The sequence below is a fragment of the Oncorhynchus kisutch genome, linkage group LG14 (assembly GCF_002021735.2).
Source record: "Oncorhynchus kisutch isolate 150728-3 linkage group LG14, Okis_V2, whole genome shotgun sequence".
NCBI lineage: Eukaryota > Metazoa > Chordata > Actinopteri > Salmoniformes > Salmonidae > Oncorhynchus > Oncorhynchus kisutch.
Window position 1 is genome coordinate 60,020,440 of NC_034187.2, and position 72,089 is coordinate 60,092,528.

The 72,089-nt window shown below is 42.2% G+C and overlaps 2 protein-coding genes across 2 annotated transcripts in view; both read left to right on the top strand.

Annotated features, from left to right (window-relative positions):
- Positions 1–12,126: 12,126 nt before the first annotated feature.
- LOC109903555 (metaxin-1) lies at positions 12,127–41,094 on the top strand. The gene is made up of 8 exons (XM_020500331.2): positions 12,127–12,436; positions 22,305–22,374; positions 23,854–23,939; positions 33,453–33,545; positions 39,410–39,592; positions 39,699–39,775; positions 39,886–40,043; positions 40,419–41,094. Exons 1-8 carry the CDS (start codon positions 12,356–12,358, stop codon positions 40,640–40,642), a joined length of 972 nt encoding a protein of 323 aa, XP_020355920.1. The 5' UTR covers positions 12,127–12,355; the 3' UTR covers positions 40,643–41,094.
- Positions 41,095–42,922: 1,828 nt separating this feature from the next.
- LOC109904436 (thrombospondin-3b) overlaps positions 42,923–72,089 on the top strand; it is a 32,851-nt gene continuing 3,684 nt past the window's right edge. Inside the window, exons 1-21 of the mRNA XM_031788681.1 lie at positions 42,923–43,254; positions 46,648–46,854; positions 47,875–48,128; positions 51,949–52,051; positions 59,464–59,490; positions 59,635–59,717; positions 62,001–62,052; positions 62,700–62,848; positions 63,113–63,253; positions 63,557–63,631; positions 63,799–63,951; positions 64,634–64,744; positions 64,837–64,944; positions 65,258–65,417; positions 65,807–65,925; positions 66,013–66,065; positions 66,295–66,488; positions 69,302–69,480; positions 69,571–69,619; positions 69,793–69,989; positions 70,199–70,371. Of these exons, the coding sequence (XP_031644541.1) occupies positions 43,170–43,254; positions 46,648–46,854; positions 47,875–48,128; positions 51,949–52,051; positions 59,464–59,490; positions 59,635–59,717; positions 62,001–62,052; positions 62,700–62,848; positions 63,113–63,253; positions 63,557–63,631; positions 63,799–63,951; positions 64,634–64,744; positions 64,837–64,944; positions 65,258–65,417; positions 65,807–65,925; positions 66,013–66,065; positions 66,295–66,488; positions 69,302–69,480; positions 69,571–69,619; positions 69,793–69,989; positions 70,199–70,371 (2,672 nt within the window). The 5' untranslated portion in view covers positions 42,923–43,169. The remainder of the gene's footprint in view (positions 43,255–46,647; positions 46,855–47,874; positions 48,129–51,948; positions 52,052–59,463; positions 59,491–59,634; positions 59,718–62,000; positions 62,053–62,699; positions 62,849–63,112; positions 63,254–63,556; positions 63,632–63,798; positions 63,952–64,633; positions 64,745–64,836; positions 64,945–65,257; positions 65,418–65,806; positions 65,926–66,012; positions 66,066–66,294; positions 66,489–69,301; positions 69,481–69,570; positions 69,620–69,792; positions 69,990–70,198; positions 70,372–72,089) is intronic.

Consider the following 72,089-nt stretch of genomic DNA (forward strand, 5'->3'; position numbering starts at 1 on the left):
AACAAGTGGTCAAATAGGTTCTCTCACCTCCAACTGTCACCCAGCTCTCTAGTTATTCTCCTTCATTTGACATACACTTATAGGAGCTTTCACCTGCCTGATTATGCCACTATGGGGATAGTTCAATTCTCCGTTGGTCTCATTCTTGATGCGTAATCCGTCTTTGTAGTACTCAGTCCTGATATCTAAATCCACAGCGCATAGTAGTAGATTCTCCCTCCGTCTCCCGGATCGCAGCAAAAACATATTTACACTGTAAATCGGTATGCATTAATCAACATCCCTGTAGACGTCATAGACAGACATCACACACAATTGAACAATTTCGTCTGAGCTTGTGTCTCATAATGCATTGAACTCTACAATTACAATTTTCATGGAGTACAACAGTCATACCATGCAATGTGATGTTGACAGCAGTACTGTACTCTCCTGCTCCAGATTCACGCCAGTATTACTCCACTGTCCCCTTCAAGTGTGTAGCTGATAGTACATGTGGACCCTGTTACTGACCCCTTGTTATAGTCAGACAGACATGGACAGGAATCTTCTGTCTGTACCTTTTCAGTCTCCATCCAGTAGTGTTCCCCTTCTCCTCAGAGCTCAATGTGAGAGATTTCCATGCAAAATGCTGGGTGTTGTTGGGACTTGTGGTAAAAGAAACTAAAGGAGGATGCATATCTAATACAAAGACATACTTGGTCAGAGTTTCAACTGAGATACAGTAGTGTGAGATAGACAAGCAGGCAGACAGACAGACAGAACCATAGACGCTTACTTCCTGACCAGAGAAACGGAAGTTTGCTATTTGCCTCTCCCAGCTACACACACATATCCTCCTTTGTAAGTAGAACCAGCAGGGATAAGAGTGTAGAATCTCCCTGCATTCCCATTACTTATGTCATATAGGGGCTCAAGAGGTTATTCTTCTCTGTAGGGAACAATCTTGTTCCAGAAGAATCTCCAGCCTGTAGATAACTCTTTAACCCCACAGCTCAGTCACTGAGTCTCCAGGGTTTGAACCTCTGTCAGTCATTTTGGCAGGACTGATTCTGTACTAGGGCGCTGTACTGGAGTAGCCGGACATCCTGTCCTTATACCACTTATACTCCCAGTCTCTTACATCTAATAATGACTATCTCTCCACTGAATATCTGGGTCCAGTCAGACTACAAGGTCACAACAGCATTGGGTCAGTCTGTACGAACACAACACACACAATTATCTCAGTTTTACAATTCTGAATATATTAATCGATACTCATGACCAAAAGCTTGAGGTTACATTAAGAACCGTAAATAGATCATGTGTAGACAATACAATTAAGTAAAATGCATCATCCATTCATGTTTTGGTAAAAAATATAGTTTATTTCAGATTCACCATTAATATTTATCTGGATTGGATCACTGTACAGGGTCTAGTAGGCAGGGTCCTCACTCCTAGCTCTGCACCAGTACTGCCCTCCATCTGAGACACTGACTCGGCTGTGTAGGAGTATCCAGCGATAGTAACTGGGTCAGAGCCTTGGCTGTGTCTGTACCAGTAGAGTGTCCACCCAGAAGACTCGACTGTACAGGTCAGTATCACTGTATCGCCTGTGAATACTGCCCTTTGGCCGGACTTCAGTGTGGCTGTCGGACGATTATCTTTTGGAATTAAGGAAAGGGTGTTATGCAACAGGAAAACATCTCTCGAATCTGCTGCCTGATATGTCCTCTTGATGAGTAACTGATCAAAATTCAGTGAGGCAGAATAGCCTACTGACACATAACATGTCTATGATTGACTCAACATTGACTCAATGTCCAACTGTATGACAAAAAGTCACACACAAGAGAGTAACTCACCATTTATTGTCAGAGTAAACACGTCACTTGGTTATGAAGATGTGGGTCCAGAGAATCTGTTCCCTTCACACCAGTACTGACCCTGGTCAGATACAGAAGCTATACTAATGGAACACTATTGTTACCGCTGTCTTTGAACCACTGATAGCTCCAGTCACTGTGAGATCACACAGTACAGGTCAGAGCTGTTGAGACATAACACAGATTAGACACATACATGATCTTAACTAGGTACATGCAATTTAAAATGAGTCTTTAAAAGAAGATAAATGTTTTGCTCAGAATTAAGACTGTGGCGGTAATGACATTTCAGCTGGTGATTGTCAAGCAAATAACTGCCTGTCTCATGGTAAATGACCATTTATTAACATCAACACATTTAGCATCTCCTGGCTCCCCTGCAGACCCTACAGGCCACTGATGCAGACCTTCGGAACATCTACAGTTTAATAAATCAGAATAGCATGTTAGAACCTGATATGGCTATGCCATATGGCTGTGGGCTAGACTAGTTCATTTAGCAGACAATATTTGCTTAGAATTCCGTGGCATTGGCCTCCCGAGTGGTACAGCGGTCTAAGGCACTGCATCGCAAAGGTGTACAAAGGTACAAACACATGAGACACACACAAAGGTACAGACACATGCATACGCACACATTGTGATACTGTTGTATGGTGGTATTGAACATTTTGTGTTGAGGAAATGTGGTGGTCTAGGGATGTTATAAAATGTACTGTTTTATCTTTAGCTCATTCAGAACAAACATAGTTCACTGTTTTATCTTTTGTCTTATATGTAATGTCGATGCTTTGGTGTGCTTGAAACCCAGGAAGAATAGCTGCTGTCTTGGAAGCAGCTAATAGGGATCCCTAATGAATAAAAATAAAAATACTACAGACCCGGGTTTGATCTCAGGCTGTGTCACACCTGGCCATGCCTGGGAGTCCCATAAGGCGGCGCACAATTGGCCCAGCGTCATCCGGGTTAGGGGAGGGTTTGGCCAGGGGGGCTTTACTTGGCTCATCGCAGTCTAGTGACTCCTTGTGACAGGCCGGACGCCTGCATGCTGACACCGGTCGTCAGTTGAATGGTGTTTCCTCCAACACATTAGTACAGCTGGCGTCCGGGTTAAGCGGGCGGGTGTTTAGGAGAGTGGTTTAGCGGGAGAAAAAGGGTGTAAAAAAAAAAGTATTCCGTGGTATTACTTTTTATATTTTTTTTACTGAACTATTTGTTATTGAACGCACACAAGAATGGTGTGTAGGTACTCCGTAGAAAAGACAATTCTTATATAAACATAAAAGAGCAGACAGATACAAAAATAAGAAATAATTCATAATAAGATATACAGAACAGGGACAGGTAAACAGAAATAGGGCAGATGTCACCCCTCATATCCATCCTTTCATCAACACCCCCTTCATCATCCCCCCTTTAATCTACCCTTGGGCGGCAAGCGCATGCCGGGTAGATTAAAATATCAGGGTGCATGGAAATGTACAAATTCACAGCGCCAAATGGTCCAAATAAGAGAGGAGAGGTTGCCAGATTTCATAACATTTTGATAATTTATTGCTCAGAATATATCTAAAAATTTCCAAGTGTAGCGTGTTTGCCAAATCGCTGAGCCATAAATTGGTAGATGGAACTTCCTTCCTTTTCCAAAACAACAACATACATTTTATTGCTGAAATGAGACTGAGAGTTTAGTTGTTTTTGGAGGTTGGTTAATCTGTTTAGGGTTTCTGACACTCCCACGATGATCAGAAGCAGGTCTGAGTCGATTGAAGTCTCCAGAACTTCGGGGATCCTAAAAATTCCATACCAATAACCATGCAAGTTAGAGCACTTCTGCCGAAGTCGATACCTCTCCTTGTTCGGACGGTGCTCGGCGGTCGACGTCGCCGGTCCATTTTTCATTTTCCATTTGTCTTGTCTTGTTTTTCCACACACCTGGTTCTCATTTCCTTCATTATGTGTTGTGTATTTAACCCTCTGTTTCCCCCATGTCTTTATGTGGTATTGTTTATTCTGTTTCATGTTATGCGCACGTTAGTCTGTTGTGCTGGGTTATGTTAACCGGAATTGTTATTTAGTGTTTATTTTACCGTGTGCTTTTGGTTCGCCTAAATAAAAGGCTCCGTTGGCTACCCAATATCTGCTCTCCTGCACCTGACTCCCTTACAGCCATTTACACATACCTGACACATAGGGCAAAGCAGTGGAGTAGTGTACACTCCTCAGCATGACATGTATCACACATAGGGGAGGTATCAGGAAATATCCTATTCAGCTTAGTTTTGGAATAGTGTAATCTGTGTAATACCTTGAATTGTGTGAGACGATGTCTGGAGTTAATGGAGCAGGTGTGGATCTACTACATATACTATCTTCCCAGTCTGCTACAGAAATGTCAGTGCTAGCTCTTCCTCCCATTTTGCCTTAATGGTATCTGTAGAAGGTGTGCTAACATATTTAAAAGGGTCTTATAGACAAGATATCAGTTTGCCTGTGGTGGGACAGATTTTTATGCATCCATCAAACATCGAAGGTTTAGCATTTCCAAATGTAGCAAGATGTTTTCTAACATAGTCTCTAATCTGTAGGTATCTGAAAAAGTTACTTCTGGGAAGATTATAGGTTTCCCTCAGCAAATCAAAGGAGGCAAAGGTCCCTTCCATATATAGATCCCCTATGGTATTGATGCCTAGTTCTCACCATTGCTCACCAAGGTGTTGTCAAAGTAAGAGGGGGCAAAGGAGGGATTCCTCACAATAGGGAGCAGGAATGATATTGGATTAAGGTCAAAAAAAAAGAGGTGCGTCATCCAGCCGAAACATAACAGCACAGAGTTTAGCAGCCCAATAATAAAATATAACATTTGGGAGAGACATTCTGGCTTCCATCTTGGATTTACAGAGGTGTTTTTTTACCTATCCTGTGTGTTTTTATGGATTGATAATTGAGTCCAGTTGTTTATGAAAGGATGTAGGTATGAATACCGGGATGCTCTGGTATAGCTAAAGCAGTTGTATGAGGAAGACCATTTTAATGGCATTAATTCTTCAGAGCAGGGAAATTCGGAGAGTTGTCCAAAATTGTATGTTTGCCTTGAGTTTTTGCATCAGAGAGGGGAAATTCTCTTTAAATGGAGGATTATTGTTTGGTAACTACAATTCCTAGAACGGTACATTAATTTAAATTGTAGAAGTTCTAACCAAGAGGGGTTTTGCAACCACATGGGCATTAATTCGTTCTTGTTCCAATTAATTCTATATCCCGAGAAGGTACCAAACAGGTTAATAAAATCAAGAATAGATTGGGCATCAGTTACAGAGAGAAGAATGCCATCTGCGTATAGAGAAATCTTGTACAGAGTATCTTTAGTATTATAGCCGTGTATTGGTGCGTGAGATCTGATCACTTGAGCGAGAGGTTCAATGGCTAGACCAAAAAGCAAAGACGACAGAGCACAACCCTGCCTTGTCCCTCTATAAAGGTTAAGGTCCCTCTATAGGGGCGACAATGATTGGTTAGTGAGTATTCTTGCACAGGGGTTCCCATATAGAAGCTGGATCCATTTTATGAACCCATCTCCAATATTACATTTCTGTAGGACCTTAAATAGATAGGACCACTCAATTTGTCAGAGGCCTTTCTGTGTCCAGCGATATAACAGCAAGGTCCACGTTCGGTAACCTCTGAAAATACATAATGTTGAAGAGGCGCCTGAGATTGAAGAATTAGTTTCTGTTAGGGATAAAGTTGGTCTGATCTGAATTAACCAATTTGCCCACTAAAGTGCTAAGCCTGTTAACCAGAGTTTTTGCTAAGCTCTTTTGGTCTGTATTGAGGAGAGATATTGGTCTGTATGACCCTACTTCTTACAGATCTTTACCCTTTTTCTGTAAAACTGTAATAAACGCCTCATCCAAAGTAGGTGGGAGAGCTCCATCCTCATTGGCCTGAACAAACAGTTTGTGCAGGTAGAGAGAGAATGTTACTGAATGTTTTTTAGAATTCACCAGGGAATCCATATTTTATTTCATTTTATTTATTTATTTAATTTAATTTTACCTTTATTTAAGTAGGCAAGTCAGTTAAGAAGAAATCCTTATTTACAATGACGGCCTACCAAAAGGCAAAAGGCCTCCTGCACTGACGGGGGATTAAAAATAAAAATAAATTAAATGAAAATATTGGAAAAAACACATGTGAGAGACAACACAACACTACATAAAGAGAGGCCTAAGACAACAACATAGCATGGCAGCAACACATGACAACACAGCAAGGTAGCAACACAACATGACAACAACATGGTAGCAACACAACATGGCTGCAGTACAGGGTACAATCATTATTGGGCACAGACAACAGCACAAAGGGCAAGAAGGTAGATACAACAATACAACACGCAAAGCAGCCACAACTGTCAGAAAGAGTGTCCGTGATTGAGTCTTTGAATTAAGAGATTGAGATAAAACTGTTTAGTTTGAGTGTTTGTTGCAGCTTGTTCCAGTCGCTAGCTGCAGCGAACTGAAAAGACGAGCAACCCAGGGATGTGTGTGCTTTGGGGACCTTTAACAGAATGTGACTGGCAGAACGAGTGCTATATGTGGAGGATGAGGGCTGCAGTAGATATCTCAGATAGGGGGAGTGAGGCCTAAGAGGGTTTTATAAATAAGCATCAGCCAGTGGGTCTTGTGACGGGTATACAGAGATGACCAGTTTACAGAAGAGTATAGAGTGCAGTGATGTGTTCTATAAGGTGCATTGGTGGCAAATCTGATGGCCGAAAGGTAAAGAACATCTAGCCTCTCGAGAGCACACTTACCTGCCGATCTATAAATTACGTCTCCGTAATCTATCATGGGTAGGATGGTCATCTGAATAAGGGTTAGTTTGGCAGCTGGGATGAAAGAGGAGCGATTAAAATAGAGGAAACAAAGTCTAGATTTAACTTTAGCCTGTAGCTTTGATATATGCTGTGAGACAGACAGTGTAGCATCTAGCCATACTACCAAGTACTTGTATGAGGTGACTACCTCAAGCTATAAACCCTCAGAGGTAGTAATCACACTTGTTGGGAGAGGGGAAATCTTAGCAAACCACATGACCTTTGTTTTGTGGGTGTTCAGAACAAGGTTAAGGGCAGAGAAAGCTTGTTGGACACTAAGAAAGCTTTGTTGTAGAGCGAGGCCCGTGGTCTTGCCACTCTTTAGAGATTTAATTGTTTCTCGAATTTCTCAGAGAGATATTTTCTCATTCAGGAAGTTAGAATCTTCCTGGTTCAAGGCAAGGAGATTACAGTCCTCCAATTTTTTTGGGCATAATTAAGGGGTTAGAATCTGCTTTAGATGTATATAGAGTCTCGTAAAACTGATGGAATCTGTCATTGATGTCCTTGGGGAAAGAGAGTAATTCTCCAGTTTCAGATGTAACTTTGTGAATCATTTGTTCACTCAGTTTTTTAAAGTTGTCTGGAAAGTAATTTCTGCGGTTTGTCACTAAACTCAAAATATTTTTGCTTGGAATAGAGAAAAGATTTTGCAATATATTCCAATTTTAAAGAGGTTATTTATTTTGTTTCTCCATAGATGGATGACTAGCATTCTAGTAGTCAATACGGGTATAAACATTTTGAACATGAGAATAAAAGGACTATTCCCTTCACGTAGGGTTGGAGATCCTCCAAATATCAAATAAGTTAGATTTTTTTATGTAGGTATTCAAAATTTGTTTGAATAGGGGGCAGAGGTATTCCGGGTAGAGGATCTATCCAAATATTGGTCTTGCACACAGTTAAGGTCCCCTCCAATAACCAGGTTAGTATGGGAGATAGCTGGAATTAGGACAAGGACTCTTTTGAAAAAGGTGGGGTTATCAATTTTTGGCCCATAGATATTCAGTAAAGTTACAGAAGTAGAATGGATCTCTCCTTGCGATCACATTGCAACCTTGCAATTATTTTCTGTACCAGAATTGCTTTGCCTCTCGTTTTGGCGGAGAAGCTAGAATGATACACTTGACCCACCCACCAACATTTAAGTCTGCTATAAGAATTGTTTTTCAGATGGGTTTCTTGCAAAAATATAATATCAGACGAGAGTGATTTCAAGTGGGCTAGGACCTTGCCTCTCTTGACTGGTTCATTTAAACCCTTGACATTCCAGGAAATAAACGTAAGCCCCGCCCTCCTCTCGTTTATTGTTCCTATGGTGACCTGCATAACATGCAACTCAATAAAAAGGTATGAAAGCCCACCAAACCATCAAGAGCAGCATATGTAGCACTTACACTGACCCCTCCCCCAGCAAGCACCCTTACTAGCCACCCTGTCCCCCAACTTTCCCCAACATTTACCCTCCCCCTCAACCAACCTTGAACAAGCATATACAAATAGGAAACAAATTATTACAAATTTAAATAAAGAACACACTGTCTGGCTGATGCCAAAAATTCATGACGTGACCTCAAACGAGAACAAAAATAAAATCCCAAATATACAGTATGTTCACCACTCACTATCCTAGAACTTCTACTAACATATGAATTGAGGAGGCTCCCGCAAATCAAGTGTTAATTTAGCATCTAATAAACAAAAACAAAAAAAGTTGCAATGTAAATGTATTACGCACTTAAGCTCCATCCTGGATTGACTCCATGAGATAAGCAAGATGTAACAGCTCAAGGTTATATTGCAGAGCAATGCAGATCTAAACATAAACCATCAGAAACTGATACAGACAGCAGTACATTTACATATTGTGGGTTGGGAAATCGGAACAAGGATCTTGCTAAATTAAACGTATCCCCAATCCAAAAAATAGAAAGAGAAAACGTATAAATAGAAATTACATATATATAAAATAAATACTAATAAAAAAATCTACACTAAATTAAAATATATATACACATACATAATAACAAAACGATGAGAAAAAATAAAGTACAAATACTAATTATATGTACACACACATTTATATATATACTGTACATACATACATACATACATACATACATACACAAACACCACAGGAGGCTGGTGGGAACCTAATTGGGGAGAACGTGCCCACGGAAATGATCGGAGCGGAACCAGAGGAACGACACAAAACATCAACACGATTTCCAGGTGTCTGATGCTCCCCCATCTACCCTGCCCCAACCATCACCCCCTGCAAAACAAAAAGGTATGATAATGATAATAAGTAAGAATTGATAAATGAATAAATAATGAAACAAAACTAAAAAATTGAGGAATATAAGGACACTCGTCCGAAAGTGTCAATAATCACACCTGGCAAGCTAATCAAACAGGCATTGCTCTAAAATTCAATGACAGGTCAGTCGTCGAGTCCATGAGCAGACCCTAACACGCAATGACAAGGCCCTCTAACCCGTACTAACCCGTACTAGTGTGTATTAAACTTATCTACGTCCAAAACCGAGTAGAAACAAATCTTCAGTTGTAGGATGCGGTAGATCCCAAATTAATACACCGCTGGCATCAAAAAACATTTTAAAAGCAATGAGGCTGATGCAACAGATCAGAACGCTTAGCTTAAAATGTTGGTAAAATATTAGGATATTTCCTCACATTATAAGCTATAATCGTGAATGTTCCAAAATGCAATCAGTTAGCTGAAAACACTGTTCTCAAAAGTGACCGTAAATGAGATTGCCATGTAATTATTTATTATAGAGATGCATTTTTATGGTGAAAATGATCTTCCCCAAACTTGAAACTCACACGCTGCCTATGTATGCCAGTTATGGCTCTCGCTGATCCTCAACACATGGGCCCCACAAGGATGCGTGCTCAGCCCCCTGCTGTACTCCCTGTTCACCAATGACTATGTGGCCAAGCACGTCTCCGACTTAATCATCAAGTTTGCAGACAACACAACAGTAGTAGGCCTGATTACCAACAATGACGAGACAGCCAACAGGGAGGAGGTGAGGGCCCTGGCGGAGTAGTGCCAGGAAAACAACCTCTCCCTCAACATCAACAAAACGTAGGAGCTGATCATGAACTTTAGGAAACCGCAAAGGGAGCACGGCCCTATCCACATCGACAGGACCGCAGTAGAGAAGGTAAAAAGCTTCAAGTTCCTTGGTGTACACATCACTGACAATCTGAAATGGTCCACCCACACAGACAGTGTGGTGAAGAAGGCGCAACAGCACCTTTTTGGGCGGGCGACCTGCATCCAACAGAAACTCTTGTTTGTGTTGCAAAACTTCTTCAGAGTAAACAGTTTCCGACTAATGAACACACCCCTGGTGGTTTAATAGGCTACATCTCACATATTGTTTGCCAATTAAAGCAAGAACAAGATGTATGTCAGGAGAAGTGCAGTATTATCATAAGGAGACGTATACTTGGAATATAGAGGAGGAATGGAGGGAAAAAGAGAGCGAGGATGAGGAGCATGAGGCTTGCACTGAGGGTCAGGATAAAGATGAGTCTGTGACATTAGAAGTGAAGTTTTTGGAAAAGTGGACCCTTGCCTTTTGGCTGATTCATTTGTGGTTTCAGGGTGGGTGAAAACAGAGTTGGGTGCTGTGGAATCGGTGAAGGTAACCAGAAGTGGTCTTGTGATAATTGTTTGTGTTTCTGCTGGTCAGAGGGAGAGGCGTTCCACATTAAACGAATGGGGGCAAGAAATGTGAATTGTTTTGCTCTCAAGAAAAGGGTGCCATTGAAAGGAGTGATTACCGGGGTAACAGTAAATGTAAAAGTTGATGCTCGTCATTTGGTGCGACAGACAGGGTGGATGTGAGTGGGGAAACAGAAGAGTCATTGTTTGTTCTTATGAGTTTTGATGTTGAGTCTTTGCCCGACAAAGTGATGCTAGGATATATCATTTATTCAGCTTTTGTGCCGAATAAATTATGTTGTTACAGTTGTCAAGCTTCTGGGCATGTGGCGGCAGTGTGTAGGAGGGAGGTTCCTAGGACCATGCCTCAGGACTACCTGGCATGATGACTCCTTGCTGTCCCCAGTCCACCTGGCCATGCTGCTGCTCCAGTTTCAACTGTTCTGATGCGGCTATGGAACCCTGACCTGTTCACCGGACGTGCTACCTGTCCCAGACCTGCTGTTTTCAACTCTCTAGAGACAGCAGGAGCGGTAGAGATACTCTTAATGATCGGCTATGAAAAGCCAACTGACATTTACTCCTGAGGTGCTGACTTGCTGCACCCTCGACAACTACTGTGATTATTATTATTTGACCATGCTGGTCATTTATGAACATTTGAACATCTTGGCCATGTTCTGTTATAATCTTCACCCGGCACAGCCAGAAGAGGACTGGCCACCCCTCATAGCCTGGTTCCTCTCTAGGTTTCTTCCTAGGTTTTGGCCTTTCTAGGGAGTTTGCTTCTACACCTGCATTGCTTGCTCTTTGGGCTTTTAGGCTGGGTTTCTGTACATCACTTTGAGATATCAGCTGATGTAAGAAGGGCAATATAAATACATTTGATTTGATTTGATTTTATCATAGGTGTGAGAAGTGTGCAGAAGGGCATGAGATAAATTAATGTGTAGCATAGGGGAAAGTAGTGGTATGTGTTAATTGTAGGGGTGCCCATGGGGCTGGGGATCAGAAATGTCCCGTGTGAGAGAGGCAGGTTGAGGTTTCCAGGGTTAGAGTAGTGCAGAAGTTGTCATATGTTGAGGCAGTGAAGAAAGTAGAGGTAGATGGGTAAAGTGGGCAGGATCATTAGAGGAGTGGTGTGAGTAGTAGATCTTTACCAGTAATTGGGTGTGTTAAGTGGTGGTGTCGCAGCCTTTCAGGTTGTTGGCCTGAGGTAGGACTAAATAGATTTAAATAGGGTAGGGTGGTGTTATTTGTTTTAAAAATAAATACAAATATGAGTGTGGTGTTAAATGGTAGGGTATGTGTTTATTTATTTATTCAAGCAAAGTGTACGGGGTTGTACTCCAGTCTAGTAGGTGGCGGTAATACAACATTTATTGGATGCCAACCGCCATTAAATCTCATCGAAGAATAATATTTTTTTTCATTGGTAAACAGCCTCAGTGAATTACCGGTATCTTCATGTATTCACCATCTTTGTCCTCCCTTCTTGTGCCTTCATCAAATAGCTCATTGTTATATCTGTTCCTTCATTCAACGTTGCTAAGGAAGTCCTGAGATTGTTGTCAGTGGTTACAGTGGCGCGAACGCCTTGTTCACACCGACAGTGTTTAGGGTTTGGTACCCCCCAGAAGTACATTCATTTCCAATGGAACGCTGCGTGTGTGCCTTGCAGCATTGCGTTGCAGAAGTAGTGCGTTCTGTGTGGATTTATCGAACGTATGCATCAAATTGTATGCACAGAAGGCTTGACCGAAATGGTAGTAGAATATGAATGTTTAACTTTTATTGGACACATCCAGATGATGCTGCGTAGGATTTTGCACAATGACACTGTCGATGTTATCGAGGCGTTCGCAGCTTAGCTTCCGAGTGAAGGGTTAACAAATTAAGATGGCTGCCCCCTTGGAGTTGTACTGCTGGAAAGGCGATTGGGGTTTACCCTCAGTTGATACAGACTGTCTAACCGTTTTGGTAAGAAATACAATAGGTGATTACAATACGTAAATTATTATTCACCGTTACTGTCGTCGCATAAATAATTTCCCTTCAACACAAGGCAACAGTGGGTGAGGACTGAGGTGACCTAGCTAGCTAGCTAACGGTTAGCTCCGCTTTGATGAATGACTTGAATGCACACTCATGTTAGCTAGCTAACTAACTACATCATGTGTTATTGACAACATGACATGCATTGATCCAACAATCCTAGGCTGGTCAATGATCGTCACGTTCCCATTATGTTAGCTCAGTTATAACATTTAGCTAAAATCCAGTAAAACATGCTCTTATTATTTAGCCAGGTAACGTTAACTAGTTGGATATGCAACTTGGTCAGGGAACAGCCAATTTCAGGTTTCTGGTTGCTTGCTTTTGACAAGTCAAGTGTGACATGACTTAAACGGCCTACTGTACTACTCTGTTGGAATATTGTGTTGAGAATTTCTATTGCTGAATTTGATGACAGTTTGAACTAGCTACATGTCTTGGTATTAGCTAAAGCCAAGGATCGAGTAATGGCCTAAATTGTCAAAGGTTATGTTAAACGCTTTCCATTCTGTTTTGCTCAACTGTCTTTGCTCAGACACCAATTTCATAATTTGCCCCCGGAAAAAATAGTTAGGCCTAAAATAAATGTCATTTATAGTGTCATTTTTTAAAATTCTTAAAGTGACTAATAAGTGGCCACTGCAATGTCCAGTTCACAATACGCATTCATTATTTACAATGGCAATAATTTTTAGTTTAGAGTTAGTTTAATTTACTACTTCTAACTAAACATACAATTCACCAGCAGCATACCACCCTGCATTAGGGGTGGCAGGGTAGCCTAGTGGTTAGAGCGTTGGACTAGTAACCAAAAGGTCGCAAGTTCAAATCTCAAGCTGACAAAGTACAAATCTGTCATTCTGCCCCTGAACAGGCAGTTAACCCACTGTTCCTAGGCCGTCATTGAAAATAAGAATTTGTTCTTAACTGACTTGCCTAGTTAAATAAAGGTGAAAAATCAATGGTGCCATCTTTCAGATGGGATGTTCAACGGGTGTCCTGACTCTGCGGTCCCATGGCACTTATCACAGGAGTAGGGGTGTTAAATTCCCAATTGGCTCTTTCATCCCCCTCCTTTCCCCTGTAACTATTCCCCACGTTGTTTCTGCAAATGAGAATGTGTTCTCATACACCCAAATATTTGTGGACAGATTAAACACTAGGCTAGGCTATTTCATGACTTTAATTCCCAGATGGTGTTTGAGATCTTTGACTGTAAGAAAAAGTGTCAATAATTTAACCGATTTTAGCCTGGTGTTTTCTTTGTATTCGGCATAGGGTAATTAATATGGAGGCTCATTCCTCCAGTGAACATCGGAGGTCTGGTAACATAGAGATCCTATTACATTATTATAATACCTCATTCTATGGCAGATTTCATTTAACTAACACACAATTGATGCTGATGTCATTGTGAATGGTGGCGACTGGAAAGGGACCGGCTCTCACTTTAGCCCCCTTTTGTTGGTGTTATAGGGACTTGCTTTGAACCCTGGCAAGCCTGTTATTACTTGTCTTTGTTTTAATTTACCCAGCATGGATTATCTCACTGTCCAGTGCAGCTGTCTAAACAGCATGCAGCCATCATCATCACCACCACCACCCAACTAGCGGGGTTCTAAGAAACTAGAGAAAAGCCAAGAATGGGGAAGAAAACATAAATAAGCACACACTCTTCCCCTTGTATAATTTACAAAAAATTGTGTTTCCTTTGGAAAGATGCCCTGTTACCCCCTCCCCACACCCGCTGCTGACAGGTCTATAAATCGAGCATTGACTAAAATACAGTAGAATATAATACAGTATATACATAAGAGATGAGTAAAGCCGTATGTAAGCGTTATTTAAACATTTATTAAAGTGAATTGTGTTCCATTATTAGTAGCCAGTCATTCCAAGTCTATGTATACAGGGCAGCAGCCTCTAAGGTGCAGGGTTACGTAACCGGGTGGAAGCCAGCTAGTGATGGCTATTTAACCGTCTGATGGCCTTGAGATAGAAGCTGTTTTTTAGGCTCTCGGTCCAAGCTTTGATGGACCTGTACTGACCTCTCTGTGGAAGAACTTGACTGGCCAGCATAGAACCCTGACCTCAACCCCAACAAATACCGTTGGGATGAATTGGATCAATGTCTGCGAGCCAGGCCTAATCGCCCAACATCAGTGCCCGACCTCATTAATGCTCTTGTGGCTGAATGGAAGCAAGTCCCCACAGCAATGTTCCACCATCTAGTGGAAAGCCTTCCCAGAAGTGTGTAGGCTGTTATAGTAGCAAATGTGGGAACCAACTCCATATTAATGATTTTTGAGAAGGTATACCTTTGGTCATGTAGTGTAAGTTCCAACAAAATATGTGTAGACATGATTGGGAGCCACAAGGAAATGTCCTGCTGCCTGACAAAGGTCTCTGCCAATTACTGTGGCTCCCTCCTTTGTCTGTATTTTTAGGGGATCTGAAACCCAATGCTTGTCGAGCTTTCTCAATTTACATGATTTGCACTGCACAATACTACCACGCTCTTACTTTAAAGCTCCAATGCCGTCTATACAGCATAAACCATAGACTACATCACCTCTCTCCCCATCTCAGGCAGGTGTTGGCATAATCGACAGTAGTTAAAACCATGTTAATGAACAATGTTCATTCCACAGCGTCTGTTTAATGACTTAGGCATACTAGGATAGTGATCTAGACCTTAGTGTTTCTTTTGTTTCCCTCGAGCAGGACACACTTCAGCTGGCAAACCCAAATAGCTTCAGCTGGCAAACCCAAGGAAATGGGATTTAAAAGCGTTTGGCAAATCCCACAGTGGGAAGGAAACACTCCCACAATTTTTCCTGTGGCAGGGAAAAATGTAATGATTTTCATTCTCATCTGCAACAAAGTGGGGTCTCCATTTACTAAACCCACACCCGAGGGGGATGAGGGTGGGGTTATGGTTTCTAACATATGGTACAATGTCCTGAACCCTCTCTTATTATAACTACAGTCACACACAGAGGCCATATGGGAGGGGTAAAGGTGATTTTCTTGTATACACATCCGAGCATTAAGGTTGTCTTCATTCTGAGAGCTTAAAGTGGTCTAATGGCCATTTCACAAGCCGAGATGAACTGTTCTGTGCTGACCTGGTTACACATAGGTTAGTTGCTCGAACCATGCTAGAAATTACGATCTAGGGTCAAAGACATATCCAAGCCAGACCAGCACAGTTCGGGTCAGCACGATAGTGCCTAAAGGGTAGGCTATGATAATTGAGCTACTCAAAGAGAGATGAGAGCTCTATAGGCCCAAACTGTCTACATTCAGACATACGGGAATCTACTGTTTAGTTACTGTGCTGAGAAAGTGATGTTTGGACTTCATCACACTCAGATTGAGGGAGGGAGGAATGTTCTGCTTAGCTGCTCTAAAGCTGCACAGCAGTCACTGGGGTTGGAGGCTACTTGGCAGTGTTATATGATCTGCCATGACAAGGCAGACAGGGCTTTATTTTGTCAGGCCACAGAATTCATCTCTTTCACTTAAGATATTTTCCTAAGTCATGGGCCGTTTTCTAAAGCTGTGTCAGTGTTGTCCTGCTATGTGAACCCACACATACTGGGCACAAAACACATCATGGTATTAAGAACCATTGTTTGACAGCATTCACAGTATCAACATCCAGGCCAGTTGACCTAATTTGACTTTCTAGCTACCTATTTTTTTACTTAACAATAAAGGTGTCTTGGTCAGGTGTAGGGTTGCAATTTACCTACAATCCACAGGTTTTCTAGAAATCCCGGATTCTGGATTTTGCACGTATTCCCTCCTGATTCCAGGATATTCCCAACCAGGATTTATGGAAAAACTGGGAATTCTGGGAAAGTCATTGATTTTGTTATTATTATCCAGGGATAGCCAACATCGAATGTTGGCACATTTTCGTGGTATAGCCTACTCTACGCTAGATCCTTGCAGGAACTCAATTCTTTAGCAGTCTAGCTTATTTGTAAACTCAGCAAAAAAAGAAATGTCCTCTCACTGTCAACTGCGTTTTATTTTCAGAAAACTTAACATGTGTAAATATTTGTATGAACATCACAAGTTTCAACAACGGAGACATAAACTGAACAAGTTCCACAGACATATCACTAACAAAAATGGAATAATGTGTCCCTGAACAAAGGGGGGATCAAAGCCAAAAGTAACAGTCAGTATCTGGTGTGGCCACCAGCTGCATTAAGTACTGCAGTGCATCTCCTCTTCATGGACAGCACCAGATTTGCCAGTTCTTGCTGTGAGATGTTACCCCACTCTTCCACCAAGGCACCTGCAAGTTCCCGGACATTTCTGGGGGGAATGGCCCTAGCCCTCCCCTCCGATCCAACAGGTCCCAGACGTGCTCAATGCGATTGAGATCCGGGCTGGCCATGGCAGAACACTGACATTCCTGTCTTGCAGGAAATCACGCACAGAATGAGCAGTATGGCTGGTGGCATTATCATGCTACAGGGTCATGTCAAGATGAGTCTGCAGGAAGGGTACCACATGAGGGAGTAGGACGCACAGCGTTGAGATTGCCTGCAATGACAACAAGCTCAGTCCGATGATGCTGTGACACACTGCCCCAAACCATGACGGACCCTCCACCTCCAAATCGATCCCGCTCCAGAGTACAGGCCTCAGTGTAACGCTCATTCCTTTGACGATATATGCAAATCCAACCATCAGCCCTGGTGAGAAAAAACGTGACTCGTCAGTGAAGAGCACTTTTTGCCAGTCCTGTCTGGTCCAGCGACGGTGGGTTTGTGCCCATAGACAACGTTGTTGCTGGTGATGTCTAGTGAGGACCTGCCTTACAACAGGCCTACAAGCCCTCAGTCCAGCCTCTCTCAGCCTATTGCGGACAGTCTGAGCACTGGTGGAGGGATTTTGCATTCCTGGTGTAACTCGGTCAGGTGTTGTTGCCATCCTGTACCTGTCCCGCAGGTGTGATGTTCGGATGTACCGATCCTGTGCAAGTGTTGTTACACGTGGTCTGCCACTGCGAGGATAATCAGCTGTCCGTCCTGTCTCCCTGTAGCGTTGTCTTAGGCGTCTCACACTACGGACATTGCAATTTATTGCCCTGGCCACATCTGCAGTCCTCATGCCTCCTTGCAGCATGCCTAAGGCACGTTCACGCAGATGAGCAGGGACCCTGGGCATCTTTCTTTTGGTGTTTTTCAGAGTCAGTAGAAAGGCCTCTTTAGTGTCCTCAGTTTTGTTTATGGTTCATTGAACAAGCATGGGAAACAGTGTTTAAACCCTTTACAATTAAGATCTGTGAAGTTATTTGGATTTTTACTAATTATCTTTGAAAGACAGGGTCCTGAAAAAGGTATGTTTCTTTTTTGCTGAGTTTAGTTCAGGCCCTCGTTTTAAACATTTCCAGGATCGATTTCAAAATGAATGTGATAGCTGGGCCAAGTTTAGGCTGTAGCATACTTGGCTTGTATATCCTTGTAAATGTCAGTCAGTGTTTGTTTAGGGTACTGTAGGTTTTTATTGCTCTATGTGAAATAGGCTATGCATTCCTCTCCATCCCTATGGACACCCATAAATAAAGATGATTTATAGAGCGCTCCGAGCGCCACAGAGTACCTCAATCCTCAGTGAAATTTGCCAACAGTTCCACGATTGAGGGTATCTGCGTTTTATGTTTTTTAACTGCGGTTTCCTAGGGGTTTCAGAAAATGGGGGGGTTTGAACCTCAGGAAGACGACTTAGGGGCTCGTCACCCCTCCTCTCCTTTCTTTTTCTTTCCCCTCCTACCACCACCACCCAGATAGATTTTAAGTTAACCCCTGTAAGGGTGACTACTTTTAGCCTACTTTATGCCAAAGCGATGATTGACGTCTTTGTTTTCAATTAAACCCAGCTAGTTTGAGTCTAGTGAATATTGAATGTATCCCCCCTCAACTTTCAAGAGGCCTAGCCTACATGTAGACCTAATTTAGGGAGTGCAGGTTGGTTTTTTAATTTTGGTGGCCTGACGTCCTCGGGGTTTAACTTAAAGTTGAGCTAAATAGAAATATTTGGACACTTGCCCTGTCAGCATAATGCAAGTAATGTGCCCTTAAGGGTTTCGGAGTGCTGTAAGCTCTACCTCGTAAAGGTAGGATAATCCTGGATATCAAATCAAATTTTATTGCGCCGAATACAACAGGTGTAGATCTTACAGTGAAATGCTTACTTACGAGCCCTAACCAACAATGCAGTTTAACATTTTTAAAGTACCTAAAAAAAAAGAAAGAATAATAAACAAAACTAACAATAATTTAAGGAGCAGCAGTAAAATAACAATAATGAGGCTATATACAGGGGGTACCGGTACAGAGTCAATGTACCTGTTATTCGAGGTAATTGAGGTAATATGTACATGTAGGTAAAGTGACTGCATAGATAATAACAGAGAATAGCAGCGGTGTAAAAGAGGGGGGGCAATGCAAATAATCTGGGTAGCCATTTGATTAGATGTTCAGGAGTCTTATGGCTTGGGGGTAGAAGCTGTTTAGAAGCCTCTTGGACCTAGACTTGGCGCTCTGGTACTGCTCGCCAGTCTATAACTAGGGTGGCTGGAGTCTTTGACAATTTTTAGGGCCTTCCTCTGACACTGCCTGGTATAGAGGTCCTGGATGGCAGGAAGCTTGGCCCCAGTGATGTACTTCGCAATAGTGCCTTGCGGTCAGAGGCTGAGCAGTTGCCATACCAGGCAGTGATGCAACCAGTCAGGATACTCTGGTTCAGCTGTAGAACCTTTTGAGGATCCATGCCAAATCCTTTCAGTCTCCTGAAAGGGAATAGGTTTTGTCGTCCTTTTCCTGTAGTCCACAATCATCTCCTTTGTCTTGATCACGTTGAGGGAGAGGTGGTTGTCTTGGTGCCACATGGGCAGGTCTCTGACCTCCTCCCTATATGCTGTCTCGTCGTTGTCGGTGATCAGGCCTACCACTTGTGTCATCAGCAAACCTGATGATGGTGTTGGAGGCGGGCCTGCCCGTGCAGTCATAAGTGAACATGGAGTACAGGGGGGGACTGAGCACACACCCCTGAGGGTTGAGGATCAACGTGGTGGATATGTTGTTACCTACCCTTACCACCTGGGGGCGGCCCGTCAGGGAGTTCAGGATCCAGTTGCAGAGGGAGGTGTGTAGTCGCAGGGTCCTTAGCTTATTGATGAGCTTTGAGGGCACTATGGTGTTGAAAGCTGAGCTGTAGTCAATTAATAGCATTCTCACATAGGTGTTCCTTTTGTCCAGGTGGGAAAGGGCAGTGTGGAGTAGAGGTCGACCGATTATGATTGGCGATACCGATTATTGGAGGACCAAAAAAAGCTGATACCGATAAATCGGCCAACTTAAAAAATAAATAAAAATGTATCTTTTATTTGTAATAATGACAATTACAACAATAGTGAGTGAACACTTATTTTAACTTAATATAATACATCAATAAAATCAATTTAGCCTCAAATAAATAATGAAACATGTTCAATTTGGTTTAAATAATGCAAAAACAAAGTGTTGGAGAAGAAAGTAAAAGTGCAATCTGTGCCATGTAAGAAAGCTAACGTTTAAGTTCCTTGCGCAGAACATGAGAACATATGAAAGCTGGTGGTTCCTTTAAACATGAGTCTTCAATATTCCCAGGTCAGAAGTTTTAGGTTGTAGTTATAATAGGAATTATCGGACTATTTCTCTCTATACGATTTGTATTTCATATACCTTTGACTATTGGATGTTCTTATAGGCACTTTAGTATTGCCAGTGTAACAGTATAGCTTCCATCCCTCTCCTCGCCCCTACCTGGGCTCGAACCAGGAACACATCGACAACAGCCACCCTCGAAGCAGCGTTACCCATCGCTCCACAAAAGCCGCGGCCCTTGCAGAGCAAGGGGAACAACTACTCCAAGTCTCAGAGCGAGCGACGTTTGAAACACTATTAGCGCACACCACTTACTAGCTAGCCATTTCACATCGGTTACACCAGCCTAATCTCGGGAGTTGATAGGCTTAAAGTCATAAACAGCTCAATGCTTGAAGCATTGCGAAGAGCTGCTGGCAAAATTCACTAAGGTACTGTTTGAATGAATACTTACGAGCCTGCTGGTACCTACCACCGCTCAGTCAGACTGCTCTATCAAATATCAAATCATAGACTTAATTATAGACATAATAACACACAGAAAAATTTGCCTTAGTATACGGATTCGACCATATTAATAACCTATCATTTCAGTGAAATACGTAACCGTTCCGTATTTTATCTAACGGATGGCATCCCTAAGTCTAAATATTGCTGTTACGTTGCACAACCTTCAATGTTATCTCATAATTACGTAAAATTCTGGCAAATTAGTTCGCAATGAGCCAGGCGACCCAAACGGTTGCATATACCCTGACTCTGCGTGTAATGAACGCAATAGAAGTGACACAATTTCACCTGGTTAATATTGCCTGCTAACCTTTCTTTTAGCTAAATATGCAGGTTTAAAAATATATACTTCTGTATATTGATTTTAAGAAAGGAATTGATGTTTATGGTTAGGTACACGTTGGAGCAACGACAGTGCTTTTTGACAAATGCGCACCACATCGATTATATGCAATGCAGGACACGCTAGATAAACTAGTAATATCATCAACCATGTTTAGTTAACTAATGATTATGATTGATTTTTATAAGATAAGTTTAATGCTAGCTAGCAACTTACCGTGGCCTCTTACTGCATTCATGTAACAGGCAGGCTCACCGTGAGGCAGGTGGTTAGAGCGTTGGACTAGTTAACCGTAAGGTTGCAAGATTGAATCCCTGAGCTGACGAGGTAAAAATCTGTCATTCTGCCCCTGAATAAGGCAGTTAACCCACCGTTCCTAGGCCGTCATTGAAAATAAGAATGTGTTCTTAACTGACTTGCCTAGTTAAATATAGGTGTAAAAAGAAAAATGTTATTGTTATGAAAACTTGAAATCGGCCCTAATTATTCGGCCATTCCGATTAATCGGTCGACCTCTAGTGTGGAGTGCAATAGAGATTTCATAATCTGTGGATCTTTTAGGGAGGTATGCAAAGTGTTTCTGGGATGATGGTGTTGATGTGAGCCATGACCAGCCTTTCAAAGCACTTCATGGCTACAGACATGATTGCTACGGGTCGGTAGTCATTTAGGCAGGTTACCTTAGTGTTCTTGGGCACAGGGACTATAGTGGTCTGCTTGAAACATGTTGGTATTACAGACTCCGACAGGGGAGGTTGAAAATGTCAGAATATTCTTGCCTTTTGAGTTTTCCTAACGAGATCTCTCGGTCTTTGAAGGAGTCGTTGTGTTATTTAAACATTCACTGAATTTTCAAGAACGTAATGAGCTTTGTAATCTGGTATTTTGGCCGGAAAAGAGTCAGGCACCTCTCTTCAGTTCCAAAGACATGTAATTTCTTCAGTGCGATCTGGAAGAAGTGGTGTTCTTCTTGCTTGAATAGTTTCTCTGTGGTGAAAGAGGCATCTCTCTGTCCTAAAGTATAAGGCACCAAAGTAATCCATAAGACTCCATTACTGTGGTCCTGTATGAGCGAGTTGGTAGAGCATGGGGCTTGCACAGCCAGGGTTCTGGGTTTGATTCCCGGGGCCACCAATATGTAAAATGTATGCACGCGTTACTGTAACTTGCTTTGGATAAAAGCTTCTACTAAATGGCATTTATTATATTGAGTCATAAACTTTATTGGAAACTGTTTGCTCATCTGTTTCTCTGTCTTTCTTTCTCGCAGGCCTATGCCAAGTTTGCTGGTGCTCCACTCAAAGTCCACAAGATCACCAACCCCTGGAGAAGCCCCACAGGTAATTCCAACCCAGAGCACTGCTATGTTCTGTTCTCACTATCGTAAAAATCTATACATATTGCAAAATTATTTTGGATTATATTGATATTTTGACTTCAAGTATCAATTTGAAATGTTGTATTTTTTTGCTAGGTAGCTTGGCTAGCGCTAGTCGGCAGTACCTGCGCTAAAACTCCAGTATTTTCATCTTCTTTTAAATACGTTTTCAGCACTTTTATTTCCATGACTGATCAAAAGTCATTTTCTTATGCTGTCTCGTCTCTCTTCAGCAGACACACACTGAGTGTCCAAAACATTAGGAACACCTGCTCTTTCCATGACATAGACTGGACCAGATGAATCCAGGTGAAAGCTTATTGATGTCACTTGTTAAGTCCCCTTCAATCAGTCTAGATGAAGGGGAGGAGACAGGTTAAAGACAGATTTTTAAGCCTTGAGACAATTGAGACAGGGATTGTGTATGTGTGCATTCAGAGGGTGAATGGGCAAGACAAAGCTTGAAATGTCTTTCAACAGGGTATGGTAGTAGGTGCCAGCTACACCGGTTTTAATGTGTCAATAACTGCAATGCTGCTGTTTTTCACACTCAACAGTATCATGTGAGTATCAAGAATGGTCCACTACCCAAAGGACATCCAGCCAACATGGCACAACTGTGGGAAGCATTGGAGTCAACATGGGCCAACATCCCTGTGGAATGCTTTCGATACCGTTTAGAGTTCATGCCCTGACGAATTGAGACTGTTCTGAGGGCAATAGGGTGTGCATGTAAATATTATGAAGGTGTTCCTAATGTTTTGTACACAGTGTATAGTGAGCAATATGTTTGGAACATCAAATCCCAATCGAATCACAATACATATAGAATAGGGAGAATTGCAATTCTTATCTTGTCAGCATCTAAGCATTTTGATATCGTAATGAGGTCCCTGGCAATTCCCAGCCCTAGTACTCACCATGCCTTTTTTGGAATGACCTCACTGAACTCCGTACAGGCTCACACATCACACAACTCCCAAAGCGTTACTTTACCGCCTGCGTTCACTCACCCTTAGGCACGAAGAAAGCCATGGTTTGATATATGAGAATAGGAAGCTCTTACTTTCCCCCTCTTCTCACTGGAGTAGAACAAGGGTCACAGGTCGTGTGGTAACAGTCAAAAGGTCAGCGAGCACCTGACGTTCTCATATCTCTCAGTACCACCTTCTTTGTATGCCAGCCCAGTTTTGCTGCACCCTCCTGGCTTCCTCACACCACGGGGTTCAGACGACTCTGAGGTCTTTATGGTTACTGTCTGGATCGTAGTTTTTTGCATTCCCGCTATCCATTTCAGAATATCGCTATATCATTTTAATGTGTTTCCTGAGATGTTAAACACTTTTCGTTGAGTGAGGTCTGATAATCTGCGCAGAGCGATTGCAATAAAGACTACCTTGATTGCGCCCTTTCGGCTGACTGCTCTGGTCCCTCGTTTCAGGTACCTTGCCGGCACTGAAGACCACGGAGGAAAGTACTCGTAGTCTTTCCAAACCCAGTAATATCATCATTCACCTTAGAAAACAGGTGAGTCCTATTCCTACCATGTCCCTTCCTCTTCCCACAGGGGAGATGAATGGTAAGCAGGTGAAAGACAACCTCCCCCTCCACCCCCATCCTTTTGGAGAGGGAACAGGTGGGTAATGATGCTCTGCCAAATTATGAGCTGTTCTATAGGAAACGTGTGTTAATGTAACACTAAAAGGTTGAGACATTCTTAGTAACAAACAGGTGAGTGACATCCGGAGCCATTTGTAGATATCGTCATAGTCGGGAACTGATTTCCAATGTGTACTGCTTTTGGCTTCAAGGTATATTCCCTTGCTTATAAATTCTGGGCATGCAGATTCAAGGCACAAATTAGTTTCACGAGTGTTTTCTTGAGCTCCAGTAACAACATGGTAATCTCTACAAGACCTCCACATCTATAGTTGGGTTGCGCACTAGTTATTTTGTTGGTGCGTTCAAGTTAAATCGTCAGTACTCAAAGTGGAGGTTCACACACTCGGATTTAAAGTTTACGTTAAACAATTTTTTATTTGATATAACCATTTAACCAACCATATTAAGAAGTATGGTTAAGAAACTTAAAAAAGGCACACTTTTGCATAAGTGCAAGGGGTCTTTCTCGTCTGCCAAACTGATACAACTGGTATGCAAAAGGAAGACCGTAGGCAAAACCTGAGGTCCTTAAATATATGAGTCTTGGGGGTGGAGATTAACTTGTTATGAGTTGTTGCATTGACCTTTATTGGTAGAAAGTCTTGGCATAGTGATTTACTAGGCTTAATTTAGTGTTTTAGGCTGGGTTGTGAGCCTCTGGTGTAGAAATCTTGGCCATAAACTCTGCATTGATGGAAGGGGTCTCTCATCAAGTCACCAGAGGGGTATACTACAAATCAGGATGAATAAATTAGCCAGCTAACTTGCCTTAATATTCAGAAATAACCTTTTACAATTTAGAAAGATAAGCTTGAAATGGACATGGTCTAATTGACTCCAACAACCAAAAACACATCTAAATTTAGCTTTCAGAAATCAATCAATAGTTGTTTCTGGTTGTTTATCAAATTAGTTGGCTAACTCATTGATCCTACTTTGTAGTATACCCCACAGGTTGAGCAACAGATGATTTGTTTAGCAGTGTTGTGGTAAAGCGTCTCCCATATTGCTTCAACCTTACAGATTGAGGGGTTAGGGCCAATGGCAACAGTCTTATTGGGGTCCGACACATAACAAAAAATACATTACAGACAAAAAACTTTATTTACATACATTTAAAAACATTAACATCAAATGTTAATGGTCACATACACATGGTTAGCAGATATAGCCCTTGGTTCACTCCAGACTTGATTGCCCTCGACCAGGACAGAAACATCCTGTGGCGTACTGCATTAGCATCGAATAGCCCCCGCGATATGCAACTTTTCAGGGAAGTTAGGAACAAATACACAGTCAGTTAGGAAAGCAAAGGCTAGCTTTTTCAAACAGAAATGTGCATCCTGTAGCACAAATTCCCAAAGGTTTTGTGACACTGTAAAGTCCATGGAGAATAAGAGCACCTCCTCCCAGCTGCCCACTGCACTCAGGCTAGGAAACACTGTCACCACCGATAAATCCACGAGAATTGAGAATTTCAATCAACATTTTTCTACAGCTGGCCATGCTTTCCACCAGGCTATCCCAACCCCGGCCAACAGCTCTGCACCCCCCGCTGCAAATTTAATGCATGCTCTTCAACCGATCGCTGCCTGCCCGTCCGACTAGCATCATTACTCTGGACGGTTCTGACTTAGGTATTTGTAGTTGTCCACATATTCTAAGTGTCTGGTTAGACTGGACATTCTCGTTCCAGACTCACATTAAGCATCTCCAATCCAAAATTAAATCTGAAATCGGCATCCTATTTCGCAACAAAGCCTCCTTCAGTCATGCTGCCAAACATACCCTTGTAAAACTGACTATCCTACCGATCCTTGGCTTCGGCAATGACATTTACAAAATAGCCTCCAACACTCTACTCAGCAAATTGGATGTAGTCTATCACAGTGCCATTTGTTTTATTGCCAAAAAGCCCCGTATACTACCCACCACTGCAACCTGTATGCTCTCATTGGCTGGCCCTCGCTTCATATTCGTCGCCAAACCCACTGGTTCCAGGTCATCTATAAGTATTTGCTAGGTAAAGCCCTGCCTTATCTCAGCTCACTGATCACCATAGCAACATCCACCCGTAGCACACGCTCCAGCAGGTATATTTCACTGGTCATCCCCAACGCCAACACCTAATTTGGCTGCCTTTCCTTCCAGTTCTCTGCTGCCAATGACTGGAACAAATTGCAAAAATCACTGAAGCTGGAGTCTTATATCTCCTTTAGTAACTTTAAGCAACAGCTGTCAGAGCAGCTTACCGATCACTGCATCTGTACACAGCCCATCTGTAAATAGCCCACCCAACTACCTCATCCCCATATTGTTATTTATTTTTGCTCTTTTGCACCCCAGTATCCCTACTTGCACATCAACTTCTGCACATCTATCACTCGTGTTAATGCTAAATTGTAATTATTTCACCACTCTGGCCTATTTGTTGCCTTACCTCCCTAATCTTACTACATTTGCACACACTGTATATAGATTTTTCTATTGTGTATGTTTGTTTGTGTAACTCTGTTTTGTTTTTTGTCGAACTGTTTGCTTTATCTTGGCCAGGTCGCAGTTGTAAATTAGAATTTGTTCTCAACTGGCCTACCTGGTTAAATAAATGTGAGAAAAAAAAACGATATTTTTTAAAAATGTTAATGCAAGTGTAGCAAAATGCTTGTGCTTCTAGTTCAGACAGTGCAGTAATATCTAACAAGTAATTCCCCAAAAACTACAGTTGAAGTCAGAAGTTTACATACACCTTAGCCAAGTACATTTAAACTCAGTTTTTCAGAATTCCTGACATTTAATCCTAGGACAAATCCCTGTCTTAGGTCAGTTAGGATCCCCACTTTATTTTAAGAATGTGAAATGTCAGAATAATAGTAGAGAATGAATTTATATCAGCTTTTATTTGTTTAATCACTTTCCCAGTGGGTCAGAGGTTTACATACACTCAATTAGTATTTGGTAGCATTGCCTTTAAATTGTTTACTTGGGTCAAATGTTTCAGGTAGCCTTCCACAAGCTTCCCACAATAAGTTGGGTTAATTTTGCCCCATTCTTCCTGACAGAGCTGGTGTAACTGAGTCAGGTTTGTAGGCCTCCTTGCTCACACACACTTTTTCAGTTTGGCCACACATTTTCTATAGGATTGAGGTCAGGGCTTTGTGGTCAGGCCACTCTAATACCTTGATTTGTTGTCCTTAAGCCATTTTGCCACAACTTTGGAAGTATGCTTGGGGTCATTGTCCATTTGGAAGACCCATTTGCAACCAAGCTTTAACTTCTTGGCCACACATTTTCTATAGGATTGAGGTCAGGGCTTTGTGGTCAGGCCACTCTAATACTTGATTTGTTGTCCTTAAGCCATTTTGCCACAACTTTGGAAGTATGCTTGGGGTCATTGTCCATTTGGAAGACCCATTTGCAACCAAGCTTTAACTCCCTGACTGATGTCTTGAGATGTTGCTTCAATATATCCACATAATTTTCTTTCCTCATGAAGCCATCTATTTTGTGATGTGCACCAGACACTCCTGCAGCAAAGCACCCCCACAACATGATGCTGCCACCCCCGTGCTTCGCGGTTGGGATGGTGTTCTTCGGCTTGCAAGCTTCCCCCTTTTTCCTCCAAACATAACGATGGTCATTTTTTGTTCTATTTTTGTTTCATCAGACCAGAGGACATTACTCCAAAAGGTACAATATTTGTCCCCATGTGCAGTTGAAAACCGCAGTCTGGCTTTTTTTATGGTGGATTTGGAGCAGTGGCTTCTTCCTTGCTGCACATCCTTTCAGGTTATGTCAATATAGGACTCGTTTTACTGTGGATATAGATAGTTTTGTACCTGTTTCCTCCAGCATCTTCACAAGGTCCTTTACTGTTGTTCTGGGATTGATTTGCACTTTTTGCACTAATGTACGTTCATCTCTAGGAGACAGAACACGTCTCCTTCCTGAGCGGTATGAAGGCTGCGTGGTCCCATGGTGTTTATACTTGTGTACTATTGCTTGTACAGATGAGCGTGGTACCTTCAGGCATTTGGAAATTGCTCCCAAGGATGAACCGGACTTGTGGAGGTCTGCAATTTGTTTTCTGAGGTCTTGGACGATTTTCTTCTTTCTTTTCCCATGATGTCAAGCAAAGAGGCACTGAGTTTTAAGGTAGGCCTTGAAATACATCCACAGGTACACCTCCAATTGACTCAAATTATGTCAATTAGCCTATCAGAAGCTTCTAAAGCCCTGACATAATTTTCTGGAATTTTCCAAGCTGTTTAAAGGCACAGTCAACTTAGTGTATGTAAACTTCTGAAGCACTGGAATTGTGATACAGTGAATTGTAAGTGAAATAATCTGTCTGTAAACAGTTGTTTTAAAAATTACTTTTGTCATGCACAAAGTAGATGTCCTAACCGACTTAACAAACTAGTTTGTTAACAAGAAATTTGTGGAGTGGTTGAAGAACTAGTTTTAATGACTCCAACCTAAGTGTATGTAAACTTCCGACTTCAACTGTACCTAATACACACATCTAAAGGGGTGAATGAGAATATGTACATATAAGTATATGGATGAGCGATGGTCCAGCGGCATAGGCAAGGTGCAATAGGCGGTATAAAATACAGTATATACGTGAAATGAGTAATAAGATAAGTGACTAGTGTGTGTGTGTGTTTACATCAGTTACACATACGTCAGTTCATACACACAACAAGCAGGTCACATGCTATATTTGTATAAAAAATAATAGCATTTAACTTATATTTTACATAATATTGCTGCTACCGTCTCTTATGACCGAAAATAACTTCTGGACATCAGAACAGCGATTACTCACCTCGAACTGGAAGAAGCTTTTTCCTTTAACGAGTCCGATACGAAGGATATACTGCTTTCTCGGTAACAGGCCCAAATCTCTGTCATTTGCATGAAGAATAGATGGAGAAAAAGGGGATCAGAGGTCAGACTGCCTTCTGAGAATTCGTAGGCGAGCGAGTAAACTCCCACTGCCATCCATTCTATTTGCCAACGCGCAATCATTGGAAAATGAAATCGATGACCTACGATCAAGATTATCCTACCAACAGGACATTAACTGTAATATCTTATGTTTCACAGAGTCGTGGCTGAATGTCGACACTGATAATATAGAGCTGGCGGTATTTTCCACCCACCGGCAGGACAGAGAAGCTACGTCTGGTAAGACGAGGGGTGTGTGTCTATTTGTCAATAACAGTTGGTTCACAATGTCTTGAGGTATTGCTCGCCTGAGGTAGAGTACCTTATAAGCTGTAGACCACACTATCTACTATCTATTATTCGTGTCTATTTACCAACACAATCCCATGCTGGCACTAAGACCGCACTCAACCAACTCTATTTAAGGCCATAAGCAAACAAGAAAATGCTCATCCAGAAGCGGCACTCCTAGTGGCCAGGGACATAAATCCATTTTACCTCATTTCTACCAGCATGTCACATGTGCAACCAGAGGGAAAAAGCTTTAGACCACCTTTACTCCACACAGAGAGATGCATACAAAGCTCTTCCCCACCCTCCATTTGGAAACTCTGACCACATTTATATCCTCCTGATTCCTGCTTACAAGCAAAAACTAAAGCAGGAAGTAGCAGTGACTCACTCAATACAGAAGTGGTCAGATGATGCGAATGCTACGCTACAGGACTGTTTTTCTAGCACAGACTGGAATATGTTCCGGGATTCATCCAATGGAATTGAGGAGTATACCACCTCAGTCATCGGCTTTATCAATAAGTGCATTGACAACGTTGTCCCCACAGTGACCGTACGTACATATCCCAACCAGAAGCCATGGATTTACAGGTAACATCCTCATTGATCTAAAGGCTAGAGCTGCCGCTTTCAAGGAGGTGGACACTAATCCGGACACTTATAAGAAATACCGCTGTGCCCTCAGATGAACCATCAAACAAGCAAAGTGTCAGTACAGGATTAAGATTGAATCCTACTACACCAGCTCTGACGCTTGTTGGATGTGGCAGGGGTGAGAACTATTACAGACCACAAAGGGAAACCCAGATGTGAGCTGCCCAGTGACGCGAGCCTACCAGACGAGCTAAAGGCCTTTTATGGACACGAGGACGACTGTGTGATAACGCTCTCGATAGCCGATGTGAGCAAGACCTTTTAAACAGATTACCAGGCTGTGTACTCAAAGCACGCCCAGACCAACTGGCAAGTGTCTTCACTTACATTTTAATCCTCTCCCTGACCGAGTCTGTAATACCTACATGTTTCAAGCAGACCACCATAATCCCTGTGCCCAAGGAACCAAAGGTAACCTGCCTAAATGATTACCGCCCCGTAGCACTCACGTCGGTCGCCATGTAGTGCTTTGAAAGGCTGGTCATGGCTCACATCAACAGCATCCTCCCGGATTCCCTAGACCCACTCCAATTCGCATACCACCCCAACAGATCCACAGATGACTCAATCTCAATCGCATTCCACACTGCCCTTTCCCACCTGGACAAAAGGAAGAAATATGTGAGAATGCTGTTAATTGACTACAGCTCAGCGTTCAACACCATAGTGCCCACAAAGCTCATCACTAAGCTAAGGACCCTAGGACTACACACCTCCCTCTGCAACTGGATCCTGGACTTCCTGACGGGCCGCCCTCAGGTGGTAAGGGTAGGCAACAACACATATGCCACGGTGATCCTCAGCACTGGGGCCCCTCAGGGATGTGTAGTCCCCTCCTGTACACCCTGTTCACCCACGATTGCGTGGCCAAACACGACACCATCATTAAGCACTGTTGTGCTGACGACACAACAGTGGTAGGCCTGATCACCAACAACGATGAGACAACAGCCTCGCCCTCAATGTGAGCAAGACAAAGGAGCCGATCGTGGACTACAGTAAAAGGCGGTCCGAACAGGCCCCCATTAACATTGACGGGGCTATAGTGGAGCAGGTTGAGAGCTTCAAGTTCCTTGGTGTCCACATCACCAACAAACTATCATGGTCCAAACACACCAAGACAGTCATGAAGAGGGCACGACAACACCTTTTCCCCTTCAGGAGACTGAAAATATTTGGCATGGGTCCCCAGATCCTCAAAAAGTTATACATCTGCACCATTGTGAGCATCCTGACCAGTTGCATCACGGCCTGGTATGGCAACTGCTCGGCATCTGACCATAAGGCGCTACAGAGGGTAGTGCGTACGACCCAGTACATCTCTGGGGCCAAGCTTCCTGCCATCCAGGACCTATATACTACTAGGTGGTGTCGGAGGAAGGCCCAAAAAATTGTCAGACTTCAGTTACCCAAGTCATAGACTGTTTTCTCTGCTACCGCACGGCAAGCAGTACCGGAGCGCCAAGTCTAGAACCAAAAGGCTCCTTAACAGCTTCGACCCCCATGCCATAAGACTGCTGAACAATTAATCAAATGGCCACCAGACTATTTACATTGTGCCAAGAGGTGTTGCTTTATTTGTTTTTTGAAACCAGGTTTGCTGTTCACCTGCACTGTATGAGAAAGAAGGGAGTTCCATGCTATCATGGCTCTGTATCATACTGTATGTTTCCTTGAATTTTGCCAGTGCTGTGTGTAAATTGACTATGTAAACAATGTCTCTTTATAAAAACAAGAAGCGATGCAGTTAGTATTTCCTCAACTATTAGCTAAGAGATTGATATTTGCACTCTGATTACAATGAAGAGGCCAGCTGCAGCCTTCTTTGCAGCACTTCTGACTGGACAATAATCAAGATAAGATACAACTAGAGCCTGCAGGACTTGCTTTGTGGAGTGTGGTGTCAAAAAGCAGAGCATCACTTTATCACGGACAGACCTCTCCCCATCTTTACAACCATTTGAATCAATATGTTTTGACCATGACAGTTTACAATCTATGGTTACTTTAGTCTCCTCAACTTGCTCAACAGCCACACCATTCATTACCAGATTCAGCTGAGGTATGTAACGGTTTTGTACTACTTGTGGTCAATTTTCAGTCTACAAAATATTTGTAATTAAGTTCCGGGCCCCCTGACCATCTGCTCAATAAAAAATTGGCCCGGCGGTTTAATCTAGTTGAAGATCCCTTTTCTACAGTATTAGTACAAATGTGATCAATACACGTGGATGATATAGTTCCTGTAGTGTTTGTAAACACCCTGGTAGGTTGATTAATAACCTGAACCAGATTACAGGCACTGGTTACAGTTAGAAGCTTCCGCTTGATGAAAACCAATCAATATTCAGGTCCCCAAGAAAGTAGACCTGTTTACATCACATACAATATCAAGCATTTCACACACATTATATAGATACTGATTGTTAGCACTTGGTGACCTACAGTATAGTAACTCCCTGAAATAATAGGGGTTTGATGAGGCAGGTGAACCTACAACCACAACACTTCAATAACACTTGACATTAGATTTTCTCTAAGCATTACAGGGAAATGGCTCTCAACTTTGTATTAAGATTTTACTGAGTTACAGTTCATATAAGGAAATCAGTCAATTGAAATAAATTCATTAGGCCCAAATCTACGGATTTCACATGACTGGGCAGGGGTGCAGCCATGGTTGGGCCTGAGAGGGAATAGGCCCACCCACTGGGGAGCCAGTCCCAGCCAATCACAATTATTTGTTTTCCCACAAAAGGGCTTTATTACAGACAGAAATACTCTTCAGTTTCATCAGCTGTCCGGGTGGCTGATCTCAGACAATCCGTCAAGTGAAGAAGACTGATGTGGAGGTCCTCGGCTGGCGTGGTTACATGTGGTCTGCGGTTTTTAGTCCGGTTGGACGTAATGCCAAAATATAAAAAATTATGTTGGAGGTGGCTGATGGCAACCGCTCTGGTGGATTTTCCTGCAGTTAGCATTCCAATTGAACATTCCCCCAACTTGAATCATCTGTGGCATTGTGTTGTGTGACAAAGCTGCACATTTTAGAGTGGTCTTTTATTGTCTCTAGCACAAGGTGCACCTGTGTAATGACCATGCTTTTTAATCAGCTTCTTGATATACCACACCTGTCAGGTGGATGGATTATCTTGGCAAAGGAGAAATGCTAACTAACAGGAATGTAAACAAATGTGCACAAAATTAGATAAATAAGCATTTTGTGCGTATGGAACATTTCAGGGTTCTTTCATTTCAGCTCATGAAACATGAGACCAACACTTTACATGTTGCGTTTCTGTTTTGGTTCAGTATAGATTCCTCTCTGTGCTTTGTAAAGGCCTTTTCACCAGAACTTTTGCTAGGACTGTCTTTTTACCTGGTGAATTCTATTGACTATTTTGTAACGGCATCCATACTCTCATCTAGGACCTGATATCCCATATCTAAACTAAATGACTGACCATCCTTGTCTTTCAGAAATACAACGCTGACTATGACCTCTCAGCCAAGGAAGGGGCGGACACTCTGGCCTTTGTGTCACTACTGGAGGAGAAACTGCTGCCCGCATTGGTGAGATAACGTCTACATGTGGCGAGGGAAGGCCAGAGGAAAAAGATGACAGTTTGTTTTTCTCTCTTCACATACCGTAGAACATAGAAAAAGGGGTAAAGGGTGGATATGGTTTAGCAGATCAGGGTAAAACAGGGGCATGGGGTCAACACACACACACACACACACAAATAACCATATCCACATCTTAACATTCCCATTATTGCCTTTCCATGGTGGTTGATGATGATCCAAACATTATCAAAGGTCTCGGCTCTTTCAGTCTGTGCCAGGGGGAGGAGTTGGAGTTACCCCTGTGGATTCAGGAAAATAAATTCTGTCTGACACCATACCCAAACCGGGCGCGTGTGTTCGTCCATCGTGCGCAAATTGATTTTGTCCCCCCCACACCAAACGCGATCACGACACGCATGTTGAAATATCAAAAACTCTGAACCAATTATATTAATTTGGAGACAGGTCGAAAAGCATTAAACATTTATGGCAATTTAGCTAGCTAGCTTGCAGTTGCTAGCTAATTTGTCCTATTTACCAAGCTTGCTATTGCTAGCTAATTTGTCCCGGGATATAAACGTTGAGTTGCTATTTTACCTGAAATGCACAAGGTCCTCTACTCTGACAATTAATCCACACATAAAACAGTCAACCAAATCGTTTCTAGTCATCGCTCCTCCTTCCAGGCCTTTTCTTCTTTGGACTTTATATGGCGATTGGCATCTAACTTTCATAGTATTACAACAACGACGACCGACCTTAATTCGTCTTTCAATCAACCATGTGGGTATAACCAATGAGGAGATGGCACGTGGGTATCTGCGTCTATAAACCAATGAGGAGATGGGAGAGGCAGAACTTGCACCACGCTCATCGTCACAAATAGAACTAACTTCTATTTTAGCGTCTGGCAGCGCAGACGCTCGTTGGCGAGCGCGAGCAGTGTGGGTGCAATGATTTGAATAACATGTATGTGTACATTTATTTTGCGACGCGAGCTGTGTGGTCAGCATGTGACCCACTCCTAATCAATGTCACCTTTTTTAAATGCTTTCGCCTGGCATGAGCTTCAGTGGGCAAGGTTAAATGCCAGGTATTGGTAATGCAATTGCTCTCTTAATAGTACAAGAGAAGTAAGTTATTGTGAAATATGCTTTAGAACTGTGAAATAATAGATTTCTACTCAGCTTAATGTTGAAGGGAAAGTAGGCATTCATCGTCAAAGCTTTTGAAGCTTAATTGAGCATTGATTAGCAGCGATAGTACCCAGCTCTATGGTAATGTACCAATTTTCATTCTAGCATACCACTTAGTGTGCAGCAATGTATTGGGCATGCATTCTTATCAGTAGGCTAATATGGACATTGGAACATGGCTCAGGGACAGTGATTGAGCAAGACAGGCTTGCCTGTGTTTACTGTTTGGGCCCTGCGGAGAATCCTCATAAGTTTACTGTGCCCAACCTGTGCTGCATTTCCTGTATAAAAGTGTCTGGCTTCCTGTGTAAAAATAAATAAAACATGAAACAGTTGACAGAAGTTGTCTCTGAGGGGAAGGAAATGCGTCTGGAAACAAGCGGAAGAGTCTCAAGTATGTTTGACCATACCTGGGGTGACCCCTTGCATCTGCACTGAGCCCCTGGGAATAGAGCAGCAGTGTAGCCTTACTATTAGGAAAATGGCACCCCAAGATGGTCAGGTTAAATACCATTGTGCCCCTGGTTAAATAGCATGAATTATGTCATCAAACATCCAGATTTCAAAATTGGAGTCCTAGTCATTGATACTATTTTCAACAATAGGATCAACTGTTTCCCATATTGGAAAGTCAGGGTGGTCCTGTCCTATTAATTCTGTCTGGTATTGGGAGTTGACCTTTTGATAACCTATGGTGTTGACAGGGTAGGAACTAGTGTGGAACACGCACGTTTCTGCACCTTGAAAAGATCACAGGTGTGTTTTGAAAAAAGTTGCATTTGATCTTCATTGTTGTGTGTTGGCTCTATAACGTGCCTTTGATAATTTGTTGTAGTTGCTCTAGCAGTACTTTATGGTCGCAATCTATGGTACCTGCCTCTTCTGTTCTCCTCCTCCTCCATCCATTTACAGTGCCTTCAGAAAGTATTCATACGCCCTTGACTTATTCCACATCTTGTTGTTACAGCCTGAATTCAAAATTGATTAAAAAAAAAAATCTACACACAGTACCCCATAATGACAATGAAAACAACATGTTTTTAGAAACGTTTGCGAATGTATTGGAAATGAAATGCACTAAATGACCAAAAGTATGTGGACACCTGCTTATTGAACATCCTCATTTGAAAATCATGGGCATTAATATGGAGTAGGTGCCCCTTTTTGCTGCTACAACAGCCTCCACTCTTCTGGGAAGGCTTTCCCACTAGATGTTGGAACATTGCTGCAGGGACTTGCATCCATTCAGCCACAAGCATTAGTGAGGTCGGGCACTGATGTTGTGCGATTAGGCCTGGCACGCAGTTGGCGTTCCAATTAATCCCAAATATGTTTGACAAACCATTTCTGCATGGACATGGCTTTGTGCACAGGGCCTTCCCTAAACTGTTGCCACAAATCACAGAATTGTCTAGAATGGCATTGTATGCTGTAGCTTTAAGATTTCCCTTCACTGGTCTTCAGGGGCCTGGCACAAACCATGAAAAACAACCTCAGACCATTATTCCTCATCCACCAAACTTTACAGTTGGCACTATGCAATCGGGCAGGTAATGTTCTCCTGGCATCCGTTAAACCCAGATTTGACCGTCGGACTACCAGATGGTGAAGCGTTATTCATCACTCCAGAGAACGTGTTTCCACTGCTCCAGAGTCCAATGGCAGAGAGCTTTACACCACTCCAGCCGACGCTTGGCATTGCACATGGTGATCTTAGGCTTGTGTGTGTCTGTTCGGCCATGGAAACCCATTTCATAAAGCTTCCAACCAATAGTTATTGTACTGATGTTGCTTCCAGAGGCAGTTTCGAACTCGGTAGAGAGTGTTTCAACTAGAGGTCGACCGATTAGGATTTTTCAACGCCGATACCGATTATTGGAGGACCAAAAAAAGCAGATTAAAAAAACATTTATTTATTTATAATAATGACAATTACAACAATACTGAATGAACACTTATTTTAACTTAATATAATACATCAATAAAATCAAATTAGCTTCAAATAAATAATGAAACATGTTCAATTTGGTTTAAATAATGCAAAAACAAAGTGTTGAAAGTAAAAGTGCAATATTTGCTATGTAAGAAAGCTAACGTTTAAGTTCCTTGCTCAGAACATGAGAACATATGAAAGCCGGTGGTTCCTTTTAACATGAGACTTTAATATTCCAAGGTAAGAGGTTTTAGGTTGTAGTTAGTTATTAGGAATTATAGGACTATTTCTCTCTCTACGATTTGTATTTCATATACCTTTGACTATTGGATGTTCTTATAGGCACTTTAGTATTACCAGAGTAACAGTATAGCTTCCATCCCTCTCCTCGCTCTTACCTGGGCTCGAACCAGGAACACATTGACAACAGCCACCCTCGAAGCAGCGTTACCCATGCAGAGCAAGGGGAACAACCACTCCCAAGTCTCAGAGCGAGTGACGATTGCAACGCTATTAGCACGCACTCCGCTAACTAGCTAGCCATTTCACATCGGTTACACCAGCCTCATCTCGGGAGTTGATAGGCTTGAAGTCATAAACAGCGCAATGCTTGAAGCACAGCGAAGAGCTGCTGGCAAAACGCACGAAAGTGCTGTTTGAATGCTTACCAGCCTGCTGCTGCCTACCATCGCTCAGTCAGACTGCTCTATCAAATATCAAATCATAGACATAATTATAATATAATAACACACAGAAATACGAGCCTTTGGTCATTAATATGGTCGAATCCGGAAACTATAATTTCGAAAACAAAACGTTTATTATTTCAGTGAAATGCGGAACCGTTCCGTATTTTATCTAACGAGTGGCATCCATAAGTCTAAATATTCCTGTTACATTGCACAACCTTCAATGTTATGTCATAATTACATAAAATTCTGGCAAATTAGTTCGCAATGAGCCAGGCGACCCAAACTGTTGCATATACCCTGACTCTGCGTGCAATGAACGCAAGGGAAGTGACACAATTTCACCTGTTTATGGTTAGGTACATGTTGGACAACAACAGTCCTTTTTCACGAATGCGCACCGCATCGATTATATGCAACGCAGGACACGCTAGATAAACTAGTAATATCATCAACCATGTGTAGTTAACTAGTGATTATGATTGATGTTTTTTTTATAAGATAAGTTTAATGCTAGCTAGCAACTTACCTTGGCTTCTTACTGCATTCGCGTAACAGGCAGGCTCCTCGTGAGGCAGGTGGTTAGAGCGTTGGACTAGTTAACCGTAAGGTTGCAAGACTGAATCCCTGAGCTGACAAGGTAAGAATCTGTCTTTCTGCCCCTGAACAAGGCAGTTAACCCACCGTTCCTAGGCTGTCATTGAAAATAAGAATGTGTTCTTAACTGACTTGCCTCGTTAAATAAAGTTGTAAAAAAAAAATTTTTTTAAATCGGCGTCCAAAAATAACAATTTCCGATTGTTATGAAAACTTGAAATCGGCCATTCCGATTAATCGGTCGACCTCTAGTTTCAACCAAGGATAGACAAGTTTTACTCGCTCATTCTGTGAGCTTGTGTGGCCTATCACTTCGTGGCTGAGCTGTTGATGCTCTTAGATGTTTCCACTTCACAATAAGAGCACTGATAGTTGACCGGGGAGCTCTAGTAGGGAAGAAATTTGACCAACTGACTTGTTGGAAAGGTGGCATCCTATGACATCTTTAGATTTTTAGTAAGGCCATTCTACTGCCTATGTTTCTCTATGGAGATTGCATGGTGGTGTGCTCAGTTTTATAGACATGTCAGCAACAGGTGTGGCTGAAATAACCAAATCCATTACTTTAAGGGGTATGTATGTCCACATACTTTTGTATATATAGTGTGTCTCCTTTTACATAAATATTCACACTCCTGAGTCAATACATGTTACACCTTTGGCAGTGATACACCTTTTGGCAGTGATTAAAGCTGTACGTCTCTAAGAGCTTTGAACACCCGAGTTGTACAACATTTGCCCATTTTTATTATATTCTACATTTTATAAGTTCTATCAAATTGGTTGTTGATCATTGCTAGACAAAAACTCCCCGGTCCTTAACGATTACAGGCAAAACCATAACATGATCCAGCCACCACTATGCTTGAAAATATGGAAAGTGGTTATCAGCAATGTGTTTTATTGGATTTGCCCCAAACATAACACTTTGTGCTTTGCCACATTTTTTTGCAATATTACTTTAGTGCCTTGTTGAAAACAGGATGCATGTTTTGAGATATTTGTTTTCTGTACATGCTTCCTCGTTTTCACTCAATCAATTAGGTTAGTATTGTGGAGTAACTACAATGTCACAGCCATTAAACTGTGGTAGGAAGGACGCCTGTATCTTTGTAGAGACTGGGTGTATTGATATACCATCCAAATTGTAATAAATAACTTCACCATGCTCAAAGGGATATTCAATGTTTGCTTTTTTTATTTGTACCCATCTACCAATAGGTGCCCTTCTTTGTGAGGCATTGGAAAACCTTCCTGGTCTTTGTGGTTGAATCTGTGTTTGAAATTCACTGCTCAACTGAGGGATGATAATTATATGTGTGTAGGCCAGTAACAAAAAAAATCTCAATTTTAAATTCAGGCTATAAAAAAAAGTCCAGGGGTATGAATACTTTCTGAAGGCACTGTATGTGTCTGTCCCTGCCTTTCTCTGTCTCTCTCCATCTCCCTCCTCAGATCTACACACAGTGGGTGGACTCAAAAAACTATGTGGACGTGACGCGGCGCTGGTACGCCGAGAACATCCCCTTCCCACTCAACTTCCTGCTGCCCAACCGCATTCACAACCAGCAACTGGAAAGGCTGAGGCTGGTGAGGGGAGACCCCACACTGGAGCCTGGGGAGCAGCTGGAGAAGGAGGTGAGGAGGAATGGTTGAGGGTGAGAAAGGCATATTATGGAAGAAGATAAGAGCGTGTGTGTGTCCATGCTGATGGTTGTCTGGGGGCTTTTCATCTTCTCCACAGCTCTACCAGGATGCGCTAGAGTGCATGACCCTGCTCTCTCAACGGCTGGGCTCACACAAGTTCTTCTTCGGGGATTCGTAAGTGGCTGCTGTGTGCAAACTGCAAACAAATTGCATGTATAACATGTTTGCCACACTGTCCTTCATATGAGTGTGTGTATACTGTCATTTGTGGATTGTCTCCACAGCCCATCCTCTTTGGATGCCTATGTGTTTGGTCACCTAGCCCCCCTGCTGAAGGTGAAGCTGCCCAATGGGAAACTCCAGCAACACCTCAACTCCCTAGACAACCTGCGGCACTACTGCACCAACATCCTCATCCTCTATTTCCCCTCAGAGGGCGGAGGTAAGTTCCCTGGAGTATTATTTTTCATCTCCGGTTCTCCAGCAGTAACCCCAACCGTACACACATTTGTTGTAGCACAGGACAAACACACCTGATTTCAAATAGTCAAGTGGATGATTGGTTGACTGGTTGATTCAGGTGTGCTTGTCCGTGGCTACATCAAAAAAAGTTGTACTGTTTGGGATACTCGAGAACCAGAGTTTAAAAATGCTGATCTTGAGTGCCTAGTCTAGCAGTCTGATACTCAATTCTAAAACACTGAAAACGCTTAACTGTATTGAGAATCTATTGCTTAAAATGTTAGATCCACTGTGTGCAGAGACTTCATGCTTTCTGCTCTTGGACTCTCATCCTGTTTTTTCTTCTCTGTTTTAGAGCCACCCATTCACAAGGTGTCAGTCCATTCGGACAGTAGTGACTTTGACAGCGAGCCCCATAAACGACGCAAGCAAATCCTGTCGGTCCTGTTCGCCATGGGCTCGATGCTGGGCTACGCCATTTTGATGGGGATTGTCAGCATCCAGCACGTCCGACCGCAGGCAGCGCTAGTGGGACCCCGCCACATCGAAGAAGGAGGCGAGGAAGAGGAAGAGGAATGAGCAGTACTGTCTCGGTGTAGGACCAGGTAGAAGGAGGTGTTGTGAGGGGAAAATGGACGTTCTCTGACTTATTCTGTGCATATTGACGGAGAATAGATGGACAGGAATTACGTTCCTCAAACATCTCAATCTCCCACAATGCACGATAATCCTCTGTCAGTTCAGACCACTTCTAGGCATCCACAAACATGCCTAGTTATGCAGTCTCTGTTTTTGGTGCTTGTTTTTTGTTTTCTCGACATCCCAGGAAGGCATACCTTTTCTTGTCTCAGAATCTTCAAGAACGCTTTAATTTAATTCAAGAATGGTATGCCTTTTATTTTTTCAGGTTTCTTTCTTTCAGGTAGAGGTTGAGGGTTGAGCCACTTTCTGAAATGTTTTGTCAGGTTTCACTTATACAAACAGAATTTTGACTTGATTTCAGGTCATTAAAAGTGAAATGCTGAACCATCTGTCACAAGGTGTTTGTTGTATGTTTGCCAACATTCCAGTTTCTCCAAGCTTCAAATATGTTACCCTACCCCTAAAATCACAATGGAAAACATAGACAGAATGATACAGTACAGCAGATATATTAACTGGAAGTTGTTATTTAAATTGCTTGATCTTTCCAAGAAGGGGAAGGAGACAGACTTTAGTTTAACACAGAGAAGGTTTCTGTCACAACAGAAAAAAACACATTTATACACTGAACAAAAATATAAACGCAACATGAAACAATTTCTAAGATTTTACTGAGTTACAGTTCATTTAAGGAAATCAGTCAATTGAACTAAATGGATTATCCCCCAATCTATGGATTTCAAATGACTGGGAAGGGGCACAACCATGGGTGGGCCTGGGAGGGCATAGCCCAACCGATCAGAATGTTGTTTTCTCCCACAAAAGGGCTTCATTACAGACAGCTGATGAAACTGGGTTTGCAAAACCGAAGAATTTCTGCACAAACTGTCAGAAACCATCTCAGGGAAGCTCATCTGCATGCTCGTCGTTCTCATCAGGGTCTTGACCTGACTGCAGGCAAATGCTCACCTTTGATGGCCTATGGAGAAGTGGGCTCTTCACAAATTAATCCCAGTTTCAACTACTGGGCAGATAGTATGACGTTGTGTGGGCGAGCGGTTTGCTGATGTCAACGTCATGTACCAAGTACCCCATGGTGGCAGTGGGGTTATGGTATGGACAACGAACACAATTGCATTTTCTCAATGGCAATTTGAATGCACAGAAAAACAGTGATGAGATCCTTTAGGGCCATTTTTCTTTTTAAAGGTATCTGTGACCAACATATTATATCTGTATTCCCAGTCATGTGAATTCTATAGATTTAGGTCCTAGTGAATTCATTTAAATTGACTGATTTCCTCATATGAACTGTAAAATCTTTGAAATTGTTGCATTTTATATTTTTGTTAGAAATGCTTTGGGGAGACAATATACACCTATCTGAATGTTATGTTATGTTACACCCTCCTAAACACACCCTGGTTCTTACGCTGAGGTTGAACTGAAGCATATAAACAGTGAAATACAGTACAATTAATAATATGCTGAAAAATGGCTCCAACTGACATTGTTTGTGTGTTCTATGAGCTACACTTCAGGCAACTACTACAAGGAGGGCGATATTATTTTCACCATATGTTTTGTCTCCACATTCATCATTTGACCTGTGTGTTGTCATTGTGTACATTGTAGGCCAAAACATTGCCAATGAGACACAACATATGGATGAAATCACACTAAGTGTACTTTAGTTTAAACAGTCTCAGTAATCAATCTACAACCACATTATTTCAGAAAAGAAAACTATAACTTGAAGGCAAAAGCCCAGAGCCATGACATAATCTCAACAGTGGTACTTGAACCAAAAAAACAAGTTTTCATAAATACATAAGATAATTCTCAAAGCTTCTGGCAGGTCATTCCCAATGTTGTCAAGGGTAAGGTTTGGCTGTTTGGACCTGGTCTAGTAGGATTGTCAATTAGATCCTGTGGGATGCTTTTTTATAAAAATGGTGCTATTGTTAAATGAATATCCCGTATTTACCAGCTCTTAAGCAAATCGTATGTATGCACACATATGAAACGGAATCATTGCACCATAATTAAACATTAATTGTGTGATTGCAATTCATGTACAGTAAGAAGTGATATTTGTTTTCATTTCGTTTGAATACTTTTCAGATTATCAGTATGCAAGTTGGAGACAGGGAGCGCACAAAGGCAATTGCCCTGTTCACTGTCTGTAGTAGCTCGCAGACCAGCTCATGTTTCTCATTTGGGAGATGGGGAAAGTGTTCGGTGCAGCACATCCCAAGCTGCGCGGATCACGAGCGAGACCCGCTGACCTGCCAGGCTGTGCGAGCCTAAACTCCTTGACAACTCCACCCGCGCTGGTCAGCGTGCCGGTCGATGAGTGTTCTTCACACACTCCCACTCACGTTTCGTTACTTCGGTGTAGTCACAGTTGAAAAGTTATACATTCGATTATTTAGGTAACGTTTATAAACCTTGTGCCTTGAGGATGGATATGGTGAGGTTAGTGCTAAATGTGCTGCTTGCGAGCGCGGCGGTTCTCTTGGGCTTGACCAGGGCTTCAGAAATGCAAGGTAATGAAAACTATAACGCATGATTTGACAAAATAGTATTCTGATGTTAGTTTTAATTGTATTGTAAGTGAAGCCACTGCATCGTTCAGTGGCTGTATGCCACAACCTATATGTAAAAAGTTTCATGATTATTATGGTAATTCCTATCAAATTCACTTTCGCGGTGTTGAGGCATTCTGATTAGGCTATGTTCAATTGCACCACTATAGACTCGAGTGTATTAAAAATTGACCAAATAGACACGTATGTGGCAAACGCGAAATGTGTGCTCTTGTGGAATGCTTGCCATCGCCCACGACCTCTTCAACATTTGAGGTCATGCAAATTGAAGGACTTTTTTGTTGTTGCGTGTTGTGCCGAAAATCTCCCCCCGGACAGAATCCCCCCCTTCTATTTTCCTTAAATTTGTGGCTGCGTATTACATCATCTCTATCATTACATTGCAATGCCATCAGAATAATAAATAGCATATTAAGCATACATTTGCTTTATAAAGAGCTCCTAAACTTGAAATGGTAAACATCTCTAGCCTACTCTTTTCCTTCTTAATTCTGCATACAATGGCTGCCGTCTCTATACAATAGAGATGACCAGATGTCCTGCTAAATGCAGTTTAAGATAGCAATAAGATTCAACCAGTGAAACAATGAACACTCACTGATGGGTCCGCCTCCCACTAGAAGGTGTTTGCTGAACCGTATGTTGCAATGGGGCCAAGCAGATGATGGGCATCAATAAGTTTTCACAGGGACATGCACACAACGATGGTGCAGCGGTCGAATGGCTGTCAGCTCAAGGTGTGCGCATGTCAACTATGACTTAGGGAGAGCAAGAAAGAGATATTCTAATTACACCTGTCCATCACACTGATTACTAATGGTTACTGGCCCATACAACAGTCCAACAGAAGGATCACCTCACAAATTCTTAACCGCTGGGGTCATTGCTGCCCTGCCTTTTCATTCACTAGGGCTGCTTTAAGTGGGACTGAACATTCAGAATGGTGCAGATAGAAATGGTATAGACTGGACTCACTCGTCACCTATACAATTGGGAATCTGTTCTATACGGTGCATTTCTATCTGCAGTGGTAAGTGTTCTGGTCTACTGAACAAGCCCATCCCAAGTTTACAAGTGATTTAATAGTGTTCTGAAAGTTGGGGATAGAGTAAAGAAGAGGGTGTCCGGAAGGAGACCTTTCGGATTCGATCAAATAGTGGAGGCAGATTTTTTTTTTTTAAGAGAATAATTTTTGTTAGGGTTGATATCAAATGCAGAGAGCCTTGTTTTTGCAAGCCAGGACCGACTCCAATGATGTTGAGCTCTACCCCAATCAATTCTTGCAGCTTTGACTTTCAGCCATGTGTCATAGTGAATATCTGAAGTGAGAGAGAATGGGAGAAGACTGAAGAGAGAATGAGTGTGAGATGGTAAGGACTTGGAGGAAGATCATCAAAGAAAATAAAAAGGAGACCAAGTAGAACTAACCAACAAGCAACGCAGCAGTTGAGATGGGGAGGAGACCAAGGTAGAGAGTGAGAAAAAATTGATTGAATGCAAAGGTGACCAACAAGAGGAGTTAGCATTGTGTGACAATGGAATAAGATGCCATGGAATGCCTGGGGTGCTGATGTGACCAACTGGGTTCAAACCAATGATTTATATATACACTATATGACTGACAGGGGGCGCTGTTTTCAAGCCTCCAACATGGCACTCCACCACCACTGTAAAAAAAACATTTTGGAAGCTATACAAATGCATTTATTCATGTCTACATTTATTTTTGCTAGATTTATTATATTACATACATCTTAATGCATACTTTAAAATTATATGTGAGCTAAACATAAAATAAATCCTTAAAGTACAATTTTGTGCTATTCGTTATGATACTGCCCCCACTACCACAAAACAGTACTGAAATACATGTCATTTTGTTCTTGAAACATTTAAATGAAATACTGTAGAATTCCATTCATTCCTATCGAGGACTGCTTCTTCTGAGAAGTGTCAATATTGCCAACGGTTGCTTCAAATCCTCTCATTGGCCAATAAATAGCATCAGCAATCCTGGGTTAATAACATTATTGGTTTGAACCCGGGTCTCCTGCACACCACAATACTGTATTAACCCGCTAAGCTAAATCCTAAGGTTCATTACTAACTGGTGATTTGGTAAACCATGAAGAGATGAGTACTGTAACTGGCTGACACATGAAGGTTTTAGCTGAGTTAGCTAATCTTCTGGCGTGCAAGAGAACTGGGTCCGAACGCAGTTGCTCACACATTAGGTCCAGGTCTATATTCAACATAATTCAGACTGAACAAATCCTGGGCTTGTATTATAAGGGGGGGGGGGGGGAGATATACAGAGACGGACGTCTGCAAGGGGAGAATTGGGGGTTAGAGGCACCCCTGATGTCTTTGGCTTTAGTCAGATTGCTGAATGGGCAGCCACTAGGGAGACACAAGAACGATTAGAGAGAGGCTGGAATGTCTAATCCCGATACGTCTGTCATCTTTCTCTCTCACTCACTCACCTGGACGAGAGCTCAAGCAAAATGCTCATAGGATAAATGGACTCTTATCTAGGCCTTGAACATACTTGTTACAACAGTTGAAAATGTTACACGTGACATTTCTTTTGTCTGCGTTCTGTTGCTGCACACATTTGCAACTCATGATGGTTACAAGCATTTTAAGACTTTTTCTGTCATCTGCACCCCATGTTTTTCTCCCTGCAGTATTTCCAACCTCTCAAAGGGTTTCCAATATCTTCATAGACAAATATAAGAAACGGTTGTTTTTTTTAAGCGAAGGAGCACAATGTATATTGCAGCCCCACGCCAGTCGCCATTGCCAACCATGGCCAATAACTTACCATTATAACCCCCCCCTGAAATTCACCATAAATGGAGAGACGTCTCATAAAGAAAAGATTCCAGCAGCACCCAGTTTAATGACAGACATCAATTCTGCCACCAACAGTGACAGCGAAGGCTGGTCTTTTCAGTGACAGTGTTTATTTTGTGGCAGGGGCGACGGAACAGAAAGAAGACGAGGTGTTGAGTTTGTGTCTGGCTTATAAATTCTCAAAAAACCCTTGCAGTAAACGCAAAAAGGATGAATCCCCCATTTGTCTATTCATTCATTTTTTCTCTTTCACTCTTACTCCATCCGATATCTCCTTTTTTGTGTCCTCTGTTTGGCCTTCTTTCTTTTGTGTATGCCTATTTTCTCTCTATTGCAATATCCCTCTTTCTCTACCTTCTCCATCACTATCCATCCCTCCTCCTCTTCACACCCGACACACGTGCACACTTTAAGGAGGCATTTCCAAAGTATTCCAACTGGACCCATGTAATTCACCACCACCCCTCCATCTTTCAGTGATTGACATGCTGGAGCTGCACGATGCCAGGCAGAGTGCGTCCGCGGTGGGGAAGATGTCGGGGGCTCTGGGCTTCGTGTCGGACCTTTACCTGGTGTCAACTCTTCGTCTGCCGCCCAAACTGGGAGGAGTGCTGTTGGGAGTCTACAACAAAGGCGACAACAGGAAGTACCTGGAGGTGGCCCTCATGGGCAAGGTCAACAAAGGTAGGGTGTACTGTCAGTAGAGGGGATAGGGAGGGAAGTGTGGTAGATAGATATTTTGGTGTAGCCTAAATTGATTCTCTTCATGGCCTATAACTAAGACACAATCATCCAATCCCAATAGTGGGATTCCCCAATCGACCCCTAGCCCCTACACCCATACATCTAAGATAGTTGCAAAACAATTAACAATATGTATGTTGTTTTTTCATATGGAGCTCTCGTTCTACAAACTCTTCTACAGTATGTAGGCTAGCTTCAATGATGCTCAGGGTTGCCTGATGTCTATGTTCTGGGTACATACAGTACATTTTAAGAGAAGGGATTAAGAGATACTAGAACGAGGAGCGGAACCAGAACGAGGATCTCCACCTTCTCTCTTTGCTAAATTACAGGCAAGATAATCTCGGTTACCTAGAAGTAAAATTCTCCCCTGAAGTGTGTAATTTCCTGTTTTACTTTCTGGGGGAATGCTGTTAACAATTGTGATTAGTCTTCTCCCTCGCAAATGGTAACTCTTGGCTAAACACCTCCCTTCCCGCTCATTTCACACAATACATTTTTTATTGTATTTGTATGAATTTTTATCGAATAGCCAATTCTGACTTTGTGGCTGTGGAATCTAGTGGAAAGCGTTTATCATACACAAGCTTGAAAATCACCCCACCAGTTTATGAACCGACTTCATCCAATCCTGATTCGTTCAAATAATCAACGTCTAAAACTCCAAACCAGGAACTACTAGATTATTGCCGTTTCATCTTTTCACGAGAATCTGTCCAAGAGAGATTGCGGGTTATGGACTGAATGTCCCCTTCCCTTCTGTAATTTGAAAGATGCTAACACCTATGAAATTGTGATTTGTCCAAATAACCAGTGATGAAAAATCCAAACACAGGAACTACTGCTGTTCGTTATCCAACGTATCCCATTTCTTCCCGGCAGATTCTATGGTACCAATTATGTTTACGTAGATCTGTCTACAAGAGATTACCTGATCTTAGAATCCTCTCTGTTTCTCAGTTCTGGTGCGCTACGTACGCAAGGATGGTAAACTCCACACAGTGAACCTCCAGAACCCCGGCCTCTCTGATGGACGCACCCAGTCACTCATCCTCCGTGTGGGTGGGCTCCAACGAAACCACCCCCACATGGAACTCTATGTCAACTGCCGATTGGCTGACTCAGCACAGGTCCTGCCATCCATGGTCCAGCTCCCAGCCGAGGCAGAGTCTGTGGAGATACGCAACGGGCAGAAGGCCTATGCCAGGCTACAGGTGATGAAACACAACTTTAATAAGTTCCGAACAGACCTAGAATGAAGTTAAAGGTAGACTTAGCAATAATATATCATCATACACAGTGGGGCATCCTGCTTACAGAAATCAACAACAACATTTAAATCTGCCTTATGGCTTGCACAATTGACTCTCCCCAATGTGGGCATGTGTGCCTCAAGGGAGTGCAACAATTGGGAAGAGCTAATTGTTTTTGTATAGCAGAAGGTGGCAGGGCAGCAAAATTATGATGTCATATTGCTTAGTCTACCTCTATTTATTCAGAGCACATTTTAGAGCATGCTCTCAGACTCAAAGTCTCTAATCATACTTCGTAACTCAACCATTTGTACTACACTACTTATGTAGTTGGCAGGAGTCTGGCAGATTAGCTTTTATAAGACCAAAGCAATTAAGCCATACAGTACATGAAACACAAAGCCAGCCTGACCACAATGGATTCCTCATTTAAATAGTGTTGCTCATTTATGGTTGATTTACATGCCTAATCTTCTATCCACAACTGCCATCTATGCCACTTAAGCAAATTACCTAGATTTTGCATGGCTAATAAGATGTCGTAGATATTAGTTATGAAGTCAAATGTTATTTTATTAGTCACGTGACCAAAACAACAGGTACAGTGAAACCTTACAGTGAAATTCTTACTTACGCGCCCCTAACCAACAATGCAGTTTAAAAAATATATGGATAAGAGATAAAAGTAGTAATTAAAGAGCAACAGTAAAATAACAATAGCGAGATTATTTACAGGGGGGTTACCGATACAGAGTCAATGTGCGAGGGCACAGGTTAGTTGATGTAGTATGTACATGTAGGTAGGCACTCCGGTACTGCTTGCCGTGCGGTAGCAGAGAGAACAGTCTATGACTAGGGTGGCTGGAGTCTTTGAATTTTTTTAGGGCCTTCCTCTGACACTGCCTGGTATAAAGGTCCTGGATGGCAGGAAGCTTGACCACAGTGATGTACTGGGCCGTTCGCACTACCCTCTGAAGTGCCTTGCGGTCGGAGCCCGAGCAGTTGCCGTACCAGGCAGTGATGCAACCAGTGCTCTCGATGGTGCAGCTGTAGAACCTTTTGAGGATCTGAGGACCCATGCCAAATATTTTCAGTCTCCTGAGGGGGAATAGGTTTTGTGCCCTTTCACTACTGTCTTGGTGTGCTTGGACCATGTTAGTTTGTTGGCGATGTGGACACCAATGAACTTGAAGCTCTCAACCTGCTCCACTGCAGCCCTGTTGTTACCTACACTTACCACCTGGGGGCGGCCTGTCAGGAAGTCCAGGATCCAGTTGCAGAGGGAGGTGTTTAGTCCTAGGGTCCTTAGCTTATTGATGAGCTTTGAGGGCACTATAGTGTTGAACGCTGAGCAGTAGTCAATGAATAGCATTCTCACATAGGTGTTCCTTTTGTCCAGTTGAGAAAGAGCAGTGTGGAGTGCAATAGTGATTGCATAATCTGTGTATCCATTGGGGCGGTATGCAAATTGGAGTGGGTATAGGGTTTCTGGGATGATGGTGTTGTAGTGAGCCATGACCAGCCTTTCAAAGCACTTCATGGCTAGAGACGTGAGCGCTACGGGTCGGTAGTCATTTAGGCTGGTTACCTTAGTGTTCTTGGACACAGGGACTATGGTGGTCTGCTTAAAGCATGTTGGTATTACAGACTCAGACAAGGAGAGGTTGAAAATGTCAGCGAAGATACTTGCCAGTTGGTCAGTGCATGCTCGTAGTACCTATCCTGGTAATCCATCTGGCCCTGCGGCCTTGTGAATGTTGACCTGTTTAAAGGTCTTATTCACATCGGCTGCGGAGAGTGTGATCACACAGTCTTCCAGAACAGCTGGTGCTCTCATGCATGTTTCAGTATTATTTGCCTCGAAGCGAGCATAGAAGTAGTTTAGCTCGTCTGGTAGGCTCGTTTCACTGGGCAGCATCTCGGCTGTGCTTCCTTTTGTAGTCTGTAATGGTTTGCAAGCCATGCCACATCTGACGAACGTCAGAGCCGGTGTAGTATGACTCGATCTTAGACCTGTATTGACTCTTTGCCTGTTTGATGGTTCATCGGAGGGGATAGCGGGATATCTTGTAAGGTTCAGGGTTAGAGTCCAGCTCCTTGAAAGCGGCAGCTCTAGGCTTTAGCTCAGTGCAGATGCTGCCTGTAATCCATGGCTTCTGGTTGGGGTATGCACATACGTAAATTGAGTGAACTGTCAAATGTCTACTTATTTATAGGTAACTTTTCATCAAAAAAATTGAATAACATGGACTAGAGCTGTACATCCTATCTATCAGCTACACTTTTATGGCTCATGCTGACGCTTATATGGAGAACTCTATAGTTATCTGTAACTCTGTGGTGCTGTTTGCATGTGTGACTATCTGACTGATAGATGCCACACTCCCTGTCAGGATGGATGAAAGAGAGAACAGGAAGGAGGAGGGGGGGAATTGTAAAATGAAATATCTAAAATGAGAGGGCACACTGCAGCTATTGTTCCTAGTTTGTATCTCTTATCTTGAATGGACCGCTCAGGTGATATGCATGCAGATGTACACGGGTACTGACCAGGGTCATGTTCACTAGGCATAAAACAGAAGGAAACGGTCAGAAGGGGAGTGAAACTGGGAGGTACTATCAGAATTTGTCCAATAAGAAACACATGTTTCGCTTTCCGTTGCACAACATTTGGATAATTTTTTGCTACAGTGTGCCCCAATGAAAACAACCCAGAGCATGTGCCTCAATATGTCTAAGTAAGACTGGGGGTCAATGTTCCCTCTAATTGTTTTCGCACTGAGAAAATTTCAGGTCTACTGAGCGCAAACTTGAATGTTGTGGATATTCTGTGCACCTTCCTGCATGCGTTTACTGTGAACACTGAGATTGTACCCACTTTAAGTTACAGTTTTAACAGTGATCATAATGTAGGCCTACCAGAGTGGCCTACCATGAAAAACAATATTATTTACATGGAAATAGCAGTTCTAGCATTCAGCCTACTGTAGCAGCCAATGTTTGGTATTCAATGTAGAATTACATTCCATGAGACTTTTTCAAAAGCCATGCAGGGCTTGACATTAACCAGTTTATCCACTTGTCCTTCAGACAAGGAAGTGCCAGAAAATGTTGTTGTGTTGTGTTTGATGTAAGAAACCACTTTACAAAATAAAATGCATTATTATTCCCATACCATTATTACACAATGAATCAGACACAAATGTATGGTATCCTCTGCCTATTGGCTAATTATTAGCTTATTCAAGCCTGTCTCAAAATATAACGCTGCCCCTTTAAGATATAAAAAAGCTCTTTACCTGACTCGTTTTTCAAAGATGCTGACCAGAAATTAGCCATAACTCAATAACTAGCAAAGAAGATGAATAAATGTGCACACGCTTTGATCTCAAAACAAGTGAATCTACTTGCAACCGCTCATGCTCGTCACGGTGCATTGAAAGTGGCAAATATTACATTGATTTTATGAAAAATTTGGAGTGGAGGGAAATGTTGATTGTGTTAACTAACGGGGATTTTTTTTGTTGTACTTCTATGCACGAGCTGGTATTTCTTTAGCGCAGCAGTCCTGGGGGAGCTGCAGTCCCAGAGGAGTTGTAGGGAACATTGCATGTTGTCAGTTGCATAACATAGCCCTAGGCCTAGACATTCATTTAAAAGTGACAGTTTACTCCGAAAACAAATTAGCATGATTTTCCACCTACCATGCCCCTTTGTGTGTGTGAGAGTTAATTAATTTAACTTGATTTAACTGTACTGTGCTTGTGTGTGCATGTTTCAGGGCTCAGTGGACTCTTTGAAACTGGCTTTGGGTGGCTCTATAGCCAAAGCAGGAATCCTTACCGACTGTCCATTTCATGGAGATACACATTTTCCGAATTCAGGTAAAATCTTTGTATACAACCATAAACACATGCAAATGATCCTCATACTAATTTATTACACTGAGTATACAAAACATGAAGAAAAGCTGCTCTTTCTATGACATAGACTGACCAGGTGAATCCAGGTGAATATTATGATCCCTTATTGATGTCACCTGTTTAAATCTACTTAAATCAGTGTAGATGAAGGGGACGAGACAACTAGGGCTGTTATGGGGACCGTATGACCGCCACAATGGCAGTCACGAGTCATGAAGGCAGTCACATTCCACTTGTAATTAGGCTTCTCCAAGCTCTGATGCTGCTGATGGTCATTAGTAGCCTACCAAACTTGCTAACTGCCTGGTACTCAGCACTCAATTGTCCCTCTAATCACTCTGACATAAATGCAAATATACAGTACCAGTCAAAAGTTTGGACACACCTACTCAATCAAGGGTTTTCTTTATTTGACTATTTTTTACATTGTAGAATAATAGTGAAGACATCGAAACTATGAAAGAACACATATGGAATCATGTAGTAACCAAAAAAGTGTTAAACAAATCACGGACGTGAAAATACCGCCCCCTAGCCTTAATGGACATTAGACCAGTGGAAATCTGTCCTTTGGTCTGATGAGTCCAAATCTGAGACTTTTGGTTTCAACCGCTGTGTCTTTGTGAGACGCCGAGTAGGTGAACGCATGTGTATTTCCCACCGTGAAGCTTGGAGGAGGAGGTGTGATGGAGTGGTGGTGCTTTGCTGGTGACACTGTCAGTGATTTATTTAGAATTCAAGGCACACTTAACCAGCATGGCTACCACAGCATTCTGCAGCTTTACACTATACCATCTGGTTTGCGCTTAGTGGGACTATCGTTTATTTTCAACAGACAATGACGCAACACACCGCCAGGTTGTGTAAGGGCTATTTGACCAAGAAGGAGAGTAATGGAGTGCTGCATCAGATGTCCTGGCCTCCACAATCACCTGACCTCAACCCAATTTAGATGGTTTGGGATGAGTTGGACCGCAGAGTGAAGGAAAAGCAGCCAACAAGTGCTCAGCATATGTGGAAAGTCCAGGTGAAGCTGTTTGAGAGAATGCCAAGAGTGTGCAAAGCTGTCATCAAGGCAAAGGGTGGCTACTTTGAAAAATCGAAAATAAAAAGTATATTTTGATTTGTTTAACCCTTTTTTGGTTACTACATGATTCCATATGTGTTATTTCATAGTTTCAATGTCTTTACTAATATTGTACAATGTAGAAAATAGTAAAAATAAAGAAAAAACCATTGAATGAGTAGAGGTGTCCAAACATTTTCTATAGGCTACCACATTTCCATAGACTCTGCAATTGCGTGAGAAAACAGAGTGATGGGCTCTATTAAAATGAGGATAATCCCATCAGCGTTCTATAGATTAGGTATACTATATTTACAACTTTTCGAATATTAAGAAAATTGATTCTCTTTACAACAGGAGTATAGCCTACCTAGCTGGCATGAAAATAAACTACAGGAAAAGCATCCTCCATTCGCTATTTAAGTGCATAGATGACATGTATTTTTTTTGCCTTGCCCCTGTTTCGAGACAGGTGCATGATAATGGTCCATTCTAAATCAAAACAAATTATACACATATTATTTAGTATATGTAAAGACAAGACTAAATCAAGAATAGTCTGATGGGTGATAATATTAGCCTATCACTTGTGAATTATATACTCAGCAAAAAAGAGACGTCACATTTTCAGGACCCTCTTTCAAAGATAATTTGTAAAAATCCAAATAACTTCACAGATCTTCATTGTAAAGGGTTTAAACACTGTTTCCCATGCTTGTTCAATGATCCATAAACAATTAATGAACATGCACCTGTGGAACGGTCGTTAAGACACTAACAGCTTACAGACAGTAGGCAAATAAGGTCACAGTTATGAAAACGTAGGACACTATAAACAGGCAATTTTACTGACTCTGAAAAACACCAAAAGAAAGATGCCCAGGGTCCCTGCTCATCTCCGTGAACGTGTCTTAGGCATGCTGCAAGGAGACATGAGGACTGCAGATGTGACCAGGGCAATAAATTGCAATGTCAGTACTGTGAGACACCTAAGACAGCGCTAAAAGGAGACAGGACGGACAGCTGATTGTCCTCGCAGTGGCAGACCACGTGTAACAACATCTGCACAGGATCGGTACATCCGAACATCACACCTGCGGGACAGGTACAGGATGGCAACAACAGCTGCCCGAGTTACACCAGGAATGCACAATCCCTCCATCAGTGCTCAGACTGTCTGCAATAGGCTGAGAGAGACTAGACTGAGGGCTTGTAGGCCTGTTGTAAGGCAGGTCCTCACCAGACATCACCGGCAACAACGTCGCCTATGGGCACAAACCCACCGTCGCTGGACCGGACAGGACTGGCAAAAAGTGTTCTTCACAGTTTTGTCTCACCTGGGGTGATGGTCGGATTCGCGTTTATCATCGAAGGAATGAGCGGTACACCGAGGCCTGTACTCTGGAGCGGGATCGATTTGGAGGTGGAGGGTCCGTCATGGTCTGGGGCGGTGTGTCACAGCATCATCGGACTGAGCTTGTTGTCATTGTAGGCAATCTGAACGCTGTGCTTTACAGGGAAGACATCCTCCTCCCCTTCCTCCCCCATGTCATCCTGACATGACCCTCCAGCATGACAATGCCACAAACCATGCTTCTTGTTCTGTGTGTGACTTCCAGCAAGACAATAATGTCAGTGTTCTGCCATGGCCAGCGAAGAGCCCGGATCTCAATCTCATTGAGCACGTCTGAGACCTGTTAGATCGGCGGGTGAGGGCTAGGGCCATTCCCCCCAGAAATGTCCAGGAACTTGCAGGTGCCTTGGTGGAAGAGTGGGGTAACATCTCACAGCAAGAACTGGCAAATCTGGTGCAGTCCATGAGGAGGAGATGCACTGCAGTACTTAATGCAGCTGGTGGCCCCACCAGATATTGACTGTTACTTTTGATTTTGACCCCCCCCCCCTTTTTTTCAGGGACACATTATTCAATTTCTGTTAGTCACATGTCTGTGGAACTTGTTCAGTTTGTCTCAGTTGTTGAATCTTGTTATGTCCATACAAATATTTACACACTTTAAGTTTGCTGAAAATAAATGCAGTTGACAGTGAGAGGGATGTTTCTTTTTTTGCTGAGGTTATTATCTCTTGTGAATGATGACCATCATAAGGCAAGAAAGAAGACATACCTTTTTTTGTGACTTTTTAGTCGCACAACTCATGTAGTCTAGCCCATAGGCCTATATGTTTTGGTAAGGTTTGTATCACAACTAAAGTGGCCAAATAACTTCTTAAAATTAAGCACATGAATCCACTTTGCAACAGGTGTAGAGCCTAACTGGCATACATACGCAGTGCGTGAGTTTGAAGTTTTGGGAAGATAATTTTCACCATAAAAATGCACCTCTATAATAAAAGCATTACATGCATAATCCTTTGTGCGGTCACTTTTGATAATGGTGTTTTCCCGTTAATGGAACATTAGCGCTTATCGCCTACTGTCGTGTGCACATGGCTGAGCTTATAATGTGAAGAAATAGCCTAATAGTTTATCAACATTTTAAGCTCAACATTCTTATCTGTTGCGTAAGCCTCATTGCTTAAATAAGGGTTTTGGATGCTAGTGGTTGTATTCATGTGTGATCTATCGCATCCCACAACTGTCCCAGACTATGTTTGTAACATTTATTTCTCGCACAGAATAGGTCAGCATTTTTACCATGGGGGATAGTAGACTGACATAGGCTAGTGCTTTTGCTGTTTGTTAGGCCTACTCACCTAGTTGGCTGACAAATGAAATGTGGACCGTTCAATATCTTCAGTATGCGCCTCAGAATTGGATAAAGACACAAGCAGTTGCATCCCTGATGTATCGGTCTTCACTTGCAGCCTGTGAGAAAGACCTGATCACGTGATAGAGAGCCTGTCACGTTGGTAACAATGATTCGGGAGACAGGCGCAGGAATGCGTAATAGGGTTTTTTATTACGCCCCCAAGTTATGGCGTGCCGTGTGAGGGCACGGGGACGAAGACCAAACAAACACATATACAACACACAGGGTTGAAACCCAAACAAAAGAGCGAGGAATACCTCGAAAATATACACACACGCACCCACGGAACGAGACCCGTAATCATCTGCGCAATCCACAAGGGCACGAAAACCCAAAACACACAGCACAGGTACTCACACGCACCAACGAACATTATAATAATAATCGACAGCCCAATGGAAACCAAAGGGCACACTTATACAGTTGAAGTCGGAACTTTACATACACCTTAGCCAACTACATTTAAACTCCGTTTTTCCACAATTCCTGACATTTAATCCTAGTAAAAATTCCCTGTCTTAGGTCAGTTAGGATCACCACTTTATTTTAAGAATGTGAAATGTCAGAATAATAGTAGAGAGAATGATTTATTTCAGCTTTTATTTCTTTCATCACATACCCAGTGGGTCAGAAGTTTACATACACTCAATTAGTATTTGGTAGCGTTGCTTTTAAATTGTTTAACTTGGGTCAAACGTTTCGGGTAGACTTCTACCACCTTTCCACAATAGAGCTGGTGTAACTGAGTCAGGTTTGTAGGTCTCCTTGCTCGCACATGTTTTTTCAGTTCTGCCCACACATTTTCTATGGGATTGAGGTCAGGGCTTTGTGATGGCCACTCCAATACCTTGACTTTGTTGTCCTTAAGCCATTTTACCAAAACTTTGGAAGTATGCTTTGTCCATTTGGAAGACCCATTTGCAACCAAGCTTTAACTTCCTGACTGACATCTTGAGATGTTGCTTCAATATATCTACATCACTTTCTTTCCTCATGATGCCATCTATTTTGTGAAGTGCACCAGTCTCTCCTGCATCAAAGCACCCCCACAACATGATACTGCCACCCCCGTGCTTCACGGTTGGGATGGTGTTCTTCGGCTTGCAAGCCTTCCTTTTTTTCTTCCAAACATAACGATGGTCATTATGGCCAAACAGTTCTATTTTTGTTTCATCAGACCAGAGGACATTTTTCCAAAATGTGCAGTTGCAAACCGTAGTCTGGCTTTTTTATGGCGGTTTTGGAGCAGTGGCTTCTTCCTTGCTGAGCGGCCTTTCAGGTTATGTCGATATAGGACTCATTTTATTGTGGATATAGATACTTTTGTACCTGTTTCCTCCAGCATCTTCACAAGGTCCTTTCTGGGATTGATTTGCACTTTTCGCACCAAAGTACGTTCATTTCTAGGAGACAGAACGCGTCTCCTTCCTGAGCGATATGATGGCTGCGTGGTCCTATGGTGTTTATACTTGCGTACTATTGTTTGTACAGATGAACGTGGTACCTTCAGGGGTTTGGAAATTGCTCCCAAGGATGAACCAGACTTGTGGAGACTACAATTGTTTTTCTGAGGTCTTGGCTGATTTCTTTAGATTTTTCCATTATGAAAAGCAGAGGCACTGAGTTTGAAGGTAGGCCTTGAAATACATCCACAGGTACACCTCCAATTGACTTAAATTATGTCAATTAGCCTCTCAGAAGCTTCTACAGCCATGACATTATTTTCTGGAATTTTCCAAGCTGTTTGAAGGCACAGTCAACTTAGTGTATGTAAACTTCTGGCCCACTGGAATTGTGATACAGTGAATTATAAGTGAAATAATCTGTCTGTAAACAATTATTGGAAAAATTACTTGTGTCATGCACAAAGTAGATGTTCTAACCGACTTGCAAAACTATAGTTTGTTAACAAGAAATTTGTGGAGTGGTTGAAAGACTCCAACCTAAGTGTATGTAAACTTCCAACTTCAACTGTACAAGTACTAATCAGTGGGAATAGGGGACAGGTGTGCTTAATGAAAGTTCCGAGGGATCCGTTACAGAGCCATGTGAGTGAGAGGTGCTTTGGAGCAAGCAGCACACAGGGAAAAAGAATTATAATTTATTATATTCAGCCCAACAGCCACTGGCCACAAAAGGCATGTATATTTTGGGGGGAAATTACGGCCACACAAAGCGGATGCTACTGGGAAATTCAAGGCATTTGTCAAATTGTGAATGAGAGACTGATGAAAAACATATTGAGCTCATGCCTTTCATTCAACTTTTTTTCAAATAATCATTAGAGTCGCGTCATGCAGCCTTAGAATGTATTAAAAATCAAAACATACAGACAAGCCTTTGTATCATAACTAAAGTTACATTAATAACTCTAAATTAAGCATGTAGGAGTACCTGTGTCTTTGTTAAGCATGTAGGAGTACCTGTGTCTTTGTTAACCGCTCAACACAGAATAGCTGCATGTGCACACTCCCTCAAATCATTTAGAGAAAGCCCCTTTCTAATTTATGCTAGAAAATACTAGAAAATAATGCCACGGAATTCTAAGCGAATCTTGTCTGCTAAAATGAACTAGTGTAGCCCACAGCCATATGGCATAGCCAGATCAGTACCTAACATAAGGACAACTCAGAGTATGCTATTCTGTTCTTCTGAAATAGACTACATTTTCTTCATATCATGTTTCTTTAGACCTGTCTAAAATAAATAATGTATTTATTGTGAAGGTGTAGGCTATATTGCATGGGTTTATTATACTTTTTAAAATGTAGATGTTCCAAAGATCTGCATCAGTAGGCTATGTGTGGAAGCCAGAAGATGCTAAATGTGTTTGTTAATTAATGGTCAGTTACCGTGAGACCGGCAGTTATTTGCTTGACAATCACCAGCTGACAAAATGTGTGATCGCCACAACCCTAGGTGCAACTCAGTATTAGGAGGTTGTTCCTAATGTTTGGTAAACTCAGTGTATAATGTTATATTCACTTTAGTCATAGAAACTCAGACCTAGGAGTAACATCACTAGATATGGGATTAATGACATTGTCTTGGTAACAAAAAAAATACATTTTGTGTCTGGGGGTTTACGCTACGGCAACTTGCGGATAAGACAGTGATGTAGGAAAGCCAGATGTCCCAACTCTGCTGTTTCCTCTGTGCCAAACTGACATTTATTATGTACAGACATGTAAGCCAGAATATTGGTACATTGTGGGAGGAAACCTGTCTGTCTATAGAGAGTGTTCACTTTGATATCTGCTGATATATATTTCCATCCACTTGTTCCTCCTAGCCATACCTCACATTAGGTATTTGGTCAGCAGAAGCTAATCTCAGTAATGTATTCTTATCACTTTAACCCCCTCTAGTGGTGAGCCCACGTAACTAACATATAATTGTCATGTTGGTTGTCCTTTTTCCATCTCTGTTTACATGTACTAGTTCATGTCTGTGAAAGGCATTGTTAGGAATAGTATATTAAAATGAGTAGTGTGTTGTGATTGAAATGATTCAAGTGGACTTTCTTGTCTCCGTAGTTAGCGCCGATGTCAATGCCATTCTGGGTGAGTATCAATCAGAAACACTGGTTTATCAACCTCCCCCTACCCAAATGCTACCTAACAATTATAGTTACCGGTATAATGCTATCATTTACTTTAATGGTTTCCTTGTGCTTATGTTCTAATGCTTGGACATCACTGTGTCAGGTGACCACACCAAGGCTTTGATTGGCCAGCTGATCATCTTCAACCAGATTCTTGGCGAACTCCGAGAGGACATCAGGGAACAGGTAAGAGATAGAGAGAGAATGAGAGGGGGAAGAGGCCCAGGGGGAATGAAAGAGAGAGAGGGGAGAAGGCAGGGGGTGTGTGGGGAGGGGGTGACTGGATAAGAGGCACATGGACTGAGGGTGAGAGGGGACTAAAATAGAGAGATGAAAGAGAGAGGAAACAAGCAGAAATGTGCAGGTTCATCAATTGTGTGCTCACATAAACAAGAACGTAACTGTTTGAGAGATGGCAGTGTTCTATAGCACGGGTTTTCAAGCTTTTCTTGCCCAGGGACGACCTCCTCGGAAAACCAAACAGGGACCCCCATTATATGTCATGTCTTATCATCAGGCAAGGAGCAGTTATCATATTTTTAAATGAATAGATTTGCTAGATAGTTTTTCATTATTTTGACCTCCACAGCCCCATTATAGCCTATTATATTCGAGGATGCCTTTTCAAAGCCTATGTCAGATACTCCAGTGAGTGTAACTGGCTCCAATGAGTGTAATTTACTCAATATTAGGAGTTGAGAAATAAAGTTGACATCATTAGAAAGAAGATATTTTCCTATTTTCTACTGTGGGTAGACAATTCAAACTTAGTTCATTGTATTGTTCCTAGCGATATTCATTAAATAAACATTACATTTTCCACTTTAAAAATGTGCTGACTTCCTGTACCTCCCCCAGTTGAATACCCTTGTTCTATAGAGCTACTACAGTATACTACTGTTCTATAGAGCAACTACAGTATACTACTATTCTATAGAGCTACTACAGTATACTACTGTTCTATAGAGCTACTACAGTATACTACTGTTCTATAGAGCTACTACAGTATACTACTGTTCTATAGAGCAACTACAGTATACTACTATTCTATAGAGCAACTACAGTATACTACTGTTCTATAGAGCAACTACAGTATACTACTGTTCTATAGAGCAACTACAGTATACTACTGTTCTATAGAGCAACTACAGTATACTACTGTTCTATAGAGCAACTACAGTATACCACTGTTCTATAGAGCAACTACAGTATACTACTGTTCTATAGAGCAACTACAGTATACTACTGTTCTATAGAGCAACTACAGTATACTACTGTTCTATAGAGCAACTACAGTATACTACTGTTCTATAGAGCAACTACGGTATACGACTGTTCTATAGAGCAACTACAGTATACCACTGTTCTATAGAGCATCTACGGTATACCACTGTTCTATAGAGCAACTACGGTATACTACTGTTCTATAGAGAAACTACGGTATACTACTGTTCTATAGAGCAACTACAGTATACTACTATTCTATAGAGCAACTACAGTATACTACTGTTCTATAGAGAAACTACGGTATACTACTGTTCTATAGAGAAACTACAGTATACCACTGTTCTATAGAGCAACTACAGTATACTACTGTTCTATAGAGCAACTACAGTATACTACTGTTCTATAGAGCTACTACAGTATACTACTGTTCTATAGAGCAACTACAGTATACTACTATTCTATAGAGCAACTACAGTATACTACTGTTCTATAGAGAAACTACGGTATACTACTGTTCTATAGAGAAACTACAGTATACCACTGTTCTATAGAGCAACTACAGTATACCACTGTTCTATAGAGCAACTACAGTATACTACTGTTCTATAGAGCAACTACAGTATACCACTGTTCTATAGAGCAACTACAGTATACGACTGTTCTATAGAGCAACTATAGTATACCACTGTTCTATAGAGCAACTACAGTATACGACTGTTCTATAGAGCAACTATAGTATACCACTGTTCTATAGAGCAACTACAGTATACTACTGTTCTATTAGAGCAACTACAGTATACTACTGTTCTATAGAGCAACTACAGTATACTACTGTTCTATAGAGCAACTACAGTATACCACTGTTCTATAGAGCAACTACAGTATACGACTGTTCTATAGAGCAACTATAGTATACCACTGTTCTATAGAGCAACTACAGTATACTACTGTTCTATTAGAGCAACTACAGTATACCACTGTTCTATAGAGCAACTACAGTATACCCCTGTTCTATTAGAGCAACTACAGTATACTACTGTTCTATAGAGCAACTACAGTATACCACTGTTCTATAGAGCAACTACAGTATACCCCTGTTCTATAGAGCAACTACAGTATACCACTGTTCTATAGAGCAACTACGCTATACTACTGTTCTATAGAGCAACTACAGTATACCACATTTAGAGTTGAATACATTAAACAGTTCTGGTGACTGCTGTATGTTTGTGGTCTTCACAGGTAAAGGAGATGTCTCTGATTAGGAACACTATCCTGGAGTGCCAAGTGTGTGGTGAGTGCATGAAGAGCAGTACCATACCATCAGGCTGGGCCTCCGTGTATAAAACAGAGGGGATTCATATAAAGAAAAGATAAACAAGATGAGATGAGAAGCACAGGAAATCAGAGCGAGAGAGAGATTGAAATATATGAAGTACTTTAGCTGTCTTTGATTGAACTTGCTTGGCGCAATGGAACCAATGGAAAAATTGCCCCTTTCAATTTAGCAAAAAATAGTTCCCCGCCACTGTTTCGGTAAAAAGCTGAGGAAAGGGGCTGGAGAAATGTAGCCACTCTCAAATTCATAGAAAGAGCTATTGATGCAAGGACTGACCATCCATGATACCAAAAATGATAGTTTTGAGGCTATACAGTGTGTGCTTACATTTAATTTCTTTACAAACATTGGAGTAAAACAAGCTTATATTTTGGGCTCTGATGGGATGTGACAGTTGAACTGAGCTCATTAAGCATTTATAAGTTATATTCTTCAAGAATCAATGGATACATATAATTCATTTCTAAGTAGCAACTGCAGATTGCCTGTTTAAGTGCAAATCCTGCCCATATGGCACTCTGTGCAAGCTCGAAGGCATGCTAAAAGATTTCAAATCCTATTTTGAACCCAGCTCTGGTATGCTCTATATTTTTGTTAACCAGGCTTCCACGAGACCCACTCTCGCTGCGAGCCCAACCCCTGCTATAAGGGCTTGGCCTGTACAGAGACCAGGGAGTACCCAGGGTACCGTTGTGGTGCCTGCCCAGACGGCATGACGGGGAATGGCACCCACTGCCAGGACACTGACGAGGTATTCTATGGGTCTTATTTATATTTCTTTAGCACCACAAGATGATAGCATGATATGCTCCCATCATTTCTTAAACATTCTTGGTTGAGTTTCCCAAAAGCTTTGCAGCTAAAGTGGAACAATATTTCCCCAGACGACCCAGCTGCAGAGTAACAATTAGAAAGTTGATGTTTGGCGACCAATCACTTTGAGGTGTGACAAAAACACAAATACACTGATATGTGTATTGTTACTTTCTGTCTCTCTCTCTCTATGTCTACTAAGTGTGCTCTAGCCCGGCCCTGTTTCTCGCCCGAGGGTTGCGTAAACACGGCAAAGGGCTTCACCTGTGAACCATGTCCCGTCGGCTTCTCCGGACCCCTCCTTAGCGGGCTTGGGGTGGAGTTTGCCAAGAGCCACAAGCAGGTCTGACCAACATTAGACCCCCTGACACACACACACTTTGTTTTCGTGAAACGTCAGGACCTTTTGGAGTGTAAAAATGTTTGACCATTAAAAATCCTATTTTCCCTAACCCTACACACATACATTAACATTGTGCACACACACATACACAGCAGGCACACACCACCACCACTATTGACACCTCTTCTCACCCACTGTATACATAGATGTGCACTGTGTCAAAGTGATTGCCACTATGGCCATCATAATAGGTGGTCTGATATGTTTTGTCCTTAAATTGAGGTGTTCTGTCTGTCTATGTAGAAGTGCAGAGATGTGGATGAGTGTGCTGTCCTCTACAAGGCCTGTGTGCCGAACTCTGTCTGCATCAACACAGAGGTCAGTAGTGGAAAGGGAGTCAGAGGTTGCGAGGTGAAATATTTTTATCAGTTAAAAGAAATACATGATTCCCTTTCTGTGTCTTTCTCGTCTTTCTCTCTGTCTCCCTCCTCGCTCCCCTTCTGTCTTACCCCAACTCCCTCCTCCATCTCGCCCTCCCACCAAAGGGCTCGTTCAGGTGTGGTCCGTGTAAGGAGAGCTTCGTAGGCAACCAGACGGTGGGCTGTTTCCTACGGAGGTCCTGCGCCACGCTGGGCTTCAACCCCTGTGACGTCAACGCCCACTGTGTCATAAAGGGTGCTGCCAGGGTCTCCTGCGAGGTAAGACACGCATAGCACATCTCAATAGGCTAAAGACGCTTTTAAAAGGAAGTTGTTAAAGGGATAGTTCACCCAAATTACAAAATGACAAATTGGTTTCCAGCAATTCATGCTTTGGTTAAGTTTCCCTGGCATTGTTTTCACATGCTAATGTTTTAGCATTTGTGGCACAAATCCCATTCATGTCATGGGACATATATTATAATTTTTCGTGCATCGTGTCCAAATCCTCCAAAAGTATCTAAAATTGATTGTGAACCTCAACAACGTCCCTTATAGTTTATTTGAACATGATGTGCGAAAAATGCTAACATTGGTCCCATGACTTGAGTAGGATTTGTGCCAGAAACGCTAAAATATTGAATGTGGAAACTAAACTAAACCAACGCATGGATTTCTGTCATACCTTGTCCCTATACTGCTTACGGGGTAAGGAAACCAATATGTCATTTTGTAATTTGGGTGAACTATCCCTTCAATGTCTTTTTAGCAACAAGAAAAAGATAACAACCAAAATATGACATTTTCCCCAAAATGTGTTGCCATGGAAAAGACGTCCTTATTTGGTTGTAACAGAGACCAGTTGGTTGTAATCTGGTTATACAGTATGACACCATTAAGAAATCCTGTTCCAATTTTTTACCACTTTGTATATTCTCTCTGAATATCTCTTCCCTTACAGTGTAATGTGGGCTGGGCAGGTAATGGGCATACATGTGGCCCAGACACAGACATTGATGGCTACCCCGACCAACCTCTCCCCTGCATAGACAATGACTATCACTGCCGAGCCGTAAGCTTGTTACACACACACACACACACACACAAAACACTAACAAAATGTCTTACTTACCACAATCATTATGTGTTGTGTTCCCTATGCAGGACAACTGTGTGAACACGCCCAACTCTGGCCAGGAGGACGCAGACGGAGACGGTATAGGTGACCAGTGTGATGAGGATGCGGACGGAGACGCCATCAAGAACGTGGAGGTCAGTCTAGCCTTGTATCCAAGACAGTGCATTATGAAGACAGGCTAAAACTGTTCCTCCAACAGAAATCCCCGATCACACTTGTAGGCGATGTCATGGTGACGTTGCCTAGCTAAGCGCACGCGTTCTCTCTTTGACTCTTTAAACCATGGTCTGGTCTGTTTCGCAAGTGTTCCCGGAAATCTTGCGATGGTTGCGCCTCTGGGTTTAGAAATGCTTGTATTTTATCAGTGGGGGATCATGTTCAGTAGGCAAAATGGAATCTCCCTGTTTCCACTTCACACCATTTAGTTTTTCCTCTTCGTTTTTCTAGGACAACTGCCCTCTGGTCCCCAACAAAGATCAACAGAACTCGGACACAGACTCGTATGGGGACACGTGTGACAACTGCCCCAACGTTCCCAACGGAAGCCAGAAGGACACAGATGGAAACGGGGCTGGGGATACCTGTGACAATGACATTGATGGGGATGGTAGGCTATGGATCGCTTAGGACAGGACTATTCAATTACTGTCCCACAAGGACCAAAGTACTGCTGGGTTTTTTCCCCACCTGGTAGTTAATTGATTGATTGATATTATTGATTATGTTCTTTGTCTGATTTAGTTCATGAATGGAAGTGTTTGTTTCGCAAGTGTTCCCGGAAGTGTTTTGGCCCTCCAGGGCCAGTATTCACAAAGAATCTCAGAGTAAGAGTGCTGATATAGGATCACTTTGCCTGTCAATCATAATAAATAAGAGTATATGAACAGGGAGGACTTAATTGTAGATCATCACCACTCTACTCTGAGACCCTTTGTGAATACCGGCCCAAAACCATAAATGAATCGCTCATCTTCCTCCTCCTTGTCCTCTCGCCAGGTATCCCAAACGTGCTGGACAACTGTCCCAAGGTGCCCAACCCTATGCAGACTGACCGTGATGGGGATCGAGTGGGGGACGCTTGTGACAGCTGCCCGGAAGTCAACGACCCCATGCAGGTCAGAGGTCAAGAATAACATTCTAGAGAGTTGAAATAAAACTATAGTTTATTGAGGAAATCTTTGAAACCTATTTTCTCCGTTCAGTCTGATACAGACAACGACCTGGTGGGAGATGTGTGTGACACCAACCAGGACATGTGAGTGCTCTTACTAGTTTTCTGGTTTAGGGGACTTCAGCAAAACATAAAGAAGCTATTTTGGAGCTGTTATCTGGTTATATAACCAGATGACAACCAGGCTGAACAAGGTAAAGCTGTCTTTTTCTTGTCACGAACAAGATGTGTAAAAAACATAATTTTACAATACAATGTCCATGATCTCAGGTTGTATACTTGAGCCTTCTCCTAATGTCCCAATCTTGTCCAGGGATGGGGACGGCCACCAGGATTCAAGGGACAACTGTCCAGACGTCCCTAACAGCTCCCAGCTGGACTCAGACAATGACGGCATCGGCAACGAATGCGATGATGACGATGACAACGATGGCATTCCAGATGCGAGACCTCCCGGGCCGGATAACTGTCGTCTCATCCCTAACCCCAGCCAGACAGACACTAATGGTATGGGAGGAGTTCCAGGGAAAGACATTCTTTGAAGCGCATAGTTTTAACCCTTTGACACGTATGAACACGTGTGTGATCATTCTACAGTGGTCCCTGCAGCGTATGCTCAAACCGGTGTGATTAGAACACTTATTTAGAAGGTTACAGTTATGATTGACGCAACAGTCCGTGTTTGAGCTGGCCACATTAGTCGTAGTGTTAACTGAGGAAAGAGTGACCTAATACAAGCAGTGGTATTTAGCTAACTCTCGGATGACAGAAACCATAATATGAAAAGGATAATAGCATTTACTATTTACAATTCATCACATCGCTGGTGACCTCACCAGTGATCTAAATAATTGAGTAAAACCCTTTCTAAAAATCTAATAAAAGTAATTCCTGGTCTAACAGACGGTTACGTGAATGCATTGTATGAGGTCAGCAAACATGGTGCCACACATACAGTTGAAGTCGGAAGTTTATATACACTAAGGTTGGAGTTATTAAAACTCGTTTTTCAACCACTCCACAAATGTCTTGTTAACAACCTATAGTTTTGGCAAGTCGGTTAGGACATCTACTTTGTGCATGGCACAAGTAATTTTTCCAACAATTGTTTACAGACAGATTATTTAACTTATAATTCACTGTATCACAATTCCAGTGGGCCAGAAGTTTACATACACTAAGTTGACTGTGCCTTCAAACAGCTTGGAAAATTCCAGAAAATGATTTTATGGCTTTAGAAGCTTCTGATGGGCTAATTGACATAATTTGAGTCAATTGGAGGTGTACCTGTGGATGTATTTCAAAGCCTACCTTCAAACTCAGTGCCTCTTTGCTTGACATCATGGGAAAATCAAAATAAATCAGCCAAGACCTCAGAAAGACAATTGTAGACCACCACAAGTCCGGTTCATCCTTGGGAGCAATTTCCAAACGCCTGAAGGTACCTTGTTCATCTGTACAAACAATAGTACGCAAGTATAAACACCATGGGACCACGCAGCCGTCATCCTGCTCAGGAAGGAGCCGCGTTCTGTCTTCTAGAGATGAACGTACTTTGGTGCGAAAAGTGCAAATCAATCCCAGAACAGCAGCAAAGGACCTTGTGAAGATGCTGGAGGAAACAGGTACAAAGTATCAATATCCACAGTAAAATGAGTCCTATATCGACATAACTTGAAAGGCCGCTCAGCAAGGAAGAAGCCACTGCTGTTTGCAACTCCCTTTGGGGACAAAGATCATACTTTTTGGAGAAATGTCCTCTGGTCTGATGAAACAAAAATAGAACTGTTTGGCCATAATGACCATTGTTATGTTTGGAGGAAAAAGGGGGAGGCTTGCAAGCCGAAGAACACCATCCCAACCGTGAAGCACGGGGGTGGCAGTATCATGTTGTGGGGGTGCTTTGCTGCAGGGACTGGTGCACTTCACAAAATAGATGGCATCATGAGGAAAGAAAAGTATGTAGATATATTGAAGCAACATCTCAAGTTAAAGCTTGGTCGCAAATGGGTCTTCCAAATGGACAATGACCCCAAGCATACTTCCAAAGTTGTGGCAAAATGGCTTAAGGACAACAAAGTCCTCAATCCCATAGACAATTTGTGGGCAGACCTGAAAAAGCATGTGCGCGCAAGTAGGCCTACAAACCTGACTCAGTTACACCAACTCTGTCAGGAGTAATGGGCCAAAATTCACCCAACTTATTGTGGGGAGCTTGTGGAAGGCTACCCAAAAAGTTTGACCCAAGATAAACAATTTAAAGGCAATGCTACCAAATACTAACTGAGTGTATGCAAACTTCTGACCCACTGGGAATGTGAGGAAAGAAATACAAGCTGAAATAAATGATTCTCTCTACTATTATTCTGACATGTCACATTCTTAAAATAAAGTGGTGATCCTAACTGATGAAGACTGGGAATTTTTACTAGGATTAAATGTCAGGAATTGTGAAAAACGTATTTGGCTAAGGTGTATGTAAATTTCCGACTTCAACTGTAGCTGGCAAATAGCTTAGCATTAGCTCATCATAATAATTACATCCTTCAAAAAACTATTTTACACACTTCATATGTGTCCATTATAATCTATGCAAGAATCGGAATGCATGATTTGTCACCAGTACTTGAAAACGTGAATAAAACAGTCAATACATTATGCTCCATACATACGGTGTTCTACATTAGAAACGATAACACGATATACAGAAACTATAATGATAGCGTAACAAGGCATTTACTTTGATAGGAATGTACACATGTCAAAGTTATTATTAGTAGTGAAGGAAGCTGGAAAATGTGCCAGGGAGGAGTATGTCCTGCTCAGTAAAGCCTCAAACGTAAATTGTCCGCAACAGTGAAATGGACTACTTATATGTGAATTGACTAGTTGAAACATATCCTATAGATAATTAGCAGGCAGCGTGGCTTGGTTTGAATCACATTTTGGAACAGTGAGTAAGTATATTCTGACATTGCGTGCATAAAGAGACTCACACTGGGGCGACTGTTCGAGATAGTTGAAACTCACACGTGAGAAGGTGACCAGGATTTAAAGGCCCAATCTGTAACTTTTCAGACACACACAGAGGGGTAGAACTTTTTACTAGAAATTAAAGTTAGAGTAGAATTTCGTATTCTGTTTTAAATGGTTTGGCATTTTATTGGACTGCTGCCAAACTACCACAGGCCACCTATGTTTGTTCTAACCTATACTGTATGTCATACTACAGTAACCTATTTCTGCTATACTCCCCTCCCCATCTGTGTTCTCAGAGTGGTGTATGTTTGTGTATTTTTGTGTCCCCCTTCTCCAATCAGGAAATGGCATTGGTGACATGTGCGAGAATGACTTTGACAACGACTCCGTGATAGACTTGATTGACGTGTGTCCAGAGAGCTCTGAAGTCACAATGACCGACTTCAGAAACTATCAGACGGTCATCCTGGACCCGGAGGGCGATGCCCAAATCGAACCCAAGTGGATTGTGCTCAATCGGGTGACCATTTGGAATATTCCCATATAGAAAACAAACATTATATTGTATGTACTTCAATTAATTTAGTATTGTTCTGAAATGTATTTTTAGGGTATGGAAATTGTTCAAACCATGAACAGTGACCCTGGTTTGGCCATAGGTAAGTCTGTAAACCTCCTTCTGCCACTTTGTGGTGTATCTTTCTGTCTGTCTTTCTCTGACCCCACCCCTCTTTATCCCACTTTCTCTCCTTTTTTGAAAATGTCTCAAAAAAAGAGCATGAAAAGTCAAGTATCTCGCTCTCTCTCTCTGCCTCAACCCGATCGCCACCAGGCTACACAGCCTTTAACGGGGTAGACTTTGAAGGGACATTCCACATCAACACGGCCACAGACGATGACTACGTGGGCTTCATCTTCGGTTACCAGGACTCGTCCAGCTTCTACGTGGTCATGTGGAAACAGAAGGAGCAGACATACTGGCAGTCACTGCCTTTTAGGGCCATGGCCCAGCCAGGCCTGCAACTAAAGGTGGGGCACACAGGAAACTTGTGGCTTTAAAGGGACATTACACTTAAACATCAGAAGTTTGTCAGATGTTTTTAGACCTTCAAAGTAGTCTTGAGTCCACATCCCACGTCATCCAGTTGGGTAGTTCCAGCTACGTGCCTCAACTCCAAATGTAATAGATATTAGATTACCCCAGCCACACACTTGACTTTACTCGCTTCTCTCTACAGGCAGTGAAGTCACGTACGGGTCCAGGCGAGTACCTCCGGAACGCCCTGTGGCACACGGGCGACACCCCGGGCGAGGTCACCCTGCTGTGGAAGGACCCCCGGAATGTGGGCTGGAGGGACAAGACATCCTACCGCTGGCACCTCAGCCACCGCCCGCAGATGGGCTACATCAAGTGAGCAAAAAGTCAAAGGGCATTACAGCCACAAATGCTCTACTCCTAGTTGTATTCTTCTGCCAATGTATTATTTGTATTTAACCTTTATTTTAACAGGGAAAACATTTTGAGATCTAGATACCTATAAATATACACATTTTACACAACCCAAAAAGTATATATACTGAACAAAAACATAAATGCAACATGCAACAATTTCAAAGAAGTCAGTCAATTGATATAAATTCATTAGGCCCTAATCTATGGATTTCACATGACTGGGCAGGGGTGCAGCCAGGCCTACCCACTGGGGAGCCAGGCCCAGTCCATCAGAATGAGTTTTCCCCCACAAAAGGGCTTTATTACAGACAGAAATACTCCCCCCCCCCCTTCCCCCCAGCAGACCTCATCTGAGAGAGAGCTCTCAGACGATCCCACAGTTGAAGAAGCCGGATGTGGAGGTCCTGGGCTGGCGTGGTTACGCGAGTTCTGCTGTTGTGAGGCTGGTTGGACGTACTGCCAAATTCTCTAAAATGACATTGGAGGCAGCTTATGGTATAGAAATTAACTATCTAGTCTGTCAAAAGCTCTGGTGGACATTCCTGCAGTCAGCATGACAATTGCACGCTCCCTTAAAACTCGAAACATCGGTGACATCGGTGGCATTGTGTTGTATGACAAAACTGCAAATTTTAAGTGCCATTTTATTGTCTCCAGCACAAGGTGCACCTGGGTAATGATCATGCTGTTTAATCAGCTTATTGATATGCCACACATGTCAGATGGATTATCTTGGCAAAGGAGAAATGCTCACTAACAGGGATGTAAAAAAATGTGTGCACAAAATTTGAGAAAAATAAGTTTTATGTGCGCATGGAACATTTCTGGGATATTTTATTTCAGCTCATGAAACACGGGACCAACATTTTGCATTTATATTTTTGTTCAGTGTATATATATGGGGCAAAAAAGTATTTAGTCAGCCACCAATTGTGCAAGTTCTCCCACTTAAAAAGACGAGAGAGGCCTGTAATTTTCATCATAGGTACACTTCAACCTTGACAGACAAAATGAGAAAAAAAATTCCAGAAAATCACATTGTAGGATTTTTTATGAATTTATTTGCAAATTATGGTGGAAAATAAGTATTTGTGTATTGTGTATATTGTTAGTAAAACTCACGGAAGATTAGTAAAGCTGTGTGAACATAATTGCAAAATGGTTTTCTAATGACTAATTAGCCTTTTAAAATGATCAACTTGGATTAGCTAACACAGCGTGCCATTGGAACAGAGGAATGATGGTTGCTGATAATGGGCCTCTGTACGCCTATGTAGATAATCCATTCAAAATCAGCCGTTTCCAGCTACAATAGTCATTGTCTCCCGTTTGATGCGGGAGAAAAAAAAACAATTTAATCCATTTTGGAATAATGCTATAACGTAACAAAACGTGGAAAAAGTCAAGGGGTCTGAATACTTTCTGAATGGACTGTATACAGTCATGGCCAAAAGTTTTGAGAATGTCACAAATATTAATTTTCACAAAGTCTGTTGCCTCAGTTTGTATGATGGCAATTTGCATATACTCCAGAATGTTATGAAGAGTGATCAGATAAATTGCAATTACTTGCAAAGTCCCTCTTTGCCATGCAAATGAACCTAATCCCCCAAAAACATTTCCACTGCATTTCAGTCCTGTCACAAAAGGACCAGCTGACATCATGTCAGTGATTC

Bases quoted from the DNA above. Each gene is read 5' to 3' on its own strand.
- LOC109903555 (XM_020500331.2), top strand. From the start codon at position 12,356: ATGGCTGCCCCCTTGGAGTTGTACTGCTGGAAAGGCGATTGGGGTTTA. The intron at 22,375-23,853 runs GTAATTCCAACC...CCCTCGTTTCAG, and splicing joins CCCCTGGAGAAGCCCCACAG to GTACCTTGCCGGCACTGAAG. The intron at 33,546-39,409 runs GTGAGATAACGT...CTCCCTCCTCAG, and splicing joins AGAAACTGCTGCCCGCATTG to ATCTACACACAGTGGGTGGA.